The sequence below is a fragment of the Strongylocentrotus purpuratus genome, unplaced genomic scaffold (assembly GCF_000002235.5).
Source record: "Strongylocentrotus purpuratus isolate Spur 01 unplaced genomic scaffold, Spur_5.0 spur5_scaffold_20, whole genome shotgun sequence".
Taxonomy (NCBI): Eukaryota; Metazoa; Echinodermata; class Echinoidea; order Camarodonta; family Strongylocentrotidae; genus Strongylocentrotus; species Strongylocentrotus purpuratus.
Window position 1 is genome coordinate 17,639,253 of NW_022145606.1, and position 72,089 is coordinate 17,711,341.

General features: G+C 38.5%; 3 protein-coding genes across 3 annotated transcripts; 1 reads left to right on the forward strand and 2 right to left on the reverse strand.

Moving 5' to 3' along the window:
* Positions 1-3,470: 3,470 nt before the first annotated feature.
* On the reverse strand, positions 3,471-21,809 carry LOC579505 (membrane-associated tyrosine- and threonine-specific cdc2-inhibitory kinase). The gene is given in 17 exon segments (XM_030992954.1): positions 3,471-5,245; positions 6,670-6,865; positions 8,177-8,278; positions 8,937-9,054; positions 10,161-10,332; positions 11,313-11,458; positions 11,948-12,054; positions 12,673-12,764; positions 14,463-14,585; positions 15,296-15,371; positions 16,520-16,645; positions 17,984-18,066; positions 18,719-18,732; positions 18,735-18,776; positions 18,779-18,820; positions 19,619-19,763; positions 21,595-21,809. Coding segments are annotated over 17 exon segments (1,713 nt in total). The 5' UTR covers positions 21,691-21,809; the 3' UTR covers positions 3,471-5,212.
* Positions 21,810-25,712: 3,903 nt separating this feature from the next.
* LOC100889368 (proton-coupled folate transporter) lies at positions 25,713-43,803 on the forward strand. Its single transcript, XM_030992955.1, has 7 exons — positions 25,713-25,743; positions 26,863-27,781; positions 28,677-28,847; positions 29,652-29,795; positions 39,078-39,161; positions 40,077-40,233; positions 43,352-43,803. The coding sequence occupies exons 2-7, from the start codon at positions 26,908-26,910 to the stop codon at positions 43,461-43,463; spliced, it is 1,542 nt and encodes a 513-aa protein (XP_030848815.1). The 5' UTR covers positions 25,713-25,743; positions 26,863-26,907; the 3' UTR covers positions 43,464-43,803.
* A 5,213-nt stretch (positions 43,804-49,016) lies between these two features.
* On the reverse strand, positions 49,017-71,829 carry LOC100889451. The gene is made up of 5 exons (XM_030992956.1): positions 71,636-71,829; positions 54,013-54,169; positions 52,977-53,033; positions 51,454-52,188; positions 49,017-49,726 (listed from the first exon to the last, which is right to left on the reverse strand). Exons 2-5 carry the CDS (start codon positions 54,166-54,168, stop codon positions 49,652-49,654), a joined length of 1,023 nt encoding a protein of 340 aa, XP_030848816.1. The 5' UTR covers position 54,169; positions 71,636-71,829; the 3' UTR covers positions 49,017-49,651.
* Positions 71,830-72,089: the final 260 nt, after the last annotated feature.

Here is a 72,089-nt window from a genome sequence, read left to right on the forward strand (position 1 = left end):
ACATTTGAAAATCAGAAATCTGTACAAATTATGCTATTTAAAAAAAAAAAGAGGAACAATCCTAACTCTCCTATTCAATACTACAGACAAATTTGTACAGGAAGAGGAACACCTGCATTAAAATGATAATTATCTTCTCCTAAAAAGAGGAATGTTCCTCTTTCATCTGAACAGTTGGCATGTATGCAAATATGATGTAGGCCTACACAAACAATACAGCGGTGTGAAATGTTCTCTCTCTCTCTCTCTCTCTCTCTCTCTCTCTCTTCATCAGAAATCTATTAGAATGCATCGAACGTATGGACTTTGGACATTTAAATGTCTGCTTATTTTCACCGGGAGTGTATTTCATTGTTACATTTAAAGAGAAAAATATGATTTATTTGCTATCCAATTCTAAAAGATACCACCCCCCCCTTTTTTTTTTTATTATCGGGGGACACACGTTGATACTTAAAGGTAATGTTGAATGCGCATAAATTGTAGTATTTTGTCTCTATTCTACTTAATGCAAGTCTGCGAAACCACTATGGTAGCACAGCGGGCATCAATGTAAACAATATAAAACCTGAACAGAATTGGTTTACTAACAAATTCAAATGTATGGATGTTTCTTACCTGGGGACCTAGATCGAGACGAGGTATTCCATTAATCCGTTATTATTGAATGAACTACAATATTTGGAACCAGTCTGCATACATTACTAATTTGTTAGGCAAGCCTTGGACAAGCTTTTAGGTTATCAAGAACATCTGTTATATGTGAATAAACCGGTCTATTAAAAACCGATAATTAAATATTGAGAAAATTCTTCGTTTATATAATCTGAAAGATAAGTTACCTGTCATACAATATTACAAAGTTATGCCTCAATGAGTGACACTGTCTGGACCAAATATAATCTAAACAGACCAATTTCGCAATGAAACTTAATTTATACATATGCTTTTGTGAAGAGCCTCAAAACGATTTAATTTCATTCACCTGACAATTTCTCAGACCTGCTAAGCTCCACCCTAAAAAAATGCTCCAGATCTTACTCATCTTGTGACATCATCTGTCAATCATTCGTAAGCTAACACAGTCTAGAGACAGTGGTATGTAACTTCCCCCAGCTCAGCATATGCTCACATGCATTATTTCATACAATACCTCCACATTACCTTTCTTTTCCTGGTGATGCTACGGCACGTCTGACATAGCAACTCATGTGTTCGCATTGTGAACAGGTGGTCAGCTCTGGTGAAGCTATGTATCACTGTCTCTTGTTTAATAGGTCACTAATGATTGACAGATGATGTCACAAGATTATTGAGATCTAGAGCACTTTTTTTAGGGTGGGGCTTAGCACTAAGTAGTTCAGACAAAATTATTTAGATTTAAAAATCTATGAAATACATTTAGATGTTTGAATAACAAAATATGAGTTGTATGCAGCCCTGCACATCAACAGGAATCAACTTATATTTGGATGTCACCCCACCTTTAAGTAGAAATTTGGTCACATTACGAAAATGGGCTATTGCACTCGCTTCATTTTCTCACGAGACTTATGACTTGTTTAAACAAAATAGGGGATAGACTTCAGAGAGGACAGAGAGACAGAGAGAGAGAGAGAGAGAGGGGGGGGGGGGAGAGGGGTGGTAATTATTGTCAGAAATACACACATGTGTGTACCATGTCTCTGTGTTATTCACATAATTATAGCATAAACATGTGTAGAGAAATGAATTAATCTTCACTCATATTGTTTTAATTCTATAATGTGTATCATTTTATCATGTAAATGCTTAGACAAATATTGTACAATTCAGCCCTTGGGCTGTGATGCATATTTCTGAATAAATAAACAACTATCATCTAGGTCATACTTGTTGTCATAAATCAAAAGTGAAATGGTTTTGTTATCCTAGCACTCAATCATTGATTGTTTGTATTGCTTTGTGGATGCCCTACCAAGAATGTTTTAGAAAGTTCAGCAATTTAAGACTCAGAACTTCCAATAAAGCAGAATTTAAAGAGGGCAGACAAGATAAAAAGAGACCATTGCTTCCCTTATTAATCAACAACAGAATATTTATTTAAAAATCAGTAGGCCTACGTCGACGAAACACAACTTCCGAAAATCAAATACATGTTCAGGCACATGCTTGAAAAACAGCAACTTAATAATGCTCAGTGAATTGAGTGCTTTAACGGTTCATTGCGTAGCGGTGTGCACAAAAGGCACGATACTGACAAGTTTCCAGTCTATCTGCTCTTGACAAATAGTTTCAAAATATAATGCTGTGGAGAAATATATTTCATCTGTTTGTCATCTTCTTTACATGACTAATCATGCATAGATTTTGAAGATAATTTACCCACAGCATTATTCTACAATAAATCTAAATCGACACAAAGTTAACTTCAAAAATATTTCCCTATGCCTTTTGTACACACTGCCTCGCCGTTTTCCAAGTATTTGCCCATACAGTCGGTTTTCAAAAATTGTGTCTGGCAGTATGTAAAGTGTCATGATAACAAAGACTCTTTGTTTAAGCTTTTTAATTTTTTTTTATATCATTATAAGTCGACATTTGTACAGGCCGATTATTTTCAGCTCTTCTATTCCATATTTAGAACAGGTAGATATTGTTTAAAAAATCAACGATCTTCACCTCCTTGCACTATGAACATGACGGACAAAGAAAGACAAAGTCTGGCTCGTAGTACACAAAAATCCGGCCCGTATTGACTTTACACACCGGACTTAGGGGGTGTTTTCAAAAGGAGGGTACATGCATATGCGTACCCTAAATAACACTGAGTGGGGGGGGGGGGGTGGTTGACCTGCTTTAGTTTGTACACTAGTAGTGTTTGGGATCCTCTATTGTTTCTCTTCAATAAATAAAATAAGCACAAAGACTTTCAAAAAAGTATTTTCAAGGATACTTTAATTACCCTCTTGGATTATGTAAAATGTCATTATCATAGATGTTCAATATATTTTTGAATTTTCCTATAATCTTCAACTTTCTATATTTACAGACATGTTTTTCATGGTAGTATTTTACAAATCATATTACTAGAAAACAAGAGAAAACACTTGTGGCAGGCTATAATATCTCATAAAATACAACGCATTATAAAGCTGAAGTTGCCATTTAAGTTTCATGTTCAAGAAAGGGTTTCAAATTATAATTGAAACTGATAATGGACCAATTAGCATTGGGACATTGTCTTTGGTAAAAAAAGGCTGTGTTTCTGTTGTACGACACATATTGTTCACCGTCCTCGATATCATTTGAAATTGTATGGCACTCTCAGTAGAACAAAATCATTATGAGCACATTATTAACAGAATTTAATCTCCTAATACATATACAGTCAAACCTGCTTTAGCGACCATCTGTATAGAAAGACCACATCCCCCCCTTGAACATGGTTTATTATTGAAACCTGTACAGAAAGACCACTTTTTTTTTTGAGCAGTCTTTATACAGTGAAAAACTGTATTTAAAGACCGCTCAAGGGAGCCAAGAAGGGTGGTCTTTATATACAAGTTTGACTGTACATTCAATTTTTGTCATTACAGCAGCTTTCTCAACGGAAAGAGAAATGATTAGTGTACCCATAGTCCAGATTCTGCCCTTTTTTATATATTTATTATTCTTCAATCATCTATGTAGTCTTTCCGTACACATTACCAATACAGATCGCGCCATCCCCGAAAATACACCCGTTCCGTTACTTGTCCAATCAGTGTACATTCAACAGGGTGTAGATTTGTAGGCGGGCTTAATCTCCCAGAAAATTTTTGGAGAGAAAGGCAAATTCAAATGGACCGTTTGCGAGGGTGAGAATAAAAGGCACGGCTGTCTTCGTTATAGCGTTGAGGGTTTGTTAATTTCTCAGCTGATTGGACGCATGACACGGCAACAGTCCAGGCAGTGGACTAGTGCTAACTGCGCTTCTGCAGAGACAGACTGGTTACATTCTGATATGGGTTACTTTCATGGTCCCCTGGAGATACATGCTTTGAGTTGAGGATTTTTTTAAACCAGGGCCCTGTTTCATGAATCTTGTTATCAATAACAAATTGCAACAACTGTTATAAGCTACTGAAATGGTTGCATTTGATTGGCTGAGAGCAAATTTGTTACAGAAATGTGATGCTTGTTACTGAACACAAGCTTTGTGAAACAGGGTTCCAGGCATCCTTTGCATCAGCTGTGTAGATGAGACCCAAGCGTGAATCACCACAAAACGGTAGTTCAATTTGCACGAGAGTGAACTTCATTACATTTCTGGTTATATACATGAACTATTTTTCAAAATATTTAAAACTCTGACATTTCGTTGATCCAAAGGTTCATTATCTAAGAAGTTCATAACTCTGAAAATGAAATTGGGTTCATAATTCTAAAACTGAAAAAGGGTTTAAATTTCAGAAAATGAAATAAGGTTCATATTTCCGACAAGAAAATAGGCTTCCTACGTGTAACACCAAAGGTTCAAAATGAAATTGCAACTCTGTTTCACTTTTAGAATATTAAACCTTCAGAATATTCAGACCTCAGAATAATGCAACCAATGTTCAAAATAAATTCCATTCTTGCAATCAGGAATCCTATGGTATAGGGATACATGTATTTGTGTTTCAGGAATACAAACAATAGGAAAACCTATTAACCTTTAGAACAAAAATTAGAACCAATAGATAGGGTCTTGTATCACCTCTGAATCAGGGCCGGTATTCATTCCAATACTTAAGTCAGAAATGGGAGTATTTAACATTTTGGCTTATACCACATTCTTGGCCATATGAGGTATGGTATTTAGTTGATGCTTCTGGCTAAATATTTATCCCAAATGGAAGCAAACCGCTGTGGGTCAAAGAGATGCCAATCTGTGTTTGATTTATCACAACTTCAAAAATGTATAACTTTCTTCTTTTTCATCGGCTTTTGCTCAATGTTCACTGATTTGTTTCCCTCATTTTTCTGCTTCTATTAAAAGCAACTTAATATCAGGGTGGACTTCCCCTTTAAAAGCCAGGAATCCATCAGTCTGGTGTCGATATGGAGATGTGACTCGGGTATTAGTCTTGATATAATTGGACCAATCTTCTCCAAGTCAAATGTTGGACGCCTTTCTTCATACCATTCTTCTTTTCCTCTTCATAGATGAACTTTCTCAGCATTGCACATGTCCATGGTAGTCTTTCATTCAGTCACTGTCTTCATCCAACTCATCAAATTCCTACAAAGAGGGCGAAAAAAGAGAAAGTCATGCGAATGTTCTGGCAAAAATTGCAAAATAGACCGATTAAATACTATATAACATATCTAAAATTTATGGATGTTTCTTTCCTGGGGACCTAATGATGAGTTACTTCATTAACCTGTTATTGATGAATGAATGAATTGGAATCCCATCTGCATACAATGTCGCTATGTCAGGTAAGCTTTCAGGTTGTCAAGAACAATCTTTGTTCAAAAACTATGCACAAATATGAATATGTTAATAACTGGTCTAACAAAAAAATTCTACAAATAGGGGGGAAAAAAGAGAAAGTCCTGTAAATTTTTTGCCAAAAACTTGCAGATTGCGGATTCCTTTCTTTTTGATTTTATACTTTACACCAGGGTTCCACATCAACCCTTTCTTAATTTAATTTTATTTTAATTTTTTATTGTAGGGAATATAGATTTCAATTCTAGGGTCTTAATGCATGAACCCTATATTACAACTTTACAATTTTGGGGTCTGACTTTTTTGGCGTCCATGAAAATTTGTTGAGTTAATGTAGGCCTGTCATAATAATGGAAAGACTATTTCAGTTCAGTTAAATTCCAATACTCTTTTCCTAATTCATTTTCAACAAAAGCACAGTAAAGTTAAACATTTCCATGTACATCAATCCAAGGTAATAACACAATGTAAATCCAGCACAATGTAAGGTGATGTAGAATGAAGGTTCAGTTCATTTCTTAGCTTAAAATGAAATAAGAGCACTATATGTAGATACGAGCCTGATGTGGTGTCGTATTCCACTTCCCTTACATGGTATAATTCATATTTTATTATTATGAATAGTAAATATAACAGTCAAGGGCTAACTAAGGTCAGTGTGCGACGCAGCACAGCTTAGAGTGCTGGCCAAAATTTGCCACCAATTCTGGGTATGGTGTCTTCAAGTGAGTTGTACGGGGGAAACAAATAAAAACATGTTCCTCTCTTGGGATTTTTTTCCCGATTTCGGGCTACCAGATACCCAGGGGAAGATTGAAAGCATCATAATAAAATATTGAAGTTCAAAAGCTGCAAACAAGTTGGAAAATCGTTAATTAAAACTTCTCCCATACAATTTTGGAAGGTGAGTTCTCCAGGACTTCATATTTTCAAATAATTGCTTAATAAATTTGAGTCTGCATGGTATCTACTTCTGGTTCTGGATTTTACTCCGACAAAGCGGGATCCCGCATCGCGTCAGAGGAAGAGGAAAATACTTGGTATTTAGAAGAAAAAACTTCTCTCTCTCTTTCAGGGCCATTTCTCACAAGCATTTGCTTTTCTTTTGGTCCTTTCCATATTTCTTACTGTAATTAGTATTGTTGTTTGTATGTTTTCATGATTATGGTTTAATACAATCTTAAATCTTGATTTCTAACCATATGACTTACCAAACTTAAGCTCCTGGGTTCAATCATGATGCCATGTCTCTCTGACTCATCGTCTCCTGAGCTGAAGTCTAGTTTACTGGGTGTACATCTAGAAGTGCGTACCGATGGGGAAGGGCGTGCCGGGGTACCAATCCAAGCAGAGCTGCGGACCAGGCTTACGTTAGGACTACCACAGGGACTTCCATAGGGACTCACCCTACATAAAGAATAATTATTATAATTAGATCAATTTACATAGTACATTTAGATGGATGTGACAGATGTGACGGTTATTTTACCTGACTGCTAAGAAAGCATAAATGCTTGTAATTAAGTAAGCAACCAGATGGCCGACGGCTTTAGGTCCTCTCCAAGGGACCTGGTAGTGAGGATTAATGCCTTACCAAAGGGCACTAGCGCATCGTCTTGGTTTCGAACCCGGGTCACTGGATTACGAGACCACTGCTCTAACGACTGAGTTATCGAGCCTCCATTTACTACATAAATATACTCTACTGCCCTGTGATGAAAACAAAACTCAAAACTTTGCTTTTTTTACAGGCACACAATTTAAAAGCTCCTGAAAACAAGTGCGTCTTCAACAAAACTTAGAAGACAGTAACTGATGAGGCGTTTCGTATGTCATAGTGGTAGGTTATTCCAAAGCTTTGGAGCGTTGTAACTGAAATCCCAATCTCCAAGAGTTCCTTGTTTTTGTGTGAGGTAGCTTTAGAGGCAGCGTGTCCTGTTTAATTGCAAGTTATGTGTATATGGATTTGAATAGGTGACACAGGGGAATCAGGTTCTATTTCATCCGTTTGAAAGCAGCTGGGATACCGATGCGAGCAGAGCCAAGCACCCGGCTTATGTTTGGACTCCTACATGGACTGTCACTGAGACTTATCCTACATAATATGGTAATAATATGATGATGGAGTCCTGTATAGCACTCAGGTCTCTCCTAGCGATCCATCATTATTTCCCTGGCTTTAGCAAGGCTGCCATTACAGTGCTCAAGCATTTCCATACACTCATTTCTGCCAGGTAACCATCTACCTCACCTAGGTTGAGTGTGGCAAATTTGGTTTATGTCTTGCCAAAGGACATTAGTGCTGCCATAGGGATGCAAACCCCACACCTTGTGGTCAACAGTCCAGAAACTTATCCACAAACCTTTTCATTTTTTTTTCTAAACTACTGAGAGGCTAATGTTTGCACCTGCACATGAATGTATTCTACACAAGCAAGAGAAAGCACATGGTCCTCAAGTAACAAACTCATGCAAAATTAAGGGATGGAATTTTCTGGAGATAGGATCAATCATAACTATTGTGTATGTTACAGGGAGATGTGCAATATAATTGCTAGACTAGTAAATCTGGCCAACATTTTACATTTCAGGCAGATACATTTTATTTAGTCTAAAATCTTTTAAAACTTGGGCAAGAATTGTATTTGAGGTAGATTCTTCTCAAATTTGGGCTACATTCTTTTGATTTGGGCTAGATCTTGTTAGATGTTGGCTTACCTTGAAGGTGGTCTGTTGAGAATGATTGGTGAAGAGCTTCTAGGTGTAGGGCCACTATGTTTCTTTATCAGTTTGGGTGTAGCTGGGGTCAATGCACTCTTACTACAAGAGATATCAAACATACAGCACATATTTACATTAATATAGTCAGAGAAAACATTATGTAATGTCTTGTGTGCAGGTTGTGTACAAGTGGTGGAAGTTGACCCTTGACCTAGATTATGCTAAAACCTATAACTAACATAAACTACACATTAGCATGTTACTACTAATGGTATGCCTTTATATACAAAGGAAAAATACAAACAGTTTTGGTTTATACTTGAAGTTTGGGGAATAATAATTAAGAGGGAGAAATACAATATAAACTACAAGTATACATTGGGCTCTTGATTTAATGACTTGGTGTTTTCAAGAGAAACTCATAAACATTCATTGGTAGAAATGTTGCACCCTGATCTCAGCTATATCGATACATACAAAGGAAAATGACTTACAGTTTGGTTTTATACATATACCTCCTAGTTTGGGGAATAATAATTAAGAGGGAGAAATAAAAATCTATACGCAGACTAAAATGAACATGAATATTGCAAAAGTATGATAAAAAATAAATATACGTCTAGATATTCCTATATCATGAAATCAAATTGGAAGAGTTATCAAGTACATTGTACACCAAAATGGTCTCAGGTTATAGTACTACAACATAGACAGATTTGAAATTTTAATGTACCCTCTGGTGTGAAGTCAACCCTACCTGTTGTGAATAGGTCTTGAATGTTGAATAGAGCTGGTATCTTCCTCACTAGAGAATGATAGGCTTCCCAATGGACAGCCCAACGAACTATGCGATATGTCACTCTCAAATATCTCATCTGAAATAAAAAGACAAAAAATTATAATTTCTAAAATCCTAATAAATCAATTCTCTTTAATAGGATGAACCACGATTATCTCCTGTGACAATCACTAAGATATATGATTAGGGCAGCATTTTTTCCAACCTTTTTTAGTCATGGCAGCACTCTTTTAAAAAATAAAAAGTTTTGCATCACCCCTACTCAAAATTCATCACAGAACATTAATTGTGTATTTTCCACAGCTTTCTTCATCCTACCAGGGGGGGGGGGGGGGGGGGGGGGGGGGGGGGGGTGTTTCACAAAGATCAAACTTAACTCTAAGTTGGACTTAAAAATTATGGAGAGCCATCTGTAGCCTTAAAATATGTTCAAAACCGAAAATTGAAGTACTTTTAGACTTTTTATAAATTCCACATCAAGAACATGACATCTCCTTGATAATAGAAATACAAATGACTTGAATCAACATTTTATGCCTTTTAAGATAACTTTTACAAACTATTTGTATAGATGCTAACAACTTTCCATAATTGTTAAGTCCAACTTAGAGTTAAGTTCGACTGAGGATCTTTGTGAAACACCCCCAGGTCCCCATTTATCCCCAGGGTAAGGAGTGGCAAATGTAGATAAATGTCTTGCAGGTATTGCCGGGGATCGAACCCACGTCTTTTGCATTTCCAGTCAAGTGCATAACCCACTCAGCAATGACACCTCTACACCTCTGGGATTGTGGTATGCACAGTAATATGAGCTTCTGTAATGTGGCGACTGGTTGTTCATATTATTTCACTTCAGTCTTTATTTTCACTCTCAATAAAAACATCATGCATAAAATATATTAGAAACAACAGAGCATCATCAATAGAAAACAATACAGAGCAATTAGGCAAAAACAAATTATTAGAATTAGGGGTAAACAAAAAAGAGCAAATAGCCTTTATATACTAGTACGTTGACCCCCACAATTAACAATAAATAGATAATTATCACAAACAAACAGACACAAAAATAAAATAAGGATACAAACATACAATATATAACATTTTGCATTATGAATACAAACTTAAAAGATTGGATTTACAAAGGCATTTCAACTGACATCTGTTTGATTTGTAACATACCGTCTGAGAAGCTGAGATCCCAAGATGAAGGATGTCTCTGCTTCAGATCAGGAGCATCAATCGCTTCTGCATTCATGTTACTATGGAAACGTCTTGATGGAGATAAGATCTTGAAGACGAGAGCACTCATTAGAGAGAAGAGGAGCGACAGGAAGCCATGAAACGTGTTCCACTGAAGGAAAGGTAAACAAAACAAAGAGTAAATAAAGATAACTGCTCTAAAATCAAAGAAAAGTCTTCAAATTTGTAAATCTCTGACACTTTTATTCCCAAAGTGCCCCTGAAATGCCACAGGTTGTGATGGATTGTTGATGATTGTTTTACCTGACTGCTAAGAGAGCATTTGTGTGCTTGTAGGTAAGCAACCAGGGGACCAACGGCTTTAGGTCCTCTCCAAGGGACTTGATAATGAGGACTAATGCCTTACCAAAGGGCACAAGCACATTGACATGCAGAGATGCCAATCTCTTGACACAAAAATACAGACTGAGTATCCTAAAAAAAATCAGAATTTCAAGAAACTAGACACTACCCTGGGCCAGCAAAATTTCAGAAAAATGTTTTACTGGTAAGTACGGTCAAGTAAAATGTTTGCTCTTTCATTAAACTAATAGAGAAAATTGTAAAGTTTTTGTTGGGGGTTGCGGGGTATACTTGTACATGTTTCTATGTAATTCTGCGGTTTTTATGGTTTTCTTTATATTTTTTTTAAAGATTTTTTTTTTTTTTTTAATTTAATTTTTTTTTAAAAGATGAAAACTCGTATTTTAAGAGGTGATATTGTATTATCGTATTTCGCTCTTATTATCGTACTAAATACGATTTAATCGTACTGGTTGGCATCTCTGGACATGGTTTTGAACCTGGGCCCTCCTGGTTACAAGACCACCGCTCTACCATAGAGACACCGCACCCCCTTGTATGGCAGATGGCATATGCTTCAAGCGTTTAAATGCTTGCATATGCCCAAAATCTGATCCCTTTACTGGCTCTGCAAGATACAGACATGGCCCAAGTTTGGCGAGAATCCATCAATCGGTTCTTGAAATAACGCGATCACAAGAACGGGACGTACAGTCGGACAAATGGACGGACAACCTGAAAACATAACGCCTCTGGCTACTTCGTTGCTGAGGTATAAAATGTTCTTACCATTTTGTTGAGCACCCTCTTTCTCCTCTGCCATGCAATAGTGCTTTGAACCAGACTAGTCTCCATCAAGGATGCAAGGGATGGTCTCTTTCTAAAGTCTGGATCCATCATAGACCTTATCAATCCTTTCAATTCAGATGAGATACCTAGGCAAAAGCAATAGTATAGTCACGGTCTATTGTACACTTAATAATCAGCTTCATTATTAATACATACATGGGCATTGATAAGCAAGACAGCTTTAGACTGTTCATATATTAATAATTATCATCGTTGTCATCAACACCCTCATTATTATCATCAATATGACAACTACTATTATCACCATGTAATCATTAATCATCATAATCATCACCATCCAATCACTCATCCTTAGTAAAATCATTATTATTCACCACCACCAATGCCATCACTCATCAACATCACCAGCATCATCCTCAAAATCATTAACATCATCATCACTGTCGTCCATCAGCATTATATCATTCATCAATATCATCATCATTATTAAAACCACTTCGAAAATCACCATACTCATCATTCATTACCATTAACATTATCATCACATTCCTCATCAATATGCCTTGTATAAGTCTTAAGATGCTGATATGAAGTAAGCTGTGTGACTGATATACCTGCTGTTAGTTGCCATGGTATCCTGCCTTGCCTCAGATCATGCCATGAATCTCCATTACGAGGTAGTTCAAGGTCACTCGCTAGCTCTAGGATTGTAATACCTAAGCTGGAACACAAACATCACACAAGGAACATTATTTCTCTTTCATCAACTTCAACCTCACTATAGTATTTAAGCTGTACTAACCGCCTGGCCTCATCTTATACAAGTTATATTTCATCCAGATCGATCGCAAGTCCTCTGATCAATCTTAAGCTGAAATTACAAATCTAATATAGAGAGTTGCGATTTATACCAAATATCAAATGAGATTGATTCTGAACAATCTGAGTCTGAGTATCAAATTATTCTGTATAAAACAGGCCCCTGGTGTGAAAAAATTCTTTTAAAATGACCTTTGTCAACTTGACAGAGGTCTGAGGAGGAGGGTAGAGCCAAGGATAGACCCAGTGGAAGAACCATGGCGCTTACACAATATTACCTTGGTTAAAGCCAAGCCGCCAAAGTAACTATCGCTGAAGCATATCAGGTGCCCATTTAAAAGAAAGTATAGAAACGTTGTGATTCAATACATACTTCATAATGACTCAGCGAAGTTGATTCTGACTTTCAGAAGGTTGAATGAGAGATACCATCTATACTTCTATTTTATAACTATTTCACAAATGAAATTCAGAGGATCTTAAGAGAAAATCGTAAAAGCTTAATATAATCGCAGCTTACCTGTACACATCTGCATGCATTCCAAAGTGTCCTTGTAATAACTCAGGTGCTAAGTATTTAGGGTCCCCTTCCTGAGTGTCTGTGACATCATGCTATATCAATATACAAATATCAAACAAATATGTTTTATATTCATTTGTTGACTAACAATAGCTATTTAAAAACTAAATATGTCTGGTAATAGGACACAATGCCACTACAAATGTAACTAATGTAACCAAATTTAATGCATACCGGTACAACTTTGTGAAGTGCCTACAGTATTTGCCGGCGTAGAGGCCGCAGTATTTTTGGAAGAGAAAATATCAAAAAGTCGGGGTGCGGCCTTTGCGGCGAAAGAGTAATTTTTTTTAAAAACTCAAGTCAAAACCAGCACGAATTTGCACATATGGGACTACGAACGGTACAATAACTATACCACTATGGTACAGGACATTTCCACACATCTTACCGGCAATTTTATCTTGCATTGTTGACATGAAGACGAAAATAAATTGCTAAACCAACATTTGCCGATAGATCTTGATCTAAGTTCGTGCCAATGCATTGCAAAAGTAAAGGAAGGGACCATTTAATGGAGCTGCCGCGAAGCATCCATCCAAAGTCGCCATTTTGTTTTCCATTTTATGCAATTTCGGATTACACCGTACATTGTGGTAGGGGTATATATAGGACACCAAATCTGCCCGCGATCACTTTTTTAGCTAAACTTCCAGTAAATTATAAGAATATTGATGAATTTGGTATCAGTTTGTAAAAAAAAAATAGTGTTTTACAAGAAAATTACGATTATTTAGTTTTGTCCTTTTTTTTTTTTTTCCTCTTTGAAATGTCAAGTTGGGGTGCGGCCTATGCGGTGCTGTGGCCTTATCGCCGGTAAATATGGTAGATACATATTATTTCATTCACCAATTACGAATTACGTTATTACGTATGCAAATTCCCAATATTACATGTTGTTATATAGGTAGAGCAAGCCAGTTTGTACGCAACATGCATTTGTGACTGATGAATAAAATAATTTGTATTAAGGCACTTCACTAAGACCTATGCCTTGAATTTGGTTACATTACGAAAATAGCGTATTACTATTGAAATACAGTTAAACCAAGGAATTGGAATGATTGGAGATCCCATCCAAGAGGCCCCTTAGAAGTCATCAGTGACAATGCACATCTTTTTTTTCCCAACCATAATACCCTTAATCCCCCTCCATGACCGCACAGCTCACTGGTAGGACTAAGTCCTTCTTTTCCACCCACAGCCCAGCGAGCATGGCGGGTAATGCGTGGCAGGCCTATGCTCGGAGTGGAAAGTGGTGATGTATTGACAACTCATCCAACAAATGCACAAATATAACACAATTTCATTTAGTTCTCTTAGGAGATAAATCTTTGCTCCTAGCTATTTATAAATTTCGGAAATTTTCGGAAAATGTCAATAATTAGAAAGAAAATCATGATGATGAAAACCTTACATTCCCTCCAACTCACAATTTCCTTTGTCGATTTCGCTGGTTCAAATGTCTACCGGTATGTCTTTAGTAGAGTTATCCAAGCACGAAAAAAGCATTTATAACCAATAGAAAGTTGCATTGGTCATATATTGTGGATTCTGTATTCTATATGTTAATATAGCTATATACATCTTCACTAACATGACATCATATTTGCGGTGCCACGCTGTAATACTGTAATAGTATTGAATTTTGTAATAATTCTTTGTTATCACTTCCCAGACTGAAGGCAAGTTACTTTGGCTCTGTATGTACATTATATAGGCCTACATACCTCATCCATGTCCACAGAGAGTCCAAAGTCCCCTAGCTTGCAGACTTGGTGGAAAGAGATAAAGATGTTTTCTGGTTTCACATCAAGATGAAGGAGACCATGTGAATGCATGTGAGCCAATCCCTGATCAGAAAATAAATAGACAACTTTGTTAAAAACTCATGACCCATTGCAAAGCACTAAACACATAATAATAGCAACAAGACAAATGCAACTGCATCTCCTATATGCAGTGTAGGAAATAGATAGATGGCTATCGTGAGAACAAGAATAAAACCTGTAATTTCAGAAAATGACCTCTTTGACCTTTGATCATTGACCTACTTACCAAAAATCTAATCTCATTGTCTTCCAATGATGATAAATACTTTAAAAAAGCTCTTTTTTCCAAATTCGGGTTTAACAAAGGCGGAAGTCCAAGTTTTTCTACAACTTGTGATACGTTACCTTAGACCCAGAGTCGGTTTTAAATGAATTTGAATATGGACAAATGTTTCTTTTACAGCTCACTGAAGGTGTTTATATATATTTATGAAAATAAATACATAAAATAGTTGATTTATTGACAGAAAATACTGATTAACAGGGTTGTCTTTTCATAATTTATAAACGTCATAGGTGTGGGTTTTTTTTTGTATTTTTTAAAGTTTCTGGCCTTGTCTGTTTTGGTCCGGTCCTGTCAAGTCTGGTTTGATTGGTGTGTTTTGTTGCTTTTTAATATGCCTTTATTGTGTTGCTTTGTCTTTCCTGAAAAACCTATATCAGGGTCTTACTTCATTAAACTATTTGAATTCTAATTTATAAACACACATACATACAGTAGATGCTCTTACCTGTATAAGATCAACCAGGAAGCCCCAGAGAATGTTCTCAGGAATCTTGTGATTCTGCTCAGCATAAGCCTGCAAACTAAACATCAAACAGTACACCATCAGACAGCTGTTTCATAAAACTTGTTATCAATAACAATTTCTAATACTTGTAATCAATAACAAGTTCTAATTATGTTATAAGCTACTGAAATTGTGGCATTTGATTGGCTGAGAGCAAATTTGTTATTTCTTATTGATCAAAAGTTTTGTGAAACAGGGTGAAGGAATAAGACAGGATATCATTTAGGGTGCACAATAACGGTAACCCACCATCGTTCTTGGCGCCTACTAGTACTGACTTTGTATCTTCAAAAATATAGGGTTAACGTTAAGGATGCAATTCTCGCTATCACAACTACAGTATTTGGCCATAGAGGGCAGCACCGGCCATGCGTATATTTGGCAAAGGCACTTCCAGTTCCCATATAAAATCAATGGGTTAAGAACCCAAAAGCCTGATAGAAATTACAGATTTGGAACCAATAAACTATAAGTAACAGATTATGATGGCAGGCGCGGATCCAGGATTTCTTAGGGGGAGGGGGCCCAAATTTGAAATCAATTTGAAATTTAGTGTGCTGAAATTTCAAAATCGTGCCGGCCAATATTTCGCTCAGTGGGGGTAGTGAGCACTAATTTTTTTTTTTTTTTGCTCCCGAAAATTTGAAAATCATGCCGGCTGATAATTTGCTCAGTGGGGGGGGGGGGGGGGGGGGGGGGGGGGGGGGGGGGGGGGGGGGGGGGGGGGGGGGGGGATGGGGCTAGTGAGCACTAATTTTTGGGGGCCCTTAAAAATTTGAAAAATCGCATCCCCCCCCCCCCCCCCCTGAGCGCCAGGGGGGGGGGGGGCATCTCCAATAAAAAGGTAAAATGGATCCGCCACTGTATGATGGTGCATCAAATCACCAGTAGAGTTCATGAAACCAGAACAATTATTTAGTATAGTAAGGAATTAGTTGACATTGATGTACATTCTCTATGGAAGCCGGGAAAAAAAAAAAAAATTGTCTTATCGTCTTCCCCCATGTCGTATCTGCGCATGTGCTTACCTGCGCCGTGTGGGAGGAAGGTCGCAATCTACTGTCGACCATATTATTTGCGGTAGGGTCTATTGGATATGATATAAGATAATGCCCCCCCCCCCCCCCCCCCCCCCCCCCCCCAACTCCAATCCTCTATCCTTACCTCATTTGACAGAGTTCAGTTTGTATATAAAGATGGCCTCTTTCAGCCCATGCCTTATAGAACTCTACACAGTTAGGATGTTTAGACAGACTCTCATGTTTCTTCACTTCTTCCATCTTTCTCCTCCTGCCAATACAAACATAATAAATGTCTATTCAATAAACTATTCTTAGTATTCTTATAGTTACAGTACAACCCCTATGAAGAAAGACCACCTGTCTATAACAACCACATTTTTGTTTCTCTTTTTGTTTCTCATTGAAATGTAACTAAGGAATGTGTACATAAAGACCACCTGCCTATAAAGACCACTTGTCTTGTCTCCCTTGAGCGGTCTTTGTACACAGGTTTCACTGTATCTAAGCAAAGCACTTTAAGAGGTCTAATTTAGCAAGGAGGTGGACTGTGGTACAATACCCTATACATACATGTAGGGCCCATTCTACTACGCATCTCATTATTGTTTAATATTTATTTTAAAACATATTCCTGAATGAATATTTCAAAAAGTTTTTAATACAGAAAATGTTCGGTTCTGTTTTATCCAATAACACCAAATTATCTCAGGATATTTGAAACTTCCTCCAATACTATGTTTTTCCTTCTTTCTTGTGATTGAGATAATCTACTCCCCTGAAAGCAAGATATAGAATGCAAAATGATATTATACTTCACATGTTATGAAGTCGGATCAAGAACACAAATAAATACGAAGAAAACGAAAAAAAAAAAAACGAAATTTTATGTACAAAAGGCATGGAGAGTTGTCCACAGATGATGTCATCAAATTGAATACCGCCCTCTAGTGACTAGTAATTTAAAAAAGCTCTAACTTCTTTATTCCTTACCCGATTTTGTTCAAATTTTCACTGATTTTGTTCAAATTTTCACTGATTTTATTCAAATCTTTTAAACTTTACAATAAAAGTAACTTACTATGAAGGTTTTGGTTCCCTTTAACAAGCCATTCAATCCCATTCCTTATTCACAGGCATTACACGTACATACTGAATTTGATTACATGGGGGCAGAAAGAAAAATGTGTTTCATTCAAAATAAATTAGTTCCACTTCATGGCACATGAATATCTTTAAGAAATAAAGACTTTCTAAGAAATAATAACAATTTATAATTGTGTTTTTGTAAATCAAACCTTGTATCAAATGTTGTGCTTTCTACAGGGTGTAAGTACTTTAGACATAATAACATTGACTTCAGTTGAAAGTAATGACTAAATGTATTTATAAATTTCCTTATTGTTTTACATGCCTGTACAGTGTTTTCTTCTTCAATGCAACAAGTACAACTTACAATGTACATTCAAGAATAAAATAACAATTTGAAATACATTCCTATCACTGTGGGTGAAAGGCACAGGAATGGAAAATGTTTCATTTCCTAGCTTTCTTCAGTTCTGAAAGTATTAAAGTAAAATCATTTAATGACAATAACATCAAGACTCACTTATCCGACTCTCCTTTGAATCTATCTCTTGATCTCTTGACTGCATAGAGCTGGCCATCCTCTTTACTCCGCACCTGAAAGACCTGATGTGAACACAATAAAGAATGAGGCATTACAAACACCAATTACAGAGGATGATACTTATATTTTTGGTGTTAATAAAATGAAATAAATTGTGAACATCTGGTGAAAGGACACCTTCAATGTATATAAAGACAATAGCAACTTTTAAAAGTTGATACTTTAAATAGCTGGCAAAACCGCAGTACAGGAGTGGACATAACAATAAAGGGTGAGTCTATGAAAAACTGGTATGAACACAATATCAAACACTAGTATACAGTGTATCCATTCAACAACTGTGTATTTAACAAGAATGATACTTGAAAATCTGGTATTTATAACAAACCCTGCAGAACAGGTGTACACAAACACACACCTACAAAAGGTAAAATTAATGTACCGGTATGTAATACCTGTACACCCTGTCTCTAATGAAGGATAATAGTTTGAATATCTGGTGTGTGCAGGAGGATCCTAAATTTTTAATAATTATTAATACCAACAAATGTGGCACCTATACCTTGGGAACATTCTAAATTGCTTAATTTTGATACAATTTTCTCACAACTGTGCGGGATTGTCAAATTTTGACAGACATGGTGACTTACAAAAATGTTCACTATTATTAATGCAGGAGTATATTAGCATGATTAATCACATATAGATGCATACTTCTCCAAATGATCGGCTCCTAGTCTCCTGTCCACCCTGAAACACTGATCAAAGTAAAGTCTCCACTGCTCTGGTTATAGTGCGCACTCTCAAGGACCGATGCTGTAAACAGACTAGTCAAGGCTTACAACAGATTAGGGTGAGAGTACCTGTATTGAATGTGGTACATATATATATATATATATATATATATCACCAGTTAGATTAGCTTGTGGTCTGGTAATGATAGAAAATAAATCCTCACAGAATCAAACGAAACTTACACTGAATGTTCAAGATTACAAATAAATGACATGTGCCAAACGGTTTGGTAGGAAATGTATAGGGGCTGAGTAATGAGCAAAGAAAGATAAGGATATTAAGGTATATAGGCCCGCGACACGATTTGCTTAACGCAGCTCTCTACATACCGGTAAGCAAATGAGAGGTGTGGTTTTTATCAAAGATGATTTCCAGCAAGTCAGGTCAGATGGTCGCATTACCCTTCTGTGAAAACATGCTCCTTACTCACGTAATGTCAGGGGTAATGTTTGTGAAATAAACCCTTCTCATCTAGAAATGGTCTGGTCCAATTTACCTGACACTTTGCAAAAACGCTAAAGCAATCTACGAAAGGTCGCATCTGTAATGTGCCTCTTCACACAATCATTCGTTTGCACAAGGTTGAGGTGGTATAACACGACCACCCTACTAGAGGCGATGAACCAATGATCAGAAGTAAACTACCCAGTAGATCCCTGATGAAGAGTAAAGCCTCGGTCGCAAATGCCTTTACGAACTGCTATGAACGCCGTACGAACGATTTTCAGACAATGAAAATTTGAGAAGACAATGGAAAAACAGAGATTTGTACGAACTAATCGTTCGTACAAACCTTTGTGACCGTAGCATAAAGGATACACTGATCTGCTTGTCTGAAGGAGACATTCCTTGCTTGGTTCTCATCGTCTGTTCTTGATCGATGAGGAAACAATCTACTGACTGAGGGTAGACTCTTAGCCGGAGGACGGGGAGGTTGACATTCATGTGGGGTCGCTCCATTGTTCTGTAACAGAGATGGAAAAAGAACGATTCTGTTTCGACCATTTTTCTTTAAAGGTAATACAAAGTTTTGGTATGGGGTCGTGAATTTGGTTCAAATGAACATATTGGAAGCATATGTGATCCTAAAATAATCAGGGATCGTTGTCGCAGTTGAAATCGAGTCTAACGTTATGGAATTGTAAATAATAAACTCTTTATATTATATAGTTCCCTCTCAAGGTCAATAAATTAATTGAGCTATAAAACAATGTTTCTTGACTAAAATCGACTGATTAGCTATTCCCGTTTGGAAATTACATATCACAAACAACTACATATTCTGAGATTTTCATGGTCGCAGCTGCCATTGTACAGCCATAGGCCCTATTTGAAATTTATCAAAATTTACCGGGAGCACCGGTAAATTTTTATATTCAAGTTTTCTCGAAAGCAGAAGTGTTCAAGGGGCTAAATTTTTTAGGGCTTATAATACATCCATCCACTGGGGCATCCAAATATATTGAAATTGTAAAGAATCACTACCCGCTCGATTTTCAAAATTTACCAAAACTTTGTAATACCTTTAATGTTGCCAATAACTTTTTGTTGGAAACATTACGATCTAGATTAGCCGCATATGCATGTAGATCTTGATCTAAGTTTTTCTTCTTTGTTTTTGCTTCCACGTCATCGTCAATGGCACAAAAATGCCTAGTTTTTTACTTTTGATATGATCTAGATTCTACACACAAAACTAATAAATGGGTTCCCGACTTCAGAGAGGCAATAATTTGGCTGGAAAAATACCTGTATTGTTGGTGTTATTTTATTTCTTTTGTTTTTTGTTTTGTAAGCTAAATCTCAATTATTTATATTTGGGAGAAGACTCTCAAGAAATGGCAGAGCCCCCCAAATCGACAGTGCACCTCTACTCCTCTAGTTGAATGATGTGAATAGTTCTACTGCCTTACCCTAAGTTACTGAATACTAGACTATTTACTGGCTAAAAGTAGAACAGAATGTTTCGGCCAAATTATTTAGGGTTTTGACATGCAACAGCGGGCACAGCCAAGCAACAACATCAACAGTCAGTGGAGTTGTGTTTTACCCGACTGCTACAAATTACTCCAAGTTACAACAATTAGGCCTAGACTTCTACATTTTACAACTTTACAACAAATAGACTAGACCCTACTACAAAAAAACTGATAGGCCCTAGATTCTACATAGAGTCTATACAGCTAAACTACTACTAGGGTCTAGTACTATAGGCTATATAGTCATAGGCCTACCTAGGTCTAGATCTTCTACAACAATTAAACAAATAGGCCTAGAGACTTAGAGTCTAGATCTAAAGTTAGATCTACAAAGAGTGATAGTATAAGATTACGAGTCATGACTGTCTCTCTCATGAGCCTGTGACTGTGAGTGGCTGTAGACGTATACCGTGTAGATGAATCAGCTATTTAATCATATTCATAACTTAGCTAAGCCTAGGCCTAATGATTGAACTAGCCTACGGCGGCCGCGGCCCGCCATTGCCATTGCCATTGGCATTGACCGCCGGTACTAAACTGGACGATGAAATACATTCAGTCGTCACAGACACAGTGTCAGCGCCATATATCTGCCACTGTCACTCATTCACACACTGCCTCTGCACCGGGGCGGAGTCGGGTCAGAAGAAAGAAGCTCAAATTGCTCCTGTGCCCGCGCTAGACCACTACCAGCCCAGCCCAGCCCGGCCCCAGGCCATGGCCAGGGACAGGTTGTGGATGCAGGGCAAGCGATCTAGCGAGCCGTCATGGCATGAGTCAGTGAGGACGAAAGTTCAAGTGGCCGTGGTCACTTACCTTTTTCTGTGAGAACGATGGTTCTTGAATAAACTTCGGAATAGGCCTGGCTGGTGTTGGAAAGCCACTAAAACTCTTTCGAGAATTATAATTCATCCTTATGATTAATATAGGCCCCTAGATCTGTGACATTATGAAAACGCAATGTCGCCGTAGACGTAGACATTCTCTAATCCCTTATTTCAAACAGCGTAAACATTGATCGCAAAGTACACGATCACATCATCGCGGGAAATATTAAAAGGCGCGCTAACCAATGCAAAATTGTTTAAAATAAAAATATAATTTAATATATTTATATTCAAAGGTTATTCAATTTGAGATTATAAAAATTAAAATAAGATAACGTGATTTTCATAATTGTTTTTAAATGTATAATTTGACTGTATTTGACAATTGATATTCCGGGGTGATATTAAATGCAAATTGGACTAGGTATGTACGTCTAGGGGTTGTATGTCGATGGCAATAATACACAACGTCAGTCGACTATGAACTTGTTTTGGGGGACATCAATCAAGTTCAAGTTCAAGTTTATTAAAACCAAATCAAACATAAACAATGGTACAAGATATAACAGCAATACAAGAATGATAGGTTTGGGACCCAAGTGAAGCACAGCTTGTGCAGACGCGGATCCAGGATTTCTTAGGGGAGGGGGGAACTTTTTTGGGGGTCCCAAAAAAAAAATCGCAACGACTCAGCCAGCCGCTAAATAAGCGGGGGGGGGGGGGGGGGGGGGGGGGGGGGGAGGGGGGGGGGGGGTAAGAGGACACTTTTTTATGGTCTCGAAATTTGAAAAAATTGACATTTTGTTCCGTTGGGGGAGGGTGAGGTCACCTTTTTTAAGGTCAACCATTGGCATATTTTTTTTATAATCACAAAAGGAGGGGGGGATTCGCTCCAAAATACACACATAAAAAAAACCGAAGGGGGGGTTCGACCCCCCCCCCCCCCCCCCCCCCCCCCCCCCCTGCGTACGTGCCATCTCGTCTGAATACAGTTTTCCCCCTCCCGCGCGAAGCGCGGAAGCTTTTACGTAAATCATTAGAGAAAGAAGACGCTTCGTGTACCGTTTTTTACTCTTAATCCTCGTCTAAATTCATCCCCCCCCCCCTCCCGCGCAAAGCTCGGAAGCTTTAACGTTTCATTAAATCATAAGAGAAAGAAGACGATTCGCTGTACCGTTCTCGACTCTTAATCCTCGTCTGAATTCAGTTTTGCCCTCCCCCCCCCCTCCGCGCGAAGCGCGGAAGCTTGTACGATTCTTTTGGGGGTCCCAAAAAAAAAAATCGCAACGACTCAGCCAGCCGCTAAATAAGTGGGGGGGGGGGGGGGGGGGGGGGGGGGGGGGGGGGGGGGGTAAGAGGACACTTTTTTTATGGTCTCGAAATTTGAAAAATTGACATTTTGTTCCGTTGGGGGAGGGTGAGGTCACCTTTTTAAGGTCAACCATGGCATATTTTTTTTATAATCACAAAAGGAGGGGGGGATTCGCTCCAAAATACACACATAAAAAAACCGAAGGGGGGGTTCGACCCCCCCCCCCCCCCCCCCCCCCCCCCCTGCGTACGTGCCATCTCGTCTGAATACAGTTTTCCCCCTCCCGCGCGAAGCGCGGAAGCTTTTACGTAAATCATTAGAGAAAGAAGACGCTTCGTTGGTACCGTTTTTACTCTTAATCCTCGTCTAAATTCATCCCCCCCCCCTCCCGCGCAAAGCTCGGAAGCTTTAACGTTTCATTAAATCATAAGAGAAAGAAGACGATTCGCTGTACGTTCTCGACTCTTAATCCTCGTCTGAATTCAGTTTTGCCCTCCCCCCCCCTCCCGCGCGAAGCGCGGAAGCTTGTACGATTCATTAAATCATTAGAGAAAGAAGACGATTCGTTGTGCCGTTTTTGACTCTTAATCCTCGTCTAAATTCAGTTACCCCACCTTCTGCGGGAAGCGCGGAAGCTTTGACATTTAATTTAACTATTAGAGAAACAAGACGATTCGTTGTACCGTTCTCGAAAATAATCCCCGTCTGAATACAGTTTTTCCCCACCCGCGCGAAGCGCGGAAGCTTTTACGTTTCATTAAATCATTAGAGAAAGAAGACGATTTGTTGTACCGTTTTCGACTCTTAATCCTTGTCTGAATTTTATAAATGTTTTTTGTCCGTTCCTTTTTCTTCATACGTCCTTTTCCTTTTCTCTCCTCTCTTTTTTTGGACGACGGTTTTTTTTTGGGGGGGGGGGGGGTGGGGGAGTGGGGGCGCCCCCACTGCCCCCCCCCCCCCCCTGGTTACGCGCCTGCGGTCAGATGAACATCTTTTGATACCTTGTCCGCCCCCGGAAAACTCATGGGTTGAAGGCAAATTACGGTCAGATAAGCATTCAGGGGCCCGCCTCAGGGCCCCTGGTGGAGTCGAGGGTGCGGAAACCCCTGAATCTCAGGGGTTTCAGGCATTATTTTGATTACGGTCAGATGAGCAATTTTTGATACCTTATTTTGTTGTGACACTGGTAGATAACTATTTTTTCTTTTTAACCTTTTTTTTCGGTCCTTTTAGCTCTCCTTTTTTCCTTTTCCTTCTTTCTCTCTTTTTTAGCAGGCCGGGGGGAGGCAAGGGCATTTTGCCCCACCCCAAACCCCGATCCACAATTTGTTGGCGGAAAAAATTGCAACTGATACCCCTTCTTTCTATTTCCTTCCTTCTCTCTTATTTTGTTGATTGGGGGAGGGGGAGGCGAGGCTCTTTCACCCCCCCCCGATCACTTCTTCCCCCTTTTCTTTTCTTCTTCCTCTTCTTTCTTTCCCTTTCTCTCCTCTTTCCTTTTCCCCCCTCCTTTTGTTTCCCCCTTTACCCCCCCCCTTTTTTAGTAGAGTATAGGGATCTTTCAGTGCAATTTGAGAACCTCATTTGGCGCATTAATGTCCACAGGCACTTCCTGGAAAAAAACGAGGCCTTCTGATTGGTTAGAAGTTAGAGAAAAGTGATCTGCCACGTCGCAAGACGTTGTATTTGCTTCGTTGCTGCGCAATGGGGGTTGTAGAGGCCACCGATTACCGACATAAGGCTAGCCACACATTACCGACAATGTCTACAAATTTAACCTTATAAACCCGGGGCTATATGCAGGAACTAAGTTGTTGTTCTTCTTCTTTTGCTTTTTTTTGGGGGGGGGGGGGGCTACACGCCTGGCAAGAGGGACCCCATATTAGGCACAAAATTGCGTGCCCCGCCCCCCTTTCCGTAAAAAAACCTTTTTTTATATCATCCCCCTTTCTTTTTTTTCACCTGGCTTCTTATTATTCACCTTTTCCCCCTTTTCTCTCCTCTCTCTTCCCTTTCTTCCTTTCCCCCTCTTAAAGCTTCTTCCTTCTCTCGATCATTCCCTTTCCTTTCTTCATTTTCCCCTCCTTTTTCTGTCCCCTCCTTTTAATTTCTCCTTTTCTCCCTTTTTCTTTTTTTTTTTAACGGGGGGGGGGGGGGGGCACCTGCCTCCTGAATCCGCCACAATATAATATTACTTAGCTCACTAAACTCACGTACGTGTGACAGATATCGAATCTATATAGGCCCTATCGATCTATATTATGCAATTATCATCATAACTGCATGTGTACGTGTATGTTGATTAGGTATAGTCTACAGTATAATGTTTGTGAGACACGTCAGTCACAGAAATTTATGATCATCCACTTAATCAACCGAAGAAATAATGATAAAAAAGCAAACTCGTGACATATGGGATCAAAGTCCATGGAATATATAATCCTAGCTACACCTCACGTAGGCCTACTGACTGGTACCAAACCAAACGAGGAGGATGAGGGGGTACCGTCCGCAGCCGTCCGCACTGTTGGTTTTACACCTTGTTGTTGGGTTGAGTCTTCATTGCAGAAAAAGTTGGTTGCATATTATATAGCTTATAATATATATAGGGTCTAGTATGCTTTTAAAACACAGTAACAGAAACACATGTTACAAATGTGAAATAGTACTTATAAGAAGAAATTCGAATTTACGAGGCTTGATTTGGGGAACTCTCATATCATAAACTCTTATAAACCGTGAATGAATTATCGGCCACTACCAGCTTCTTGTACTTGGAGCCTGCATATATAGACTCGTACCAGTCATACAGTGGAAGCTAAAAGTGTAAGTACTGGATAATTGTTTATTGTGTTCTTAGCATTCTTCCTGTTGACCTTGTTAGTTATTTGTAGTTCTCGTGATTTGAAGTATAAAGTACAGATATGTGCATGTGATCGTGATAATCATGATTATAATAATAACTGGATTTATATAGCGCCTTTTCCAAAGGATACAAGGCGCTGCACTGTCTCTGACTATCAACAATTTAAGAGGAGTTGTACAGGTAAGTTTTCATTTGTTTTTGAAGAAATCTAGTGAAGTACTAGGTATAGTTTGTTCCAGAGACGTGGGGGTAGGGGTGGGGGGGGGGGGGGGCTAAGGACTAAAAGGATTTGAAACCAGCCTGTTTACGGGATTTGGGAATGACAAAGGTAGGAGCTGATGAAGACCTAAGATAATAGGATGTTCTCTGTTGCTGAAAGAGTGAGGAAATGTATACAGGAAATTAGTGTGGTCCATATAAATACTTCGCAGACCATATACACCATGCACCATCTTTGTATTTTTTTTTTAATAAATAGTTTTATTGGCGTGTATCATTCAGATATGAATATTTACGCAGATATATTAAGCTCTTACTCTTAGCTAGTCTTGGTCTAATAAAAGTGTGTTCAATAGATGCTCCTACTAACAGTGGCGGATCGGGGGGCCCCCATCCCTGGGAAAAACAATGTGTAAAAACACGTTAATTTTACCTTTTTTTTAGAGATGGGCCCCCTTTAGGACCAAACAAAAAATTAGTGCTCACTACCCCCCCCCCCCCCACTAAGCGAATTATCGGCCGGCGCGATTTTCAATTTTTACGGGAGCAAAAAAATTGTGCTCACTACCCCCACTGAGCGAATTATAGGTCAGCTATTTTGCCGCTAAATATTTCCTCACAAATTGGGCCCCCTCCCCTGACGCCGGCTGGATCCACCCCTGCCCACATACCAGTATATTGTTTACCAATTTTAGACAATTTAATCAAATGTTGGGATATATTGCTTTAAATCTACATGTATAGACTCTACTGCACATAATACTGTTATAGATCTTATAAACTGAACTTCCCTTTGTGAAATATGTGATAATTAGTATTTTATAGCATCCTGTCTGTTTATTATCATTGTTTATTTATAGATTCTGAGGAAGTACGCTTCACGATTTTCTGATAGATTAGTCATCATGGCAGGAAAGGAAAAGAGGGACACTTTTGATGAGGAGGAGGCTGAAGACTTGATGGACTGTGCATCTCAAGAAGGGCCAGCGGCCATGACAGAGCCTATCATCAAAGAATCAGAATGTGGACGGGAGCGAGCACGTCGGCGTTGGGTTACCGTTGAGTTCATTGTGATCCTCATTGCGGCTAGCTATGGGGGTATGGCCACACTCTCAGGACAGTACATCAGACAGCGTGTAAGCTTAGATCTCTATGGCAACACAACGCATTCAAACAGTTCACAATGTAATCAAGGCAATGCTACTATGGAAATAGAAGAGGAAATACAGAAGATCACATCAAAGTGGTCTCTTTATCTTAATACTTGTGCTGCACTTCCAAGTATCTTCTCTACTTTGATCATCGGTACGCTCAGCGAGCGGTACGGTAGAAGACTGCCTATCCTCTTACCATGTATAGGATTCCTAGGTCAGTGTGTTGGGCAGCTCTGTGTTGTTTATCTCAGTCTTCCTCTGAGTTACCTACTGTTTGGTAATGTGTTCTGTGGTCTGAGTGGAAGCCTGTCTTTGTTCATGGCAGGGTGCTTTGCGTACATCACTGATATCACAACAGAGAAACAACGGATGGTGAGAATCGTCGTCATAGAGATTCTCATATTTGCTGGTATAGGAGCAATGCAGATCGGTTTGGGATACATGATCAAATCACTTGGTTTTGGGCTAAGCCTATGGATACCATTCACTGCCGTGCTCCTGAGTGTTATTAACGCTGGAATACCATTGCTCCTCGTAGAAACAATTGTTCCCAAGTCAAAAGAAGAGCAGAGAGATTTGGCTGAAGTTCTCAAAGACATCATTAATCTATTTCGTGTAAAAACAGGTTAATATTGTATTCATTTGTGAAAACTTCATTCACTTCATTTGTTCTACAAAATGTATACTTTTTTTATAAGGGTAATAATAATAATAATAATAATAGCTCACATTTATAATGCGCCTAATACTTTGTTTCTAGGCGCGGAACATATTAACATATAATAACAGATATGAAATAATAATAACAAATAACAAATATGAAACATCACATGAAAGAAGCATTGAAACGATTATGTATTAGTGATGGAATAATTGAATGAGTATGCAATATGCATTATTTCAAATTCAGATGACAACAAAGGATAATGCTTTACATACATGTACACACTATAGTACTTCGCAATTTTGGCAAATCGAATTTTTGGGATAAATCTTATGTTAATTGATTAAGGTATAACAGAAAAAGGTCAGGAAATTCTACCAGTTTCATTATGGATAGTGAATAAAATTCTAGTAGAAATTCTAACAATTCCCTACTGTTAATTTTGCATATTTGTTAAATTCTATTTAGACTACTCCCCATAGAATTTAACATATATACAAAATTAACGGTAGTGGATTTAATAAAAAAAAAACTGCATGACTTAATTAATAACAGTAAACATATCTTGCAAATTTGGGACCTTGGAATTTTGGATTGATAAGATTTGCCTGAATTAGCAACTACATGTAGTTTATAAATGCAACATGCATTCTGATGGCAGGCGAGGGTAGGGTCTTGGGTATAAGTGTAGAGTTTTTTAATTATAATTATGTGAGCTGATCTGATCTACATGTATTTGCAGGGCCCTTTTTGTAAGAACAGCACTGATCAACGCTGATTCCATGGATATGCATACAAAAAATATTATTGTGTTATTAATATCATGATTGTCTTTTTACTCTTTTATTTCAAACAGATAATCGCCTGTATCTGCTGCTGACAATGTTTGCTGTGAGTCTTCTAGTTGGTATCGTGATCCAAGGGGGGATCGCGATCACCGTTCTCTACGGGCAAGGACAACCCTTTTGCTGGGACTCAATAACTATTGGATTCTTTATTACTACTTCACTAGCTATACCAGGCATTGGTAAGACTAACCATCTATCAGATGGATAACTCAATAATGTGGGTATCATCCCATTGAATGTTGTGTTCAGTATTAAGGGCGTGTTCTGCTATTGCTGAACGAGATGGAATGTTTAATATAGGGGCAGTGCAATTTGAATTTTAAGGGATGGATTAGAGTTTGCATCGCTAACGAGTCACGACGGCTTTCCGGCTATTATAGGTGGACCCTTGGATTAGAGGTGTCGTGGTTGAGTGGAAACGTCGCCGGACTGTCGATCACAAGGTCCGCGGTTCGAGTCCCGCTGCGGCACTAATGTCCTTTGGCAAGACATTGATCTACATTTGCCACACTCAACCCAGGTGATGTAAATGGGTCCCTGACAGGAATTAATTCCTTGAAATGCTGGAGCGCTGTATAAACGGCTGCTAGGCTATAGAGCCGGGTAATAATAAATGTGCCTCGGAATAGAATTATCTAGATAGATGGCGCTATAGAACTGCCTATTATTATTATTATTATTAGTAAAGATAGAAGTGGTTCCCAAGAATAGGAGGCAATTTGTATTTCCTGTCCGATCCCGGATGACCTTTTCTGATATCAATCACTTGAAAAAAGGTCCAACGTTTCCAAAATACTTATTTTTCTCTGTTGCTATGCTCCCTCCCTCATTTATAGTAGATGATGTGCAACCCAAGCCTGTAGAGTCTTAAGTTTCCTTTTTTTGTTTAATGTAGGAACAATAGTTAAACAAATTGGGGAAAAGTCATTTTGAAAGTGACATTACACAGTGTGCTAATTCATCCCATTTATTGTGTGTTTCAGGTACGGTAAGTGGAGCCGGCATCTTCCAATGGTGCAAACTCGGCTACCTGTGGATAATACAGATCGCTATCTTGAGTTGTCTAGCTAATACTCTAGCATTAGCATTCACCTACGTCATTCAATCGACTATTCTCATCTTTGCAAGTAAGTTGACACATTTGATCTTTTCAAGTAAGTTCACACATTCAATCTACTAATGTCAACTTTGCAAGTAAGTTTACACATTCAATCAGCTTATACTGCACACTCGGGTTGCGGCGTGCTGGAAAACACTTGGGTCACGGCTCACTGGGCCAATTTTTTTAATGGTGTCTTCAAATCAGCCTACACGCTGGGAAAATCTTATCTTAAATTAGCGACTGTGTTTAACCATTTTTCAATGGGGATCCGTGGGGAAATTTACTTTAAAAAAGAATTTGGAAGTTGCGATTATTTTCTTTAATGATAGAAAAATAAGAAGACAATTATTCAGGCTGACATTAGGAAAGACAAAATACTAGGTGGATAAAGTTGATTTTAGAGAAAGTGTAATACTACAAGGGAATATGACTTGTGATATGGTATCCGTAAGAAATTTAGATTTTCTCCTCTGGAGTCAGGTGAGACTCCAAGTCAGTACTTGGTTAGGATAGGACACTACCTAGGACATTTCCTCAGCACTACATCCTGACTTATGGATCCTGCTGAGTATCGACATAGAAGTAGAAGTAGATAGGTGGATGGAGTTGTCTGAGACAGAAAAGTCCTCTGAAGGTCTTATAAACATGTTGCTCAAGCAACAGCTCATTGAGAAGGGTGGCCCCTCCTTAGAAATGTTTCTGAAAGAACGAAAGCCTCAGTCGGTTTCGGAAATAATTAGTTTCGCTGATACATTTGTTGAGGCTCATTTTGGTCAATTTGGGAATGGTAAGATAAGAAGAGGAATAATGGTGACTCTAGATCTCTGTCGGTGACTAAGAAGGTTATGTTTGGAACATCTTGCTAATAATTGTAAGGTTAGGTTACTTGCTGCAGGTCTTGTAGACGAGCGTAAGGCTGAGAGAAATTCTGGTACTAAAGCAGAGATAGGAAAGGTTGACTATCCCTAGTGTTTGCCTGGTAGCCCAGAACCTGATAGTACCAACACATGTGGACTGTTGTTTGTATTATCTGTACTTGTTGATGTGCATGTTGCAGACTACTTTCAGGAGAGAAGCTCAATCGGTACTGTGGGCTGCTGCCTGCATGTCAGCTTTAAGCTAAGGAGCAGATTGCCAGTAATAGATGGGAAGATTGGATTCCAGGTTGTTAGTGTTCTGCACGATACAGGATTGTCAGGGGTAGTTGATAGGAATTCGTTAGTCATGCCTGATCAGTTCACTGGTAAGAGTAGATTGAGTGTAATTCTTATAGATAGGGACATTTTGGTGATTTCCTGTGGCTAGGATAGATATTAGGAACTGCAAGAGCATATAATAAATCACCAGTCTTTGATCTTGTTCTTGGGGAAATAGAACATGTTCATTTGGTAGGTAATCCTCTTCTGAATTGGGAGAGAGATTTGCCTCGGATTGATAATTCTGAAGGAAGGTTGTCTCAGGTTAATAATTTTGAGAGTAGTTCACCTCAAAGTGAAATTCCTGAGAGTGGTTTCACTGGTACAGATGGTCAGGAGAGTAGTTCGACTGGGGAACTCCAGAGTTTGGTGTGCTTCAGCCAGATAGTTCTGGAGGAAGTAACACTAGTCGTGGTAGTGCTATTGGAATGGCAGTGCAGACACGGTCGCAAGCTAGACTCCAACAACCTTTAGTCATGCCATCCCTAATGTATCTCCAGAGGAGATTAAGAGAAAAACAGGGATAGATCCTACATTGAGGAAGGCCAGAGAACAGGCTCAGCTACAGTTCGTGATGGTCTTATTTCATAATGGAGGATAGGTTGTTATATAGAGTTTTTAAACCAGCATTGACTTCAAGCAATCCTGTAAAACGGTTAGTTGTACCACAGCACAGGTATATCAAAGGCAGTATTGAAGTTAGCCCATGAAGGAATCTTGAGCGGTCATCACGGTATTGGGAAAACCACAGAGAAGATATTGACATGCTTCTTTTGACCCGGTATTTCCGCTGATGTTGTCAGGTGTTGTTTTAGTTGCGATATATGCCAGAGAACAACTGAGAAGGGAAGAGTTTCCAAGGTGCCAATTGGCAAGATGCCTGTAATCGATATATCCTTTTCATGAGAGTAGCTATAGATTTGGTAGGTCCCATTCATCATGTAACTTCGTATGTATAATATACTAATACAACTGTTGACTTTGTATCTCGTTATCAGAAGCAGTCGCATTACCTAATGTCGAGACCGCCGCAGTAGCTGAGGCTCTACTTGGTGTGTTTTGCCATACAGGTGTTCCCCAGGAGATTCTTTCTGACTATGGTAGTCAATTCACTTCAGGTTTGATGCGGGAGGTCAGTAGGTTGTTGTCCATTATAAAGCAATTGACCACTTTGCCATATCATCCAGCCTGTAATGGTCTGGTTGAGAGGTTTATTCAGACATTGAAGCAGTTAGATTATCAATAGAGTTTGTGCCGACAGATTGGGATAGGTATTTAGGCCCTGTTAGGTCTGCGCCCCGATCTTCACTTGGTTTTTTGCCATTCAAATCAATCTATCGTAGGCAGGTTTGAGGTCCACTTGAAATTCTCAAAGAGTTGTGGAGTGGGCAGCCTAAAGATGCTGATGTCAAGTTGACTTATCAGTATGTGACGGATCTCAAGGAACGTTTTACTTAGGAGAGTCCTTTGAAGGCAGCTCATGAGGAGCTACGTATTTGGCAGTTTCTAGGTATGCAGGCAATTACAATGCCAAAGCGAGGAAGAGAAATGTTGTCTCAGGAGATAAGGTCTTGATTCTTCTACCGACTGATCACAATAAGCTTCTTCTGCAATGGAAGGGTATATTCAGAGTGAAATGACTATTGGCTCGGTATGAATGGGAAAGTGTGTGTTTTCCATGTGAATCTATTAAAGAGATATACGAACAGGGTCGATGGACAGGTCAAGCGTGATGATGTGAATGTGGATGGAGCTGTGGATGTGATCAATCAAGCTTTGATGAGGATGATGATGTGGATGTAGGTCTTGATGGTCGTTTAGTCTCAAGTAGTTTGCGACCTCAAGTTCTGTCATCAGAGGCTCAGGAAACGGTTGAGAATGTGAAATTTGGACCGAATTTGTCTACTGATTGAAGGACTACTATTAAAGACTTGATGGTAATTAATTTTAGGGGTGTCGTGACTGATGTTCCATGGAAGTCACACATAGGAGCTCATATTCTGTCCAACTGACATCCGGTGATCCTGTCAGACGGAGGCCTTATCCAGTTCCTCATACTCTCAGAGGAGTTATATAAGAGGAAATTGATAAGATGCTTGACATGGGTGTCATTGAGAAATCAGAGTCGCCATATTCGTCTCCTACAGTGGTTGTCAAGACGCCTGATGGGGGTCCAATAGGTTTTGTATATAGGTGTTGATTGAATAAAATTACTTTATTTCATACAGAACCTCTCCCAAGTGTGGACGGGTTGTTTGCTGGTTTGTCAGGGTCAGGGTCAAGATATTTCTCAAAATTAGACTTGAGCAAAGGCTACTGGCAAATAGCACTGTCAGGTGATGCTAGGAAAAAGGCTGCTTTTTCGTAGTTCTAGTGGTTTATTACATTTTCTAGTGATGCTGTTTGGGCTTGTAAATGCACATGCAGCATTCAGTAGGGTGTGAGATCTATGTAGAGGGGCATAAGTAATGTCACCAACTACATAGATGACAATTCTAATTCTAATTCTACCAGTAATTCTAATTCTGGTTCAACCAAATCAATTGATTCATAATATATTATAATCAGTTTCTCAATTTATTAATGAAATTAATTTGATATCGTAAGGTATTTCGATCTGCCCTCAATTTCCTTAAAATTTGTGCACTTATTTCGAGGGAAAAAAACTTTGTTTTTCTATTATAATCATTGTTTTTATCACAGCTCTATAATCAATGAAGTACTTAAAAGTAGTATTTGGTTGTGCTCAATTAGTACTCTTAACTTAACCAACATACAAGTAATTGTAATCGCCTCATTCTTTTAATAAATGTTGATTGTTATTGCCATACATAGTTGTAACCACTGCCTTGTGGTTCACGTTCTCTTTAGCAGTGAAAAAAATACACGGGGGCTCTGGGCGAAATAGCCCCTGAAATGCCCAAAAGAGCGCCCAAAAATCAGAAAAGAGCCCCTGTAAATTTGCATAGAATTCAACGCATAACACATTTTAGAGTGTTAATTTCATGCAGGCAAGTTTGAAAAATAGCCCGCGAAAAAATAAATATTAATTTTTTCCCTGCTCTTTAGAATCTAAGGCTAAGGGAGCAAACCCTAACAGAAAACCATACCAATGTGACAGCATTGAGGGCGATTATCGATATGGAACTCCAGACATCCTTCGACCAGTCACTGCAGAGTCTAGTGGTTAACACCCGTCCTGGCTTGTCCTCGCCGGTGTGAAAATGCCACCAGTTCCCCAAGGGAGTGCCATTAGTAACTTGCAAGAGCTACTAGTACTTACCCACCTTTGCAAGCAGCCTTCATGAAAGTGAAGACGGTCATTGTCGCTTTGTGACAGACAGCTATTACTACTACTACTACATAGATGACAGTCCAGGGGGGTGTTTCATAAAGCTGTTCGTAAAGTCATGCATGACTTTATGAATGACTTAAATATGAAAAGCCAAATGGGATACTATATAATTTTTATTTGCACCAACTCAACTTGAACTGTGCAGATGTAGATTAACATTCTCATTATTTATAACAAACATTTTAATACAAAGTATATTTTTTGCTATAATTTAATTGAGGTTATTGGAAATAAAGTCACACTTTGTTAAAACATCAGGAAAAACTTTGGGCATCCTATCTGGCACTTCATATTCAAGTCGTTTGTAAAGTCATGTGTAACTTTACAAACAGATTTATGAAACACCTTGGACACTTCCACATGGGATGATCAACTAGTTGCACTTAGTGAGTTGTTCAGGAGGTTGAGAGCAGCAGGTTTGACTGCTTGCCCTAGTAAATGTCAGTTAGGGTGCACAAGTGTTGAGTTCCTTGGTCATGTTGTAGAGGGAGGAAAGATCTGTGAGAAGGTTTGCAATGCGCCTTTTTGGGTCATTTCTCGGTCTTGCTGCTTACTATAGGGGATTTATTCAGAATTCTGCGTCTAAGGCGTCACCTTTGACTGAAGGTTTCGATCTGATCTGCTTCATACCACACAAGAAGCATGGAATTGCATCCTATGTCAAACAAGGCATAAAAGCATCCACCACCGGGTGATCTCCTGTGAACTTAGCTCTACAGTAGAGCACCTTTGAAGCTATGGGAACCCACTTCTGCAATTTGTATAAGCCACCACCTGTAGATGTTGAAATCATACTCTTCCCAAAGATGCCCTGGAACTCCTTTGTCTGCGGAGATTTCAACAGTCGCAACACTGCCTGGGGATACCCTAAGACCAACAAGAATGGAAAGCTCATTTTTTAATGGCTTGAATCTCAGGAGGTAGTGATACTGTATGACAGCAAGGACAACCCCACATTCTACTCAGGGAGCAACAAATCATGGACTTGCCCCGATCTGTCACTGGTTTCATCAAACATCAGACACACCTGCTCAAGAACTGTCCTTCCAAAGTTCCCGAGGTCTGGCCACTGTCCAATCATCATCTCAAGCGACATCAAGCTTCAACTCTCCAACCTACCAAAGAAGAGATGGAATTTCAGAAAAGCTGACTGGCCCAAGTACCAGGAACTCACAAACAAACTAACATCTCGACTGCCAGACCCCTCCACTAGCAATATGAATGACTCCTACTCTGCTTTCTGCTTCATGTTACATCAGGCGGCAAAACTCTTCATCCCCAGGGGCAAAAGACACCCGTATATTCCATGCTGGGACGAAGAATGGGATCGTCTGTATGAATCCTGCACTAAGTCCAAGACCATTGAAGAAAGAGAGGCTGTAGAGAACGACCTGCTGCTATTACTAGGAGAAAAGAGGAAGATTAGATGGGAAGAAGAAGTCTCCGGGATCAACTTTACCCAGTCTAGTCGCAAGGCTTGGACTACCATCAACAAACTCACTGGTCGAAGCAGTGCTCCAAAACAGTGTTCTGTTACTGCGAACTCCATTGCTTCAGTCCTAGTTAACAATGGAAAGTGGTAAGATAAAACCACTGAGGCCTAAACCCATGCACTCTCGCTCTGTGACCTCTGAGATAAAGAACCTCCTCAAGTCCACTCCAGAGTCAACCTACATATCTGAAGCCTTCACCTTGGATGAGGTTGAAACTGCACTGAAATCAATAAAGTCCGGCAAAGCACCAGGCAATGATAACATCCACACAGAGTTCCACAATAACATGAGTCACAAAGCTACTTCCTGGCTACAAGCATTTCTCTCTACCTGCATGGCAACATCCACTATTCCATCAAAATGGAAGACTGCTAAAGTTATTGCCATTCTGAAGCCCAAGAAGCCTACAGACCAAGAGCTATCGTCCAATCAGTCTGCCATCTCACATCTACAAGCTACTTGCCAGTATCGTTGACACTGTCGAATAGAAGCTATCTACTACACAGACAGGTTTCAGGAAAGGTAAATCAACCACCAACCAAGTGGTCCGGCTTGTAAACAACATAGAGACGGCCTTCCAGAAGCAGCAGAAGTTTGGTGCAGTTCTTGTCTACCTAACTGCGTCATTTGACACAGTATGGCACCCATAGCTTAAACCTCAGGACCCTGCAGATCATTCCAGATGTGAGAATTGTGAAATTCATCATGCTTCTTGTACAAGATTGGTCATTTGTTCTTGAAACATCAAACGGCGAATGCAGTAGGAAGAGGAGACTCCGCAATGTTGTGCCGCAAGGCTCTGTCCTCGCTCAAATACTTTCCAACATCTATGTCTCTGATATGCCCAAGGGGAAATGCATGTACGGTAGTATTCCTATGCAGACGACACCGCACTAGGGTTCGACAATCACTCCTTCGAGGCAATCAAAACATCACTGGAGAAGGACCGGAGTATGCTAGCTGAGTTCTTCAACAGATGGCATCTCAAGATAAGCATACCAAAGACTGTATCCTCCGTCTTCCATCTGGCAAACTGATGCGCCAATCGAGAGTTGAATATCTTACTGAATGGGTCTAGGCTGAATTTCGACCCCACACCAAAGTACCTAGATGTCCCTCTTGATCGAAGCCTCACCTTCCACGAGCATGCCAAAGCCACAGCTCAAAAGACCCAAGCAAGAGTGTCTTTCCTTGAAAGAAGCTTGCAGGAACCAGATGGGGAGCTACAAATCCCCTCACGGTGCTTCTGGACTTCGAGAGCTCAATGATGAGACAATCGGTTGGCTAAATAAGGACCTTCCTATTTAGATGATGTACTAATTTTTTGAACTTGTTGTGCTATATGAAGTATGTACATTTCGGACATACATATAGATAGTATTTGTGCATGTTTACTGAGTAGGCATGTTTGATATAATTATAATCATAAACAAATAAGAGCTAATAAAACTTGGTGCTTTTACATCTTTGATACATAAACGTCATAATACGTTGACTGTTCTTCTGTAAACTCGAAAAACTTTTGTTTAGGGCGTGTTCTAGTGGATAAGTTACCCGACTGCAGATCTATCACAAGGTACAGGGTTCGAGTCCCGCCGCAACACTAATATCTTTTGGCAGGACGTTAATCTACATTTTCCACTCTCCACCCAGGTGTTAAATGGGTATCTGATAGGATGCAAAAGTTAATGTGGTTGGATGAGCAAGTTCGCACTTGTAAAATGGTGACTGGCCGGAATACTCCCCAGTGAGTGGAGAATGTGCATACATTGTGTGCAGGTAAGCCTAAATCCGATGACTGGGGTCATAATATATACTACGCCTAGAAACAAGTATTAGGCGCGTTATAATTGTGATCTATTAATATTATTGTTATTAAAATTGTCTGAGATTTTGCGTACCGGCAGCCAGTTACTTTACTTCAGCTTCTACTAATTTTCTCCAGCAAAAATCCATCAGTGAAAGTTTGAAGAGACAATCATAAGTGATTATCATTAACTCTCGCAACATAAATTTCTTCAGATTTGAATAATTACCACAGTCCATATAGACTCTGGACATCTTTTGACTTTGTTCCGTTTCTAGACTCTAATAGATCTAGATCTAATTTAAATTGTTTAATCAATGTCAACAGCTGATATTCCCTGCAGGATTGATTTTGTAAAAGAATTCTTACTCTTGAATTTGCTTATTCATTTGTTATATAAAATAAGGTTTATTTAAGGTTAATTTCAAATCTCTTTTTCAATATATTTTCCTCTTCTAAAGCCGATTTGAAGACACCATTAATTTGTTTTAATGGCCCAGCGTTTAGTGTTTAGTATAATTTAATTTAATCTACTATTTCCATCTAATACACATTACTATTCTCATCTTTACAAGTAATTCACACATTCTATCTGCTATTTTCATCTTTGCAAGTAAATTCACACATTCTCGTCTTTGCAAGTAACTTTAAACAATCATCTACAATTCTCATCTTTGCAAGTAAGTTCACACATTCTCGTCTTTGCAAGTAACTTTAAACAATCATCTACAATTCTCATCTTTGCAAGTAAGTTTACACATTCAATCTACTATTCTCATCTCAGTGCACATGGCTATAAGACTACGCCTACTTGTTTCCAATTCATCGTGACTGTCTCATGGACCAGTGATGACCTGGTGGTAGAGTTGCTGCCCAGCAAGCTGTAGATGGCAGGTACAAATCCTGTTGGTTCCAATATTTTTTCTGACATGTCTCTAAGTATGTGACCTTCATTTACTTGGTGCAAGCCAAAATTACCTTTCAACAGTTGAAACTTCTCTCAGGAAGCCTAATATTAAAGTAAGTTCACACCTATTATCTATTTTTCATATCTTTGTGAGTAACTTCACTCATATTTCCTACTAATATTTTCTTTGCAATTAATTTTATTTGTTAATATGCTATTCACATCTTTACAAGTAAGTTCGCACGTTCCATCTACTTTTCATATCTTTGCGAGTAATTTCACTCATATTTCCTACTAATATCATCTTTGCAATCAATTTCATTTGTTTAATATGCTTTTCACATCTTTGCAAGTAAGTTAACTCATTTCATCAACTTATCTAATTTCAATGCACATATATGACCATGTCTACTTCATCCTTCGTTACAAATGCAAGACAATTAGTATCATGTTGAATTATTTTCACAATTATAGATGCTATTCTATTAACGTTGGGTACCAGCTATTTTGTCAGAGACAATCCTGAATTCTTATATTTCTTTTCCATAGGCACTTTTCTAGGATTGTTCAAGCTCCTTGGCGTTCCTGTCATACGTACATTCCTCTCAACAGTCGTGCAGGATCATGAACATGGTAAAATATTATACAAATAATGAATGGTTATGAGTTCAATAGTGCGAATATGTTCATGAGTTGATAGATTAACATTCTATTCAACGAGGCGTCAGCCGAGTTGAATAGAATTAACGTTAATCTTTCAACGAATGAAAATATTTGCACTATTAAACGAATGAAAAACATTCATTATTTGTTTTATACAACATCGAAGAAGACCTAATAGAACGTTAATCAACAAATTATGCTTTACTCCTTATAAAGATAAATTACAGTTCGAGTCAAGCCTTCTCAATTACATGCAGATTGCCTTCGCGTCAGACACACGCAGGGATACGCGCGCGCACATGCAGCAGAGAGATACGCAGTCTGCATATAACCAAAAATGCACGACCGTGCAATATACCATCTATTGAATATCATGTGACCAACAATCGTCCAATCAAATGACAAGGATCCACGTAGGTGTTGTATAAAAGGTTTCATATAAACTACTTCTCCTGGTAATCAAATGTATATATGGCATTGCACCTGTGTATATTCGTGCATTAGCCCTAGTATATGCACCCAAACACAATCTGAGTCCAAATATAACTAAAAACGCTCTTTCAAATTCCTGTGCAGACCTAATCTCAAAAGAAAAAATCAAAAGATAGCACCAGAACTCTGGAATAAACTCAGTTGGATCAATTTAAATCTTAAATGAAAACACAATCTTTCATTAATGTGTAGTTTAAGTTTGTATGACATAAATACAGTGATGTTCTAAAATGCATATACAGACCATCGTGTTATCATGCATTTATTAAGCAATGTGCTAAAGTACTATTATCTATTATTTAAGAAAATAATATTGTTGTGAACAACATAGTAGAATTGAGTGAAGGTTGTCTCATGATAAAAGTTTTTTACCCCTGATTTTATTCTTTTTAGGGGCATTGTTTGCTTCGCTTGGTGTATTGGATGGTCTGTGTTCGTTTCTTGCCTCACCCATTGTGAATGGAATATACTACAGTACTATCGACGTATTATCAACTACAGTCTTCTTCTTCATGTCTGCTTTATTATTCATCCCTTTTATCATTACAGGGTAAGTTTTCATCTTTCTCTTCTACTACTACCACCACCACCACCACTACTACTACTATAAGGCATACTACTACTACTGCTACAGAGATGCCAACCCTCCCTGAACATTTTTATGCCTCCGCCACCGAAGGTGGTGCCGGAGGCATCATGTTTTCGGGTTGTCCGTCCGTACGTCCGTCCGTCCGTACGTCCGTACGTCCGTCCCGTTTGACCGTTATCACAATATCTCAAGAACCATTTAAGATTTAAACTTAAGACTCTGGAATAGTATTTATCACCATAGGAAGACGATCTGATTAGATTTTGGAGTACGTAGGTCAAAGGTCACAGGTCACAGAGGTCAACTTATGAAATTCCTTGTATTGAGTTTGTTAGCGCGATATCTCAAGAACCATTTGAGATTTAAACTTCAAACTTAAGGATAGTATGTATCACCATAGGAAGACGATCTGATTAGATTTTGGAGCACGTATGTCAAAGGTCAAGGGTCACAGAGGTCAACTTATGAAATTCCATACATTGAGATTGTTATCATGATATCTCAAGAACCACTGGAGATTTAAACTTCAAACTTAGTGATAGTGTGTATCACTATAGGAAAACAATCTGATTACATTTTGGAGCACGTAGGTCAAAGGTCAAGGGTCATAGAGGTCAACTTATGAAATTCCATACATTGAGATTGTTATCATGATATCTCAAGAACCACTGGAGATGTAAAAACTTCAAACTTAAGGATAGTATGTATCACCATAGGAAGACGATCTGATTAGATTTTGGAGCATGTAGGTCAAAGGTCAAGGGTCACAGAGGTCAACTTATGAAATTCCATACATTGAGATTGTTATCATAATATCTCAAGAACCACTGGAGATTTAAACTTCAAACTTAATGATAGTGTGTATCACCATAGGAAGACAATCTGATTAGATTTTGGAGCACGTAGGTCAAAGGTCAAGGGTCACAGAGGTCAACTTATGAAATTCCATACATTGAGATCGTTATCGCGATATCTCAAGAACCACTGGAGAATTTTCACTTCAAACTTAATGATAGTATGTATCACCATATCATAATATCTCAAGAACCACTGGAGATTTAAACTTTAAACTTAATGATAGTGTGTATCACCATAGGAAGACAATCTGATTAGATTTTGGAGCGCGTAGGTCAAAGGTCAAGGGTCACAGAGGTCAACTTATGAAATTCCATACATTGAGATTGTTATCATGATATCTCAAGAACCACTGGAGATTTAAACTCCAAACTTGTTTAAATTGCTCTATGGCGGAGGCATCATTTTCGACTGCGCGCAGTCAAAATTCCATCTAGTTTCATATTTTTATTTGTCACTCAACACAAATTTTAATGCCTCACTGATTTCTGAATGAATCCTCCCTGAGGAGCAGAATGTAAAGGTTGGCATATTTCATACTACCACTAATACCGACATTACACTAATACTGATACCATACTCGTTTCGCTGCATCTTTACAGACCAGAAAACCTCAATTCATTTACATTCATTTATGGTATCAGTACTAATACTGATACCATACCTACTACTACTGATACCAATACCAATATTTATTACACTAATACTGATACCAACACCAATATTACACTAATACTGATACCAACACCAATATAACACTAATACTGATACCAACACCAATATTACACTAATACTGATACCAATACCAATATTACACTAATACTGATACCAACACCAATATTACACTAATACTGATACCAATACCAATATAACACTAATACTGATACCAATACCAATATTACACTAATACTGATACCAATACCAATATTACACTAATACTGATACCATCCCAATATTACACTAATACTGATACCAATACCAATATTACACTAATACTGATACCAATACCAATATTACACTAATACTGATACCAATACCAATATTACACTAATACTGATACCAATACCAATATTACACTAATACTGATACCAATACCAATATTACACTAATACTGATACCAATACCAATATTACACTAATACTGATACCATCCCAATATTACACTAATACTGATACCAATACCAATATTACACTAATACTGATACCAATACCAATATTACACTAATACTGATACCAATACCAATATTACACTAATACTGATACCAATACCAATACTTCACTAATACTGATACCATCCCAATATTACACTAATACTGATACCAATGGGTAGCGTCTACTATTACCAAGGTATTAGTGTCACCCCCCACGGGGTTATCCATGTCCATGAGGTGTAGTTTTAATGGAGCCTGAATGTTTGTTTGTGTGGTGGTTTTGTTTTTCCCACCATAACCTTAATAAAAAATATCTCACCATCCCTCTGATACTCACCAAGCGGATCGGTTTTCCTTTTACTTTTTTAATATTTGTATTTCTCTTGAAAAGGGATACAGGATTTGTTCTAATACACCTACCAGTCATTCTAATTTATTGGTCCAAATGGAAATTTGTTACGTTTACATGCTTTATTCACATACAAAAAATAACAATAAATGTACATGTGACATGGTACATTACCAAAAAAAAGAGTTTAGTGAGAACAAACATATATCACTTGAACATTCACATTATGTTTACATTATATTCAATGTTTGTCCATATATCCAGTGTAATTACAAACACAAGATTACATTGTAATTATTATTATTATTATCATTACCAATATTAATATTATTATTATTCATTACAATTTAGTTTCATTAGTATACAAATAATACACAACAGTGAGGGCATTAGTAAGAATTACCCACACTAGATACGTTTGGACTGTTTGAAGGCACCGAGTGTGGGTAATTACACTAATCATGCCCAAACAAAATGATGTGTATTATTTGTTTTATAGTATTATGTTTTATTTTTTTAATAAAAGATGTCTTATAACATGATTTTGATAATGACCGATCATTACCATTGGATAATGACCGGTCATTATCCAAATAACTTGTTAGGCAATATAAATGCCTGGTCATGTGTACGCTTTCAACCAATCTTTTGATTGGGATCCATGTCATCTTCTTATAAAATAACTAAGTATATCTCTCTTCCTCCCTCTATTTCCTTGTACACAGTGCCCTACAATGCAGGGGATTTGGAAGAGAAAATAGAAATCGCCCTCTATCAATGAATGCAGACGTTAATGATGAAACAGGACTTCTACCACCACCAGAGAATGATCAGTAGATGAGCCGTCTATCAATCATTCAATGCAGACGTTAATGATGAAAGGGGGCTTCTACTACCACCAGAGGATGATCAGTAGATGAAGCATTTATTCCCTCTGCAAAATACAACTGATGCCTTTGTGGAAGGGGAAGTCCACCCTCATATTAAGTGGGTTTTAATAGGAGTAGAAACATTGGAGAAATATGTCAGTGAAAGGTTGAGCAAAAACCGTCTCAAAATGAAAAAGTTATGAATTGTTGAAGGTGCGATGAACCAAACACAGATTTGCAACTCTGTGATGTATCTTGCAACCAATAACCAAAAATAATTGTGTTTTCCCTTTTGAAAAATCGCAATCATATATGACAATTGTAATTATTTTTTTATACAACCCTTGTAAGAAAATGAATGTTTATAAGATTTTCTGTACAGAGCAAATTACATTTTTTGTTTCACTGATGACAACTTTATAATTTCATAACTTTTCTATTTTCAGTCGTATATTTCTCAAAATTTTACTGATCTGTTTCTCTAATTTGTCTCTTTTTATCAAAACCCAACCAAATATCAGGTGGACTTCCCCTTTAATAATATTATGGTAATATTATGTACAGTCAAACCCGCTTTAGTGACCACCTGTCTACAACAAGCACTTTTTGTGTTTTCCTTGGGCGGTCGCCAGGCGCATACGCAGGGGGGGGGGGGGTGGTTCAATCCCCCTTTGGTATTTTTTATGTGTGTATTTTGGAGGAAAACCCCCTTTTAAATTTAAACAAAAATAAATAAAAAATATATCAATGGCTGACCTAAAAAAGTTGACCTCCCCCAACAGAGAAAAATGTAAATTTTTCAAATTTCGAGACCCCGGCCCCCCCCCCAAATAAAGTGTCCTCTTAGCCCCCCCCCCCCCCCCCCCCCCCCCCGCTTATTCAGGAAATGGCCGAGTCGTTGCGTTTTTTTTTGGACCAAAAAAAAAAGAAAGAAGTGTCCTCTTACTCCCCCCCTCCCCGGTTATTCAGCGACTGGCTGAGTCGTTGCGAAATTTAAAAATGTAAGAACCCCCCCCCTCCCCCCCCCCTTTAAAAAATCCTGCATACGCGCCTGGTGGTCGCTGTAGACAGGTTTTGACTGTATATACATTCATATGGAACCAGCTATCACAAGTGCCAATCAATTATTCATAACATTTTGAAACAATTGTAAATTACAAGGAAGATTCATTACATATTTTTAAACAATTTATTTCCTTCTTTATGTGTCTCAGTCTGTTATAATAAATTATTTCTGTTTATATGCATGTACATGTATGTATCTGATCGCCCAAATAGGTTCTTTTTCTGAGGCCGCCAAGACTTTCAAGCTCTAGCTTAAGATAGCAGTCTCCTGCATTTTTCAAATTTGAAATGATTTGTCGATTTTTTTTTTTTTTTTTAAAGGTATGAATATTTAATGGATTTATTCTATGATATAATATATGTTTTGTTAATTTTGTTACTAATATATGGTACTTAGTTTGTATATTGTTATTATATTGAAATATATGCAGAAATAAAATAAAACAAACAAAAACGGGAAAACTTAGACCTCAGACCAACTTCCTTTGTGAAATCTGTCACTCTCTGTCTCTCTCCCTGTCTCTGTCTCTGTCTCTCTCTCTCTGTGTCTATCCCTCTCTCCCTCTCTCCCTCTCTCTCTATGTCTATCTCTCTCTCTCTCTCTCTGTATCTCTCTCTCTCTGTATCTCCCTTTCCTTCTCTCTCTGGGTAGAGAGTGGCACAATGTAGAATGAATTAATGTGGGTTTTGCGTTGGCTCATGCCAATGAATTCTGATCAAAAGGGTCTTGATCGAATCGTACTGCTAAACATTGTCAGAACGTCACGGTTACTGCTGTCCAGCTGTAATTGCACTTATGACACAAGATCTGGATTTACACTGTTGCTCATATAGGTGGAATATTTTTTTTTTACCCCAATTTATGGAATTATTTTAAAAATAATTTAAAAATAATAGATCTAGATAAAAGTATACATTCTCAGTTTTTATTGAATAATAATGTGCAAGTGTGTCTTTTGCGTGACTGCTAAAGCATGTGTATGCTTATCAAATAGGGGACCTACGCCCTTAAGTCACAAATGACAGTAATGAGGATTAATGCCCCACAAAAGGGCACTAATATAGCACATCGACACGGTTTTGATCCTGGGGCCTCACAGTTACGAGGCCATTGCTGGGGTAGGGGGCAGTTTCCATAAATAAAATAAAAAAACAGAAAATGCAATAATTTTTCAATAATTTATTGCATTTTACCCCGGTTCCCAACATAAAAAAATCCTCTGTGTTGCCATGCCTTGAGCAATTTTATCATGTTAGTTGTACTACAGCTAATGAGGATACTTACATCATTTGAGAAATAACATGGATGAGGAAAAGTAGCTATGAAATCAGAGTTCAACTTATCGCCAGTTATCTATTTACAGCAGGGTGGAGATCGAGGAGGAAATTCGAACCCCCAGCCCTTGGATTGAGGCATTGAGAGTGGAGTGAATGAACCTAGCTCACTACCACAATACATAGCTCTACTAATACAGTGATCTAATCGGCTGTCGACACCAACAGCTAGAGAAAGGTTTTTTTATGACAACACACTCAAACTTTCATCACAAAATACATGTACACAAACAGGTACTCGCAATATATATGAAACACATTTATTATCTTGGCTATTATTAATTAATCTAGTATACAGTGTTCAGTGCATTATGAATATTCATACTAAAACAGTTCAATATCATGCATTGAATGATCGCTACGTATATACCGGGCAATACCATATAGTTTTATAATGATAATCTGTAATGATGTTAAGAGAATGGTTTTCTGAATTTGTCGGTAAATATGACCCCTCTAAGCTAGTGCTAAGGCCTTATACACCATGATGTTCAATTGTTTATAGAATGATCTGGAAACGATTGGTCACTGGGCAAGTTGTGTCCAACTCATTGCACAGCGTTTTTATAAGTTACTCGTAATGCGCTATAAAACGTTTTTACTCTTCATTACTATTATTAATCTTATTTCATTATTATTGTTAATTTTAACGTCGTTATTATTGTTATTATTATTATCATTGCTGTCATGATTATTCTTATTACTGGTGTTAAAGGTAATACAAAGTTTTGGTATGGGGTCATGAATTTCGTTCAAACAAATATATTGGAAGCATATGCGATCCTACAATATTCAGTACTCGTTGTCGCGGTTGAAATCGAGTCTAAAGTTATTAAATTGTAAATAATAAACTCTTTTTGTTATATAGCTCCCTCTCAAGGTCAAGATATTAATTAAGCTAAAAAAACAATGTTTCTTGACTAAAATCAACCGATTCGCTATTCCCGTTTGGAAATTATATATCTCAATTACCAGGGCGGCGATTTCTTTTCATGACCGGGGGGGGGGGGGGGGGGACGAAACGCGAGGAACGAGGGAGGAGTGACGTAATGAGCAAAAACTTTTCTTTTGGGGGGGGGGGAGAGAAAAAAAATCCGAATCATCACCGCTCTTACATGTTACATTTCAAAGTGGGAGAAGGGGGGGGGGGGGAGCTAAAGTATTTGCGATCAAATAGAGCAAAACAAGTGGCGCGTAAATTGGCGTGGGGTCCAGGGGCGGAGCCCCATGAAGCTCACAGTTTTTAGGCATTTAATAAGGGTCAGATGAGCATATTTTGATACCTTATTTGTGACACTTGCATGCAGGTCGTAATCGGAGTGGGGTCCAGGGGGCGAAGCCCCCAAAAGCTCAGCGGTTTTAGGCATTAACTTACGATCAGATGATCATCCAGGGGTCGCCTTAGGGCCCTTGGTGGGGTGTAGGGCGCGGAGCTTCCGGAAGCTCAGGGTTTTAGGCCTTTGAATATGGTCAGGGTCCTGATGGGGTCCAGGGGTCGGAGCCCCCTGAAGCTTATGTGTTTTAGGCATTTAATTATGGTCAGCTGAGCAACCAGGGGCCCGTCTTAGGGCTCTTGGTGGGGTACAGGGGGCAGAGCCCCCGGGAGCTCAGAGAAAATCATGCCATTTCAGCAAAATGTGTAAATTAGTCACTGGTATCGAATTAGAAATAAACCACGTTCGAATTTAATCGGGGAGGGGGAGGGGGGGGGGGGGGTGAGGAAACTACCCCAAGCCCGAATGAGTGAGCATAGTGAACGAGAGGGCTGAAGGTGACGAAAGTAACTACCCTCTTACAGGTTTTGAAGTTTTGTTGTATTACAAAATTATATTCCTTAGGAAAACTATAGTATGAAAAGCAACAATATACTCTTTTTCACAATTCACTTTTCTACAATATTTACTTAAATATTTTGAAGGATATTATGCGAGGGAGCATAGCTCCCGAGCCAGAAGATTTTGGATTTATATTTGTCTAAACGCTGCACTCTTGGGCCCTCCAAAGCCTAATAGTGTGTTGCAGTCTTTAGTCAGTACGTATTTGCTTTACTTTTTTTTTAATGCACTTTTTCGAATCTTCCGGGGGGGGGGGGGGGACGATCCCCCTACAAAAAGTCTCGCTAGTAAACACAAACAAGATGAAAGAGAAATATACAAAAGTATTAACCATATATATATATATTATTTTTGTACCACTTTACAACTATTTGTGACCTCCTTCCATCCATTACCTTCCTGTTACAAGATTAACATGCATATAATTATAATAATGCAGAACCGTAAGAAGCTCTTGAAAAGAGAGGTACGACGATCGCTAATACTTTTGCAAAATCATCTCGGGGCAGTTTCAATACCATTGTGTACTTGCCATAGAGTACCGAAGTAATACCCCATTCACAGTGGTTTGGAAATTTGTAGCGGCGTTGTAGCGGAGCGGCGACACCGCCATAACACGTACTATACCGCTACAAATGCATTCACAGTAGAAAAGTTATCCCGCTGCAGCAGCGGGATAAATATCATGTACCCATTCACGCTGCAGCGGGTGATTTTTATTACCTCCGTAACAAACACGTGTATGCATGGCTCATGACCCGCGAGTGACCCCGATATGACCGGAAATACTTCAGCGCGTAAACATGTCAAGTTGCTTTTTGTATCCTCGATCATATTACTTTTTAAAAAAACTAGCATTTTTATTGCTTCCAGTCAGAATATTTTAATTTTTTGAAGTGTGAAATATTTTTATTTGGATAATTATAATATCTACATAATAATAAAATCAATTTGAATCCACTGGTTACTTTATTTCTATTTCACTTTATGTTCCCCATTGCTGGAGAACGATAGGTAAGTAAACAAATCACACGTGTTTGTCGCGGTGTTATAGCGGAGAGCCTTCACACTGAGTAAACACCGCGACAGAAGCGGGACTGTCCCGCTGCTGTAGCTAGGCGAACCTAGCTAGCGATAGTTTGTCGCGGCGTTATCGCGAGGCGGTGTTATCCCGCGATAGTTTATAACGGGTCCGAGCCTTCACACTGAAGACAACACCGCGACAGCAGCGGGACAGTCCCGCTGCTGTCGCGGTGTTTGAGGCCACTGTGAATGGGGTATTAGATACCTTTTCTCCATTCACAGGTGAATTATATAATTATGAGCCTCTCCTCTAACACGCATGAAGGAGACACAATCATCTACAATTCAGCCCAAACAACAAAATAATGATAACCATTTAGAAAAGGGCCAGTCTTCCCGGTGTCCTGAAGGGCCTGCATTTTACCCATCTAGAATAAACTGTAGAAGTATCCCGAACTACTACCACCAGCAATTGCTCCCCAAGACAATACCTCGGGACAACTATCCTGTGGATAACTATCCCTGGGACAAATTCCCCCTTAAGATTAGCACTGACTGATGGTTAATTGGGGTATTCTGCATGAAGGCGTTAGGAGTCCAGAGGCAGTTTGTCGGTGGAGGGGGGGGGGGGGGGGGGTGGTAACCTTCCTAGATGATAGTTGTCCTTGTATTAGTTATCCAGGGAAAAGATGTCTGTTGTGTAGTATAGATGTCTGTTGTCCATAATACCTGGTAGTAGTTGTCCAGGGGAAAGGCGTCTGTTGTGCGCATAAATATAGAATGACCACCCGGACTATCAACCAGAAGATGGAAAGGACTCATCTCGTCTTAACTCATAAATAGAAGTATGGGTAGGACGTCGCTCTGCTGCCCTCTCTGTTTCTCATCTCGTCTTAACTCACAAATAGAAGTATGGGTTAGGACGTCGCTCTGCCGCCCTCTCTGTTTCTCGCAGGTCTGGTGCTGAGTTGGGCTAAATATTGAAGAGAATATAGTAATGTGGGAATTTTTCATCATTACAACGTTAAATTTAATGAAAAGTCAATCCTCATAATAGATGATTTGATCGTCATCATATTGTATTACGTGATTGTAATATATTATACTATATGATAATAATGGATCATTACATTATGCCAGGCTCAATTATGAACAGGGGATTCATCTCTTCCCTTCCCATCAAATATAGGAATCGTTCTTTAAAAGAAGCAACAGAAAATGTGCGCCTAGAAAACAGTAATAGCTTCATCTAAGTGCCCCGGGCCCCCACTCAGTGTTATGTAGGGTACGCGTTTGTTCTTTCCCTCCTTTTGAATGCTCCCCCTATGTCAGGACTGCCAACATGTCTGAATCTGAATCCGGAACACTGCTCAATGTACCCCCTCCCACCCTCTATGATATTCAAGATATTTTTGTTATAACCCCCTGTTAAAATTTCTCACGAGTCCAAAGAGAGAGAGAGAAAAAAACACCCCTTTCAAATATGTTATAACCCCTTTATTTAAGTTCTCACGAGTCCAAAGAGAGAAAAAAACGGTCCTTTTAAATAAAATCTCCAGGTGAAAAGTCAAATACACCCTCTTTTTTTACAATTCTCGGACCGTGCTCTGTCGCGCGAAAAGTAGCCCTTTAACGGTGATTTTGGTAACACGAATGCGGCCCCTCCGACCCCGGAGGTAGCGATAGCCTGTAAATAAAAAAAAAATACGCACTCCGGAGTGGGGGGGGGGGCCTGGCTAAGTGCCCTATTTTTGAAGCCGTGCTCAAAATATATTGTGCACACAAAAATTGAATGCTCCAGAGTTTAATAATAACAGTAGTAATAATAATAATAATTAATCACCTCTGTGTTGCACTTAATCCTACGTTTCTAGCGCTTCACGATGTTATAATTATTATCCCGTTCATTGGATACAATTTCTAAAACGCACGCTCCGCTCCGTGAGGAGTATTCCAATATAACAAAATGTATGAACCGACAAAGTTCAAAATTTCCCCCGATTCACAATTATATTTCACCGAGGTCGAAATGTAATTGCATGAGGAGAATTCTGAATTTCGAGATGAATTTACTATGTTATATTGAAGGAAAACACACTCGGTGAGTCTACATGTATGTGCAATCTTCTGCCTCTGTTCTTGTTCTCTAAATGGGTTTCAACAAGGAGGATATTAGCTGGTATCTCTTTGGTTTCAAGTAGCACGTATATATGCGCCTTTTAGAAAATGCAGACATTGCAGAATGATAGCGGTGCGAAGTCTAATTCACTTTTACACTCGATATAGCGCGAGAAAAAAAGACGTTATATATTGCACCATCGTGCCCATATAATAAAATGTTGAGTGTCACGTCATAGCTTTTCATACAATAGTATAGATTCCCAGACAGAAGATCTGATATATTCATACATTTTTATAATAGAATGCAATTTTAGTAAAGTTTCTGTGTTGGATCGAATGGGAGAGTCTGTTGTTCGCCAGTAAAACGCCGTAATATATCAGCGTCGGACAGTCTGAAATAACAATACTGTAGTAGAATGATAATTACTTTCAGAAATTCAGAACTTTCGTATTGTTTGCCCGATTTTGTTAAAACTTTCACCAATCAGCTCTTCTGATTTGTGTTCATGTCTTCATTGCAAACTTGCTATTAAGAGATTTCTCTCATTGAAATCTTCACGTTTGTTAGGTTTGAGTTACCTGTATTGGATATTTCTTGACCCTGTGATCTCTCTCATTTGGTTCAGGTTGATGCGTGGTGGTGTGCCTGCTCTTAGATTGTCCATAGCCCGTTCGGTGGGTGTGGCCTGATTGATGGGTGTGGCCTGGTTGATAGGCGTGGCCTGGTTGGTGGGCATCGTCATGTTGATTATAATGGGCGTGGTATTGAAGCGCACCTCGATGGTTATCTTCAATAGGCTCCATGTGATGATGGAATCGTGGTCTTTCGATGGTTTTCACAACTTGTATGGACTGCACGGGAGGCGTATTACCATACATTACCTCACCTATTGCGTTGCCATGGTGATATTGAGGTGCTGTTTCATCTTCAACGATGGGGTATGATTTTCCTGTTTCATCCCTCTCATCAAATCCCTTCCCATGATGCACTTCAGCTGCAATAGCTGGTCTCGCCCGGATTATGATACCTATACAGTCTATACACAAACTGCTGAATGCCATGAGAATGATGATAATGCATGATGATATAATGGTGGAGTAGATTGGTATCAATGACAGCTGAAGGTCAGATACCTTATCATCATCACCATTCGTAGTGTTCTGCTGTGACGTCACACTGAACTCAGTGACCGGGTGCTTGGGAATGATGTCGATTCCCTGTGCTGACATCGACCATGACGTCAAAGCAATACACAGAGATGATACTATCATGGTTAGAAAGTTGGTTAGAGGTAGAACCAGTGAAATACCGCGCTGTGAGATAGGAAAACAAAAGTGGGTGTACTTCATTAACGATATTTATTGATTAAATAACATTGCCAGGGCCAGTAGCGTACGCAGGATTTTTTTTCAAGGGGGGGGGGGGGGGGGGGGGAGTTAACACTTTAAAATTAGGCCGAAATTTTCGCCACGACTCAGCCAGCCGGGGGGGGGGGGGGGGGGGAAGGGGGAGGGTAAGAGGACATTCTTTTTGGTGCCACAATTTGAAAATTTGTCAGATCAACTTTTCGTTCCGTTGGGGGGGGGGGGGGAGGCGGGGATAAGGTCATCTTTTTTTGGTCACCATTGGCATAATTTTTGTTTTATTTATTTATTTATTTTTCAAATAAAATAAAAGAGCAAAGGGGGGGGGGGGTATTTCAAAATACACACATCCCTGCGTACGCGCCTGGCCAGGGCATTATATAAAGTATAGTACAGAAAGATTACAGATATGACAAAGAAATGGCTTAACGATGCAAAGAATAGACGAAAATATTTGCCAATGTTAGTGGTAAACCTTAATAAATGTACTTACAGTAGGAAATTTACATATTATTAGATTGTAGATAATTCAGAGACATGATTTAGGTTGCTTTAGCAATTTGTGCAATAATACATAGCATCGCTTATTTTGTATTTCCCTTTCTAATTCATTTGTATTTAATTTTTCTCATCCACTTTTTTTCTTTTAAAAACAACCCCAGTCCATTAATTTTCCTATCTTCTCTATCCGAATCCGTCTTTAAATTTAGTGGCTTCATGCGATTACTATTTCTTACCTTTTTTGGATTTCTGTCCAGCCCTTTTACAGCATTTACAGCTCCAAATATGATGAACTGCGATGGAAAAACCGATATAATCAGAAGCATGAAAAACGTGTCCCTATAGTTCTATTGCGAAACAATAGTTGAAGCGCATTGTATTGTGATTCTTAGTAAAAATAGGTTTTCCGCGTCATCTTGTAATTTCGAAAATGGAATTGAAGCCTGCATCGTTTTTGGAAGTAGGAGCCCTTTTCATTGTCGGAATTATGCAGCAAAGGAGTTCTGAGACACAGAGGTGTTGGAACAAAGGGGTGCCGAAACACTGATTTGTAGCAAAATAGAGTTTAATAGGGCGTAGCAACTTAACGAGAGGGTTTCGAAAGGAAAGTATTTCGAAACCATATTGGTGATTAATCGTAGTGTGTTGAAATACAAAAGTCTTGAAACATGTATGCCAATACATTGGGTTGAAATACATGTATAGCGCCAGGAGTGTCAAGTCTGACAGATATGAGCGCTATACAAGAACCCTCTATTATTATTATTGTAATTATTATTGTCATTTATACATACATATATATATATATATATATATATATATATATATATATATATATATATATATATATATATAAATAAGCCTTCATTAATAGAGGCGGGTCTGAAGTTAGGGATGTAAAATAATTTATCTTTCTCATTTGTGCTATTGTGAGGCTATTGGGAGAGCCTCGTGTAGGATACCATAATCGTAAAGGCTTTCGAAACATCGTATCCTTGCCCATTATTATGTGCGATCATTACAATGACGTATTGCGAAACGTGATACAATAAGGTATTGATATTTCCTCTGGGTTTATTTGTCGAAAGATTTTGCGATCGTGTCTCTCCTACATTGTGCACCATTCCAATGCAGTTATAGGCTCTGCAAATTTCATGATTTTAATCTCTTCTCAAAACTGTATCATTATGTTGTCAATGTATATGGAGTCTTGAGCAAGAATTTTCGTGACAGATCTCGACTCTCTTGTTGATAGTAAGGTGACGTACTTACCGCTAGACCAACCCACATAGGGGTTCCCATTGCACCATGATGATAAGAACCCGGATGTAGAAATGATGCAATAGCACCAAGCATGTTAAGTATGATGCCATAGGCGATGAGTATCACACCCAGGATTGTGACGTATGTATGACGTAACCCTACCATCCTGTATAATAAATGCAATTGATTGATTGATTTTTATTCGACAAGCTTCCAATATACAACAATATACAATAATAACAGATCAAAAATAAGTCAGCTTGAACAGGATAACCCACGAAAGCTCGAGAGCTTATTTCCAGTGGGGTCCCTTACAGACATGTATACAATTAATAAATTAAAATAGTAATATTTACAGACAGATAAGAAAATTAAAAGAACTACTTATTAAAGATAATAATAACAACATTAAACTGATGATAGAAATGATATTAAGTACAAGAAGAAAAAGAAGAAGGAGAAGAAGAAAAAGAGGAGAAGGAAGAAGAGGAAAATAATGATGAATTTGTAGAATTTCTATAACGTACGAAAACATAAGTATATACAACATGAAAAAGTATGAACCGACAGAAGAATAACAATTTCAATCATATAACATGTCATTCACTTCTCTTCTCTGACTGTCAAGTATTAGGTATTCCTTTAATTTCCTCTTAAAATGATCATAGTTTCCTATTTCTTTTACACTATTGGGAAGGGAATTCCAATGTTTTATGGCATTGTAATAAAACGAATTTCCAATACTACCTACTCTTTCTGGTAAGTTAAAGTTGAATCGTCTATTTCTTGTATTATAATCATGTACGTCAGTAACAAGATCGAAGTTGGATCGAATATAATGATTCGCCCTAGTATGATATATTTTATGCACGTGATGCAATGCGAGTTGTTTTGATCTTTGGTCGACTTCAAGAAAACCAGCTTTAGAAAGTTCGCTATAGCCAACATGAGTTCTTGGACCAGAACAGTTGATAAATCTCACCATTTTGTTCTGTATAATCTTCAACTTCTTTTGATCTGACTTGTTTATGTTACTGTACCATGCAGGGTTAGCATAGTCAAATAAACATTGAATAAGAGCAAAACAGAGTGTACGTCTTGCTTTTAAATCCATACAACTTTGATATCTGTACAAAAATTTCAGACGAGAATTTGCTTTTTTTACAACTGATTCTACTAAAGATGAAAATGAAATTGCGCTAGCCAACTCAATGCCTAAATACTTCACAGACTCTTTTCTCTTGATTGCTTGATTATTGTGTGTCACTTTGAATTCAAATGACTTTTTAGAACTACTTTTAGAACAAAATAAAATGCTTTCTGTTTTTCCCAAGTGTAAAGAAAGCTTATTATCAGTCATCCAATCGACACACGTAGACAGCTGTTCACTGAGCTTTTCCTCAATATATCGTCGCTGTTTTCACGAAGTGACGGTAGTGAAAAAAAATTGCATTCACTTTGCGTTACGATTTTCCTCACTACCGTCACTTCGTGAAAACAAGGACGATATTTAGGATCAGGATTTGAATAGAGTAGTACGCTGTCATCTGCGTACAATAATAGTTTGAAGTCTTTTATACAAATACACATATCATTTATATAACTTGAAAATAGAATTGGGCCTAAAATACTTCCCTGAGGAACACCGCATGTTATAGGCATTAGTTTGGAACGAATATCATGAATGGCCACTACTTGGTGCCGATTAGATAAGTAGGATCTGAACCAATCTAAACTTGCCTTATCGAAACCCATTAGTTGTAACTTCTTCAATAAGACGCAATGATTAACTGTATCAAAAGCTTTTTGCAGATCAAGGAGCACCATACCAACAAAGCGTCCTTGGGAAGTTTCTCTCCTCAAATAATCAGTCAAATGAATTAGACATGTTTCAGTCGAATAATCATGTCGAAAACCAGATTGAAATTCATAAATTATATCATTTTCTTTGAAGTATCTTTCAATTTGAACACAGACCGATTTTTCTAGAATCTTTGATGCTACGCTTAAAACACTAATAGGTCTATAGTTGCTAACATCAGTTTTATCTTTCTTTTTATAAAGTGGAGTCACTTTTGCTATTTTCATATCTTCTGGAAAAGTGCTCGTCAAGATAGATAGGTTCATTAAGTAACTTAGAGGCTTAAATAAAACCTTCGCACCATCTTTTAGAAATTTAGCTGGAATCAAGTCTAACCCAGTACTTTTTGATACATTCAACTTACGTAACTCTTTGAAAACAAATTGTTCACTGATTGGTAATAACTCGAAGCTGTTTTCACGTACACCTTTTCTTTCGTAAAAGTCACGAATACAATCATTGTCTGCGCTGAAAAAGTCTTTGGAAGGGGGGAGTTTGTCTACTAATTTGGCAGCCACATTTGTGAAATGAGAATTGAATTCATCAGCGATGGCCATCTTATCATGACATAATTCCCCATCAATTTTAATGACAGATTCTTGTTCTTTTCGCTTCTTATTTTTCAATCCTAAGCTTTTTAGATTCTGCCAAAGTTTTTTCGAATCTTGTTTATTTTCTTCTATCTTGTTTTGTAAGTAATCGAGTTTAGCCTTTTTCACCTCTCTTTGGACCATATTTCTTAATACTCTGTATCTTTTATAGAGCTTCTCATCTTTTGCTCTTTTCCTCCATTTTTTGTATACTATATTTCTCTCTTGAATTAGGGAAAGAATATCTTTAGTCACCCAAGTTTCTGATCTTTGTTTTATTCTTATCCGTTTCAGTGGCGCTATCATATTCAAATTTGAGATAAAAACATGTTGAAATATTGACCATGCCTCATTTACATCTGTACAGTCAGTTATTCGTGACCAATCAACAACAGATAGTTGAAGATTGAAAGACTCTTCTGTATATTTTTTCATGGATCTGATATCATTAGTCCTGTGATGACCTATAGCCAGTCTAACATTTTTCCGTGTACAGAAAGTAAAATAATGGTCGCTAATACCTAGATCAATGACACCACTTTGACTTATTTTATTTTCTTTGGTACAACCAACATGATCCAATAGAGAAGAACATGTAGGTGTAACGCGTGTTGCCTCTTTAATGAGTTGACTAAACCCATGAAGACTCAACAAGTCAATATATTTTTTAGCCAGTGGCGATTTGCGAAGAAGACAAATATTCATGTCTCCTAAAAGAATTATTTCGTCATCCTTCTTTAATGTATCAAGAATATTGGACAATTTCTCGATAAACAAATTGTTTTTCGGAGGTCGATACAGAACACCAACAACAATTGGTTTTGATCTTGGTATAAGCAAATTTATCCACAGGGATTCCGTATCTCCAGTACTTATAGCATCCATAATATTAAATGCAATATCATTTCTGATATAGAAACATACACCACCTCCAGAGCCAGAGGATCGATCATGGCGTATGATTTTATATCCGTCTATTTCAATTTCTTCATCATTTATGGAATTGTTTAACCATGTTTCAGTGAAAGCAATAATAGACAGCCTTTTTCTTTTAAAAAGAATTCTAAGTTCCGATATCTTGTTTAGAATAGACCTCACATTAAGGTGTAAAAAATGAAGACCTTTAACTTTAAACTTTTCTTCAAATTCTTGATAAAGAGAAGTGTTTTCATCTCTGAGGTTTGGCTGAATTACTCTTGCTATCGCTTGCTTTTCAGGTGTAACGCGCGTTATCTTAAAATAGTTTTCTTTTAGTCTATCCTCGTTTTGGCTTTCTTTCTCTAAACAATCGTCGTTAAATAATGAGTCACAAAAAGATGGCAGACAACATGTTAAACAATTCCACTTCTCATCAGGGCATTCATAATATAACCTGCGGTACTCTGAAAAACTGATAGCTTGACAATTAGTGTGAAACCATTTTTTACAATAAGAACACAGAAGGCCGTGTTGATTACATTTGACTGGCTTATCACAGTTCCCACAAGGGAACTTATATTTTCGACCGTCAACTATAATTTTCGGATCATCACTAGATTTTGTCAAACTTTCACTTAATTCAATACCCTTCTTACAAATTGAAGATATTTCGCCCAGTCTTTCATGTCCACCTTGGATGGTCTGAAGGCTGGTTTCAGTCGTGACCTCTGTTTGACTGCACTGAAATCCAAAGATCTCCCAGAAACAGATTCGGCGTAGGACTTTACGGGGCTGCTTTTCTCCTCATCAGAATGAAGACTCTGGTTTTCTCGGTAGATGGCTTGATGCCGCCTTGCTCCAGGTTCACTGCCTGTAACTTGATCGGACGACCGTTGAGTCCAGCCATGGCCTCGTGTTGTCGGTTGGTCAGCACTGTTGATGAGGCGTTTCAGGTTGCCTGCCAAGATTCGTTGACCGGCTCTGTTGAGGTGAACGCCATCACGCCCGAGATGCTGCTCGCTGATATCATTGTTGATGATGAGGCCCCATCTGTTCTCGCTGGCTGCCAACTCCATCAGATAGTTGATCTCATCAACCCGCTTCTTGTCCGCTTCACTCTCCCCTCTACGATGGATGATCGTAGAGACTGAGACGTTAAACCCCTCGGCAGCAACAGACTTGCCGAGGTCTGTGATTTGGTGGCAAACTTCACCAGCACCCTCAGAGATGTTATTGGTGCCAGCGTGGATGATCAGTTCTCCCCCTGGCTTGAGAAACTCGCAAGGTGAAGAGGTGAATATGTCTCTCACTTTTGCACCGGGAAAAGAGACGCACCTCACATTCTTGCTGCGGGAGAGATGTCTTCCGTCGATGTGTTTTATCATGGAATCACCGACCACAACTACATCTCGTTTGTTGCGGATCACACTATGTCGGTGGCGGTATCCCTCTATCTGCTCATGGTATGGTGGTGAAGTAGAAGTAGTACTAGTAGGTGTTGACAAAGATCGGTCTGAGCTGTCATCAGTTGCGTCGTTGTCAACAGTTGCGTCGCTGTCATCAGTTGCGTCATCAGAGATAACTTCAGAATGGGTGATGTTGGTTTTGGAGAACAACTTCAGGTGCTTGGCCTTGTAGTCACGAAGTTGATCTTCAATTGGCATTGATACACTCTTGGCACTGTTGTCTGATTCCGTGATCTCGGATAGTATTTCAAACCGGTTATGCGTAGCAATTGTCGGGAAATATTTGGTGGTAGGCCTAGATACTTGTTGTTGTGCCCTCAGATTCCCTTGCTCCTTCTCCTTCTCCTTCTCCGTCTCCTTCTCCTTCTCCTTCTCCTTCTCCCTTGCACTACATCCTGACTTATGGATCCTGCTGAGTATCGTCGTAGAAGTAGAAGTAGAAGTATGCTGTTCGAATAGATTGTTGAACTTCTTCTCGATAGTATCTAGCCTACTATTCAAGCCTTTTATTTCACTCAGTACATTATGCAGTAGTTGTCGGCAGTCTGCGTCATCATTGAAGACATCATCTGGCTTTTCATGTTTATCTTCATCTACATCACCAGCGGCATTAGTGTTCCTTATTTCGTCTAGGCCTACTGCATTTTCTAGTCTTTCAAGAAGGATCGCCTTTACTCCGTTTGTATGCATACCTCTTTTCTGTAACTCAGCACGTAGTTGCTTCACGCGGAGTCCACGTAAATTTGTTGGTAAAGTTTCCATGGTTACGTTGCTGCGTTGGTATCTGCTGGTCCTTTGCGTAACTTAACTAGTATGGCGCAATATTTTTGCGCACAATTGTTTTGATGCTACGCAGAGTGTTCAAATTTGAAATATAAATTCGCTAAAAAACTGGATTAAAATTGACGAAAAACGAATATATCTCGGAAAATGTTCACATACCGTCGAAAAGAGTGAAATGTCCACAATCACAGGAAAATTTCCAAGACGTAGATGTATAACAGTCAAAAGAAAGTGCACTATAAACGCACAAAATATGGGAATTTACGGAGCACCACAAACACACGTCTGCCTCTGTCAGAGGCAAAAAACATTCTGCCTCTGTCAGAGGCAAAAACGAATCGATCGTAGTTCAGGAGTTCATTTTTATATAATGCCCTGAATGATAATAATAATAATAATAAAATGTCTTGTTTACCCAGATTAGCCTCATCAGTATTCATACTGTTCTCCCTGAGGGCCCTGCAATCATATTATTACCCCGGTCATCGGATTCAGGCTTACCCGCACACAATGTATGCACTTTTTCCACTCCCTGGGGCATTCCAGCCAGTGCATCATTTTTACAAGCGCACACTTGTTAATCTAAGCACATTAGCTTTCGCATCCTACCGGGTACCCATTTAACACCTGGATGGAGAGTGGCAAATGTAGATCAATGTCTTGCCAAAGGACATTAGTGCAGCGGTAGGACTTGAACCGCGGACCCTGTGATCCACAAGTCCGGTGACATATCCACTCGTCCACGACACCTCTGATCAAGATGAATATTGATAATGAAAGTAATCATAATTATAATAATAATAATAATGATAATTATTTTGTTTACCCCAGGGAGGCCTCATCAGCTTCAATGCTTTTCTTCCCAAGGACCCTGCAATTATCATTACCAAAGCGGTTCCCAGGTACCCATGTACACCTGGGTGGAGAGTAGCAAATATGGATTAATGTAATGTGAAAGAACGTCTGTGCATGGCGGGCTGAGATTCGAGCCCTTAACCCTTAGATTGAGTGTCAAGTACATGAGCCGCTATACAACAACACCTCCACAAATACATACCTCTTTCAGTTTAATCCAATGACGGATTGAGTGTCAAGTACATGAGCCGCTATACAACAACACCTCCACAAATACATACCTCTTTCAGTTTAATCCAATGACGGATTGAGTGTCAAGTACATGAGCCGCTATACAACAACACCTCCACAAATACATACCTCTTTCAGTTTAATCCAATGACGGATTGAGTGTCAAGTACATGAGCCGCTATACAACAACACCTCCACAAATACATACCTCTTTCAGTTTAATCCAATGACGGATTGAGTGTCAAGTACATGAGCCGCTATACAACAACACCTCCACAAATACATACCTCTTTCAGTTTAATCCAATGACGGATTGAGTGTCAAGTACATGAGCCGCTATACAACAACACCTCCACAAATACATACCTCTTTCAGTTTAATCCAATGACGGATTGAGTGTCAAGTACATGAGCCGCTATACAACAACACCTCCACAAATACATACCTCTTTCAGTTTAATCCAATGACGGATTGAGTGTCAAGTACATGAGCCGCTATACAACAACACCTCCACAAATACATACCTCTTTCAGTTTAATCCAATGACGGATTGAGTGTCAAGTACATGAGCCGCTATACAACAACACCTCCACAAATACATACCTCTTTCAGTTTAATCCAATGACGGATTGAGTGTCAAGTACATGAGCCGCTATACAACAACACCTCCACAAATACATACCTCTTTCAGTTTAATCCAATGACGGATTGAGTGTCAAGTACATGAGCCGCTATACAACAACACCTCCACAAATACATACCTCTTTCAGTTTAATCCAATGACGGATTGAGTGTCAAGTACATGAGCCGCTATACAACAACACCTCCACAAATACATACCTCTTTCAGTTTAATCAAATGACGGATTGAGTGTCAAGTACATGAGCCGCTATACAACAACACCTCCACAAATACATACCTCTTTCAGTTTAATCCAATGACGGATTGAGTGTCAAGTACATGAGCCGCTATACAACAACACCTCCACAAATACATACCTCTTTCAGTTTAATCCAACGACGGATTGAGTGTCAAGTTCATGAGCCGCTATACAACAACACCTCCACAAATACATACCTCTTTCAGTTTAATCCAATGACGGATTGAGTGTCAAGTTCATGAGCCGCTATACAACAACACCTCCACAAATACATACCTCTTTCAGTTTAATCCAATGATGGATTGAGTGTCAAGTTCATGAGCCGCTATACAACAACACCTCCACAAATACATACCTCTTTCAGTTTAATCCAATGACGGATTGAGTGTCAAGTTCATGAGCCGCTATACAACAACACCTCCACAAATACATACCTCTTTCAGTTTAATCCAATGACGGATTGAGTGTCAAGTTCATGAGCCGCTATACAACAACACCCCCACAAATACATACCTCTTTCAGTTTAATCCAATGACGGATTGAGTGTCAAGTACATGAGCCGCTATACAACAACACCCCCACAAATGTAGTATGGCGACTGGCTGAGCAACACACGTGCTTCTTAACCTCTCCAAAAGATATATTTGTATACACTCTAGATAACATCTTCAAACAATCCACAAGTGGCAATTATTCCTGAAAGGTTTACTTCTCAATTGGAACATTTTAGTTTTCCATCATGACCCGCCGTAGCCAGAAAGAAGGAGCAAAGAAAGCCAACAAGAATGAGGGAGCAAACTTCTCCATCTTAGACGATGAGCTGGATGGTGCTGCTGCCGCTCCTGACGGGCCAGCTGAAACCTCAAATCCCGCAGAGGAAGATGACTTGGGCTCTGTCACCCCGTCTGCACTAGCTGAATATATTAAAGGTGCATCATGCAACTTCGAACAGATGATGAACAAGGCTACGAAAAATATGTTGGAAAGTCTTCAGAAAGTGGAAAAGGCCCTTGAATTTGAGGGTCTCCGGATCAATGATCTAGAACAGAAGAACAAGGAGCTAAAAAGCAGACTAGGAAAGATGGAGAAAGCTTATAATGATCTGGAACAGAGAGTTAGTAAACAAGATCGTGAAGCCAACAAGGCTGAACGATTCTCTCGGAGAAATAATCTGCGGATCGTCGGGATTGAGGAATCAACAGGCGATCAAACAGAGGATTGTGTCGTGAAAGTGGAAGACATCCTCAGTACGAAATTTAACATGAACATCAAGGTTGAGCGTGCTCATCGTGATGGGAAGAAAGGAGATAAGCCACGACACATTTTGGTCAAGACATTGTCAATACGTGAGAAGGTCGACATCATGAAGAAGTCAAGGGAGGCCCTAAATAAGGAGAAATACTACATTGTCGATGATCTGACGCTGGCAGACCTTACAGAAAAGAAGAAGTACAAAAAACAAGTACAAGATCTGTTCATGAAGGGAACTAAACTACGCTTTTATGCAGGAGTTTGGAGGGGTGATGGAGGTGTTCCTTATTTCTCTGCTTAAATTTAGTTTTACTATAGTGCGACTTTAACTGACCACCCACTAGCTGGCTCAAGGACACAACTTTCTGTTTTATTTGATTTATGGCTTACTTCTCAGAAATGAGTCATGGCTCCTTGCATGTTATCAGCACATGTGTGCTCTTGCTCTCTTCTTCATTTTACCTCCTCTATTCCATTGCTACTAAAATTCTTCATGTGATTTGTGTTAGCTGTATTTTCACATTTTAATGTTTTTAGGAGTGTTTTGGCAGTTACTTTTACTACTGTTAACATTAATTTCTCTTAACATATAGTTTCAATTATGTTTGTATTTAATTATATTTTATTTTTTAAGACTTGCACCCATTCCCCGACCCCCTTTTCCTGCTATCATGCATTTTGTAGACACATTTTTGTTATTATGTCATGGACAATATATTCTTTGATGTTTCATGTAACTATATATTATGTTCAATATTGATGAATTGAATGAATCATTGGATGACAAAGTGGATTGTAAATATTATCTTCCTCATGAATTTAATTCAAGATTTGAGAGTGAAAATAATTCCTTTAGCTTATTACATACAAATGCACGAAGTCTTGTTAAAAATTATGAATATCTGAACATTCTGCTGTCGGCCCTCACCAAACCGTTTTCAGTCATAGGAGTCACAGAAACGTGGCTTAATGATACATCTCCATCTACTTTATGTAATATTGACAATTATTCGATTGTACGTTCTGATAGAAAAACCGGAAGGGGTGGTGGAGCTGCTATGTTTATCTCAAACTTGTTAACATACAAAATTAGATCTGACCTTAGTTTGAAGAGTGATGGTACTGACTCGATATGCATTGAAATCAATATGGCTCAAAGGAAAAACATCTTGATATGTACAATATATAGGCCTCCGCATACAAATGTTGAATTATTTTTGGATGAGTTTGATAGGATGCTGCATAAGGTCAATCTAGAAAATAAGGATGTTTACTTGATGGGTGATTTTAATATTGATCTTTTGCAGGAAGATAATACTTTTCATAATATGTTACGATCAAATTCATTCAATGCCATGATTGATAAACCAACCAGATTGGCAAATAACTCTTCTACATTGATAGATAACATTTTTACAAATGTCACCAATAACTATATAGGCTCTGGCCTCTTGTATAGTGAAATCTCTGACCACCTTCCAATTTTCCTGATTTGTAATCATGTTCGCAATTATCCTGAGGACGAAAAGAATCAAGCTATGATACGTAAAATCACAGCTGAAAAAATAGCCATGTTTAATGACGAACTACTCAAAGTAACATGGAATGACGTGGTCGCATGTACTGACACCAATAAGGCATATGCACTTTTTTGGAACTTGTTCTCCTCTCTTTTAAATAAACATATCCCAATGACTAAAAAAAGATCGGCAAGAAATAGAATCAAGCAGCCATGGATAACTAAAGGTATCTTTTGCTCTATTAAAAAACGGAATAGATTATATAAATATAGTCTTCGACACCCAGGAGAGGAAAGCTTGAATAATTACAAATCATATAGGAACAAACTAACCACCATTATTAGACAGTCTCGACAAATGTATTTTGCCAAGCAGTTTGAAAATGCAAATGGAAATGCATCATCAACGTGGAATGTGATCAATCAAGCCCTCAAAAAACAAAAGAGTAAATCAAAGTGTCATATTACCAAAGATAATAATACAATGGTTGATTCAAAAGAAATAGCAAATTGCTTCAATGCTTACTTTGTTGGGGTTGGCCCCAATCAGGCCAATACAATAGCTTCGAACGGAGTCGACTTCTCACAATTTCTTCAAACTCCCTGCAACAAGTCATTATTTCTCAAACCAACAAACTTGATTGAAATCTTGAATATTGCACGTTCTCTTAAAATAAGCTATGCTAACGGTCATGATGGGATAAGCACATATCTTTTGAAACAAGTTATAGGAAATATAATAACCCCACTAGTGCATATTTTTAATCTCTCTTTGACGACAGGTACATTTCCAGAAGCATTTAAGATTGCTAAGGTTGTTCCGATATACAAAAAGGATGACTCTTCCCAAGTCTCAAACTATCGCCCTGTTTCTATTCTCTCGAGTTTGTCCAAAGTATTGGAAAGACTTATATACAATAGGCTATATTGTTTTCTAACAGAAAATGACTTACTGAATCAGGATCAATATGGTTTCAGGAAATACCACTCAACCGATTTAGCCCTTGCACAATTATATGATAAGGTTTCGAATGCTTTGGCGTCTCGAAAGCATGTTATTGGTGTATTCATGGACTTAAGCAAAGCATTTGACACTCTTGATCACAAGGTACTATCGAGCAAACTTCATTATTACGGAGTAAGAGGAGTTGCTCTTGACTGGTTTAATGATTATTTGTCAGGTAGAAAGCAATATGTAAGCTACGAATCTGTAGATTCATCATTATTGCCTATGAAATGTGGTGTCCCACAAGGATCGATACTCGGTCCTTTATTGTTTCTACTGTATGTTAATGATATCTCGAACTCAACTACATCATTACAATATATTATATTTGCTGATGATACTAATGTGTTTTGCTCCAATTCCGATTTTCGATCACTTCAGAGAATTCTGAACACCGAGCTACCTAAGCTGTCTTTGTGGTTTAGGAGCAACAAATTGTCTCTGAATCTGAAAAAAACTAATTATATTCATTTTCAAAGCAGGAAAAATGCAACTGATAAACCTATACCTGAAATAGTCTTGGATGGTGAATATTTGGAGAAAAAACAAAATACTAAATTTCTTGGAACTATCATCAATGAAAATCTGAAATGGAGTGATCATGTACATTACGTTTCAAAGAGAGTGTCACGCACTGTTGGTTTACTGTATAAGTTAAAACATTATGTGCCTTTGAATATTCTATATATGCTATACAATTCCTTGATTCTTCCTTACATGTCTTATTGCAATATACTGTGGGCAGACTCAAAAGTATATACTGATAAAATGCTACTTTTACAAAAGAAAGCAATTCGTGTGTGTACCAATGCTGGATATCGCGATCACACTGATCCCCTATTCGCGAGGTTAAAAACTCTGAAAGTAACTGATATTAACTTTTTACAAAAAGCACTGTTCATGTTCCGTCTACATAATGATTCCCTACCTTCCCACTTCCCACCAATGTTTTGTTTGAATAGAAATATTCATACATACCCAACCAGACAATCAAATAAATACCATTTATGTAATCCTAAAACAACAATGGCTATGAAATCTATAAGACATTCTGGTCCGGATATTTGGAACTCACTGTCCGTTGACATCCGTAACTTGAAGTCAGTATATACTTTCAAGAAAAGTGTGAAATCAATTTTATTGAGCAAATATTGACAAATCTCTTAAATTAACACATGATATCATATATGTTTGTCAGCATTTCCTTGATATAGCAGGAAAATCCCCCTCCCATGCACCCTCTATCCCATTTTTTTTTGGTTGCAAGTCACTGTTTATTTTTTGTTATTTTCCCCCAATTATGTTCTGTAATTTACTTTACTTTACAATCGTTATGATTTTAAATGTTTCTGGGCTGCAAGCGTATCAAGCTGTCACGCTTAGGCTGTAGCCCTTCTGTATCATCACCTCTTCGAGCGTATGTATCTATGATTTACTGAATGTGGAAATGTAATTTAACTTATGTTTTATACTCATGTAAAGACATTGTCACATTATTGTTATAACCTATGATGATTCAGTAACCAATAAATATTTCAACTATATTTCAACTAAATACATACCTCTTTCAGTTTAATCCAATGACGGATTTTGTTCACAAGCAATGCGGCCAAGTACGCATATTTACATTGTTTTGAATACGCATAGATCACCAACGTAGTTTTACATTTGAAATTATGTTTAAGAGATAACAGCTATAGGCAAACACTTGTATTGGTTTTTAGAACTCTGTTGAGGACTGCTAAGAAAAAAAAAAAAATATTTCGACACTCAATATAAAAGATGGCAGATGCCATCTTCAATTCATGAAAGGCACTATGTCTCATTTGCAGGCCAAACAAATGAAAAGGTTAAATTCCAACGGCATTTGAAAGACAATACTAATTTAGAACTTCCGTCAAAACGAAAGGGCTTGAAAATGGCTTTAAGTGGGAAAATAACAACCATTAGTTGTCGAATTAACTTAAGTGATTGAAATCACATAAGTAATAGTCTGATTTTCAGACCTTTTACCGAATGGTCGTAGGTTTTGCCCTACACAGAGATTCAACCAGTTTAATTTTGGCCATTACAAGGAGTGGATTATAGATGTAGACAAATGCTCAATAATCTGTTACAGCTCATGTTATGTATGTTATTACCAAAGAAAAAAAAGATGTCAGTCAGTCACTCCAAAGTGTCTGACAAGCGAAGTCTAGAAGGTAAACGGGTTTCTTTGCATAATTTGAATACTATTATGACGCTGCTAATGTTTAAATTTCACAGATAGGACATACATGACATATAATTCCTGCAAAGTTCTACAGAATTTGATGTTAACTGCAAAAGGGACATACATGAACACTAGCTATGTATGAATCATGATACACCTACTACTACTACTACTATACTACTACTACTACTACTAGTAGTAGTAGTATTAGGAACCGTTCCTGTTGCTATGACAGGACGATCCATTTTCGTGCGGAATCTAAACATGTGTTCGGTAGCGCAGGGGGGGGGGGGGTACACCTAGAGCTACCTTCTGTGTTGATCCTATCCCACTTCTTTTATCTTTTTTTTTCTACCATTATACGAAAATGTATTGGACGGTATTGCCTCGATTACGTAACTCGCTATGGAGTTCTGAGATTAACTCGGTTTTGCATTTTGTAAGCCAAAAGAAGTCTTCTTTCTAACGACGGGATTACACCAGATTTGTTAAGAAATTGGTCAAACTTTTTGCAAATCAGTTCAATAGACCATACAATGCGTGTCGCTTTGGTATGGCGAGTCTATTGTATAGAATGGAAAGTTTGGTAAGTTGTATTAGCTTTCCAAATATGTACAGCAGCTTTACATGTATATGGAGCTATAGTGTACGAATCAAAGTGGGCCGGTGTGGTAGGCGATTTGTTCCGGGTTCCGCGGAACAAATCGGCGCGCCGATTTGTTCCGCGGAACGAATCTACTGGATCGACTCGTTCGCAGATACGTTTGAAAGCCGCCGTTCTTATCCGACATTGGCCGAACGTTTCTGCTTATATAATCGCGTATATTTTTATTACTTGTGTCGAATAAACATGGTAAAAATAAATTTTAGCTTTATCTTGATACTTTTGTATTTATTGTTGGAATGAAAACCAATATTATTTTTTTTGAAATATTACTTAATAATAAGGTTTATAACCTCGTACGGAATTACCCGCGCGCGTCTTTAAAAGGGAATCTCGTATATGTGCTCGTTATAACGGGAGTAGACTGTGTATATGATTCCCTAAATTCCTTCACATCTCCCCTTTCACATGTCCCTCTTAGGTACCTTCCCCCTTATAAAACCACCTCTCATTTGGGACCCTTTGAAATAAAATTTAAATTTCCCCCCCTGCCCCCCCCCCCCACTAACGCAACCCTTGTTACGCTGTCCCATATCCCCCTTTTTTTTTTTTTTTTTTCTTTTTTGCTGCGTTACATGCATGCAGGCTCATGGTTTCTTTTTTTTAATTTTTTATGGATGATCAGTTAATCACAAGTATTTCCTTACACCACACTGACTGGCTTCACAGTTTCTACATCGAAAGCACATGAGAATAAAGATAACCACTCCATGCAGGCCAGTTACATGGGCAATGAGAAAATTATCTGAAATTTCAGAGAATGAGGCCTTTCTGAGACTAAAGTATTCTAATTTTTAAAAAAAAGGGAAAGAAAAAAAAGTGTAACTTACAGATGGGACACCCATCACAGATTCAAAGGGCATGCTTACAAGGGAAATGCATAAAAGGTACAAAGGCCACTTTGTCAAAGTATAAGGTGCACGTAGCAACTGTGACAATTGATATTAAAATGGCACTTGGAATAAGTAAGGAAAGGGTGCGCACTACAGCGGCGGATCCAGGATTCGAAAATAGGGGCCGGGCGCAGCCCGAAAATTTGAAAAACGGGGGGGGGGGGGGGCAGGCGATAGTTTTCTGATATTAGGCCTACATGTACGTGAAAATGTACGTGAAATTAGTGGTTTCCAAACAAGGGGGCGCAACAGATCTGCCACTGTATGTAGCGGAATGGGGGGGGGGGGTATAGACACACTATGCTATGGCTCTGTTTAACACTAACTTTTGTCGGCTAGTACCAAGGGTTGAAAATTCAACAAAATATGTCGGGTTTTTCTTTTATTTCTTTTTTTTTATTCTGCCGGACACGTCTTTTACTTGAGGAATTTTCTTTCTCTTCTTTTCTTTCTTTTTTTTTTTTTTTTTTTTATTGGTCCTTCTTAATTATCAGCTCGACCACTCATTTCTTTTTGTGTTGACCCCGCCCCCCCCCCCCACCCCACCCCGCATCTCTTTCATTTAAACTACATGTACATCATGCATGCAGCCCACATGCATAATTAGATTCTGTGATGAAGCCCGGTAATAGGTGGTTGACGTAACACGATATCATAATAAGCAGCATTCAAACCAAATTAGAAGGCCTGATTAGAAAACACCCCGACATCTGCTTTTACAGGCAAACTAAGCCTATGGCAACAACTGCCCTTTTTGCTAGACCACCCAGTCCCCGTCGCTTCGCGACGGCGCTGTCTATAGTTACTGTTTGTGGTCAATCATTGGCCGCAATTATCAACATATTTGAACAACGGGAATCTGCATTTCTATACAAAGTTCTCAAATTGGCAATCGTTGGTGTAGCTAATTTGGAGAAGTTTGATTGGTTGCAAAGGCCGACCAGAATAGTTCATTTTGCTTTAGGGGTGTACCATGGCGTGTATTCAATAATACGTGAGCACGCACGCTCTCCGATGAGATTCGGAACGGATCGGCGGCTAAATATCCCGCCGATTGGTTCCACGGAATGAATCGCCTGGCCGGAACCGATCGCCTGTGACTAGCGGAACGAATCTACGAATCCGGAACAAATCGGCGGGTACATATCCAGGCGATCGGTTCCGGAGGAACCGATCGCCTGCACGGAACAAATCGCCTATGACACCGGCACACACAACGTGTCCATTGTTAGTAGAATGGGTATACAGTTTCACATTTCTTTAAATTATTAACATATGAAGTTATAGAACAAAGTGTAGTAAGCTGAAAAAATAAATCAAACTAGAATGCCTACATGTTCTAGAAATATACATGATGTGTTTATTACAGGTGGAACGAGGAATACCATAATGGAGAATAAAGGATCAAATTAACATTAGCATTATCTTAATTGTTCATTCACGTGTTCAGCGGAAGGGATGGCCGGCCGGGTGGTAGGAAAAAGATTTGATTACCCTTTTTTCTCGACATTGCGATAATATTTCTTTTTCTTTTTTACGCGGAAGATTTTGACTTTATACTTTGAAGAAAACAAATGGTTAACCATGCCCTACTGTAGATGAAATAATACATTATTACCCATTTAAAGTCACTTGAAATTTTACAGCTAGCCTTGTGAAAGAGGGTGATGACTGTTGTATGGAATAAATATAAAATTCTCATGAAATCTTTCTGGTGATAATAGTAATGACAATAAACGGCATTTCTCCCCTATTTCTTGCATTTTCGTTTTTTAAATTTCACTCTAAGCCAAATTGATGAGCAAATCAATTGCTTTTCAAAATCGGATATAGAATGTGTCCTCAACTGATTCATTTAGTAGGATACACATGTTTTATTTTATTGTTGGTTTTCATAATTGTGATAGATGTGATGTATCAACATATTTTAGGCAATACCGTACTTCCACTTATTATTTTTGTTGTTGAGCCTATAGTAAATAAACATTTTCCTTAGTACCAGCTTGGTAGCAAATGGCTTTTGTTTCAACATTTATTTTATCGAGCTGAAAATAAACATAAACGACAAACGCGACAGTTGTGGCCCAAAAGAGATAATTTTTGTTTCTCAAATTACTTTCATTGATTAAATGTCAGTTCTTAATACATGTAGGAGGCAATAGAAGAGAAAGGGCGTGGGGAAGGGAGAAAATGAGATCATCAATACCCACATACACCCTCCCTTATTCGCTTCTGAATTTATAAAGAGTTTTCAATTCTCTTTTTGCTGAAATTATATTAATTAGACCTACATGACATTGATAAATAACAAACTTTTATTCATGCATAATTATAATCCCTGAACATTACTCTCATTATGTTCAGTTTGGTAGTTTGAAACATTTTGTACTTTATTTCAAACGATGGATGAATAGGCAGAATCCTACAAGCATCGTTGAACTAACGTAATTTAGGCCAAAGTATATAGTAAAGTAAAGAAAAGTAAAGCAAATATATAACTTACTCAAAATCTGGCTGAATCTTCAAAGACTAATGGGTAGCAGCTAGAATGTAATTAGTGTACGCTTTTTCCCATACATACGTATACTGAGCATAGAGTCAAAGACCAGAGATAAACAAGACACCAATTTTCAGTGCAACGTGTTTCCGTAAAATTCTCGCTGTGCGCGAATTATCATACAAGAGAGGTATATGGTGTTTAACGTAATACACCTTTCCACCTGGGCAAACACTACAGTATCGTAAGAATGACTATAATCAGGGGCGGATCCAAGGGGGGGGGGGCGACCTTTAGAAGGTCTTTGAAAGGATATGAAATAGAATTTGTATTAAATATAAAGACGTGTAAAAAACATTAGAGAGACTCAAACAGGTGAGGAGGCTGGGCATGTCTTCCTATAACCAAACAGGTGAGGATGCTGTGCATGTCTTCCCATAAACAGGTGAGGAGGCTGGGC

Coding starts and splice junctions, on each gene's coding strand:
- LOC100889368 (XM_030992955.1), top strand. CDS start 26,908: ATGGCAGGAAAGGAAAAGAGGGACACTTTTGATGAGGAGGAGGCTGAA. Junction 29,796..39,077: donor GACTATTCTCATCTTTGCAA/GTAAGTTGACAC, acceptor TCTTTTCCATAG/GCACTTTTCTAGGATTGTTC. Junction 40,234..43,351: donor ATCCCTTTTATCATTACAGG/GTAAGTTTTCAT, acceptor CCTTGTACACAG/TGCCCTACAATGCAGGGGAT.
- LOC100889451 (XM_030992956.1), bottom strand. CDS start 54,168: ATGGTAGGGTTACGTCATACATACGTCACAATCCTGGGTGTGATACTC. Junction 52,189..52,976: donor TGGACAGAAATCCAAAAAAG/GTAAGAAATAGT, acceptor CCTATCTCACAG/CGCGGTATTTCACTGGTTCT. Junction 49,727..51,453: donor TCAAGAAATATCCAATACAG/GTAACTCAAACC, acceptor TTCAATATTTAG/CCCAACTCAGCACCAGACCT.